The sequence below is a fragment of the Embiotoca jacksoni genome, unplaced genomic scaffold (assembly GCF_022577435.1).
Source record: "Embiotoca jacksoni isolate LCO1_2020_lvr unplaced genomic scaffold, fEmbJac1.0.p SCAF_18, whole genome shotgun sequence".
NCBI classification, from domain to species: Eukaryota; Metazoa; Chordata; class Actinopteri; family Embiotocidae; genus Embiotoca; species Embiotoca jacksoni.
The window spans coordinates 3,652,819-3,723,217 of NW_027185318.1; the positions used below are offsets into that span (position 1 = coordinate 3,652,819).

Below are 70,399 nucleotides of genomic sequence, written 5' to 3' on the forward strand. Positions count from 1 at the left end.
ATGCAGAACTGAAGCCGGTTGGTTGAAAGGAGACGAATGAATTACCCCTCTTCCTCCCCAGGCCTTCCATTCAGACACAGAGTGAGAGAGAGAGAGGCAGGAGAGAGAGAAAAAAAAAGGCACCCCGAGCTAGTGGAGACCCGGCAAATTATGAAAATGCCTCTCTGTGTCCTAAATGGAGGCCGAGCTCTTTAATGTGGCACAAAATTAGAACCTGGGGGAGGAAGTGTGGCCCGCTTGATTGGCGAAACCCCTCCTGGCCCACTACCACCCCTCCCTCTCAAAGCACACACAGATATTATCCTGTGCCCAGTGGCGCTCTCTTGTATTTGGGAAAGTGAAGGACCCCAGAGAGAGCCCAGAGGCGTCCATAAAGGTGCCTAATTTGTTAGTTTACTCCTCAATTATTTAAATAGATCTAAGAAGGGAGCGGAGAATGGGGCTTTTTCTGCCTCTTCTCAGTCAAAGCAGAGAGAGACCTTTCTCCACGGTAGCCATTTTCAATTACGCTCTGCACTGCTGTCTTTGATATACAGAAGTGCTGTAGTGGAGAGGGGCTGTATCAAATAAACAAATGTGTGTACACAAGATAACAACGGCAACTTGGGGATAATATTCAGTTTGCTGTGAAGAACTCAAAGTTATTTCACATTTACAGATCAAAACAAACTTTATGGACATGTGCGCACACACAGTACACAGACGCATGCGGGAGAATTTTCCCGTAAAATATGTCACACATGTGCGATCACCTACACACACATTTGCACATCTATCAGTGAGGATTAAGGTGAGGCTTGGATACGGAGCGAGGACCTATTGTTACTCATCCCTCTGCTCTTCCATCCAGCCACATCATCAGGTTGCAACCCCACCGCTCACTATCCTATCAGCACCTCACACCCAGCAGCAGCACCAGCTCACGCAGCCTGGCAGTGCCATCTCGCAGCCAGAGAGACCACTGGAGGTATGTGGGGCCCGGGGCCAGAGATTACCAAGCGGTTGGAAGATTGATCCTGGAAATAGAGATGTCGCAACCCCCAACCCTCTGACCTCTAATCCCGCCGATATCTGCCTCTATTGTTTGGTTTGATTTCCTACAGGGGAGCGGGTGTGTGGGCTGTGGAGGGTGAGGATGCTGTGCAGGTGGAGGGTGTCCACACAGGGTCCTAAGGTGACCTTATCGCTCACAGGCGTCTGGCGCAGGAAGGAAAAGGACCCTCTCTGTGTCTGAAAGCTTTGCCACAGACCCGAACTGAGACGAACTCTCAATCTCTACAACAACAGACACTTTCAATAAGCACTGTATCAGCAGCGATGGCAGTGCTGTGTACAATAGGTGCACCTACACAAAGGCGAAAGCACCAAGCCAACGGCATAGTCCTTCGAAACCAGGAGAGACACTTGCAAACAGCCATTTTCACGCAAAGAAACACAAACACTAACACAATGGAGAGTGCTACAAGCACCTGTCCAAATAAACTTGGTAAACCCGCAAACAGACTGTACCTGACACACAAACTGTGGCTACCACACACTGGGAAACACACAAATCAAGAGCGACAGCAAACAAAAACCTGAGGCAAGTCAATCACGACGTCATGTCAACACAGACTGGCGTTAATGGGCCTAATTCCACCCAATACACATCAATGAGTTTAGGAAAACACTTAATTTACCCAAAATACATCAAGCTTCTAATGTGTTGAATATCTGTTGTTGCCGAAGTAGCGACAGACAACCAGCTGAAAAGAACGCTATTTCAGACAAACCTTTCAGTTTTACTATACAGTAGGAGAATAACAGCAATCCCAAGCTAAAAATGTGTGGAATTTGGTACAAGGCATTGGCAACCATCATAAAGATGGGTGGCACCTGGTAAACATCCTTGAAACAGGTTTCTCATGCTTAGGAAAGGAATCTGCAAAGCAAAGTTTTTCAGAGTGTAAGATTCTGCAAAATCTGTGGCCAGCTCAGTATATCATGCCTCTCACACCCTCTATTCTCTTCCCAAACACTAACCAACACACCCCGGCCCTCCGCCTCCCTCCACTCCAAGCCTCCATCCAGCCAGAGAGAGGAGTGGAGATAGGCCCAGTTGCTAAAGCTGTCTTTTCAGCCCCTGCTCCCGCTCAGTCTATCTGAGATACACAGCAAGCGGAGGTGTCGCTTTTCCGCTGGCATTTCGGACAGTATCTACTTATAGACGAGAGAAAAGGAGAAAAGAAAAACAGAAGGGGTATTATCAGGGAGGGATGAGAGCAGCAAAGGCATTTTGTCTTTTTATTCCCCTCCTAAGCCCTGGGCTTTGCTCCCAATCCGATTGGTCGATACGGCCAGGGATGTAAATGAAATGCAAAGAGGAATAAGGCTGGCTTCCCATCTCCAGTGTGTGCCCCCCTAAATCCCCCGCCCCTCTCTCTCTGTCTCACTCTGTCTTGCTCTCTGGCTGTTTGTGGTGTTGTGTTTCTGTCGCTCCCATTCACAGACTTGCTGCTCTCCCTGTTTCCGTCTCACCCTCCTCACTCTGCCTCGTCCTCCTCCTCCTCCCCCCTCGTTCCTCTCTCGCTGCATCCCTCCCCTCTCGCTGGCTGGGCTCACAGCTCTTATCTCCTCAGACGCCCCACATTCCAGCGTTGCCGTGGCTCCCTGCCTGCATCCCTGGTCACGGCGATTCCATGGGTTCCCACAATCCTCGGCAGCTTGCTGATTTAGGGTGGGCAACTGACTCTCAGAAACAGGGGAGAGAGGAGGAACAGAGGGGTTATGGAAAGACAGGGTGAGAGGGGATGGAAGGGTGGGAGACAAGAAAGGGATGACAAAAGAGAGAACAGGAGGAAAGTAAAGTCAAAAATAAGAAGGAGAGAGGGGGAGGGAGGGACAAGAGGCGGCAGATAACTGTGATGTGACACATGAACATACACAGTAATATGTAACGTGATTCAACCCCATACAACAATGTACTTGAAGTGTCAAAACCACAAATATGGCAACATTTCTGACCAAAAATGCCACGTCTGAGAAAGGGGCACAAAATGTATTAAAATCTTTATTGAAATATTTTAATCTGTAAAAAGCAGAGTGACAGTTTTCCTTTTTTTTTTTTTTATGAGAAACCAAACCATCTGTGCTACAGCAGGTCGAACTTCATCATCCAGCCAGCTGACAGCCGCTAACCAAGCCTGCGAACACAGAGGGCAGATTACATTCGGAGAAAACTACACATGCACTGACTGTCCTTCGCTTTCGAGTGGTATCTCAAACAGCAGGCTCCTTCAGCAGTGTTTTAGAAAGCTTATGGCAATATGCTGGTCTGACCTCTGCATAACAAACTTCACGGCACGAAGCTCATTAACATCAACACTAACATTTACAAAAACAGTGTGTAACCGAGGTGTCAGATCGTGAGAACGCGTCAAAGACGTACAAAGACGAAGGGTGTTGTTTCCAGACATCCTGGTCCACTCTGATTTGTTTGCCGCTCTTTCTCTCCAACGCTGCCAGGACAGTACGTCTATTTTCCGGGAGTAGAGAGCGGACGGTCTTATGTGACTAAGTGTGTCCCTGGAGTTTCAATGACTTCGTGCTTCTCTAGTGATCAAAGCCTTTTTGCTTTTCAGTGTCACGATCTGTTTATCGAATATGTTTATGTGCAGCTCTGGCAGGAAAAGGGCTTGAGTGGAGATTTAGGCATGTTCACACACAAACACACACACAAATCAACACGCATGCACACACAAACACACCTCTAAAAGGGTCCCTGGCATTGTGACATTTCATTTAAATCCATGAGGGATTACGGCCTCCTGTTAGGAAGGAAGAGATGGAAAAAAAAAAAAAAAAAAAAATTACACTCATCGAATCCATTAGTTTTAAACATTTAAAGGACCATCTAAGATGGACTGATGGAAGGATGGAGGGGAGGGTGGGTGGGTGTGTAGTGCTGGTGGTGTGGAGTGAGGACGCCGTGGCACAGTGCAAGTCTGTCCTAGATTAAACAGACGCTCTAATCCCCCATTTCTGCCCCCAAATTGGGTTTCCCTCAATCCCGGCCTTGCCATCCCGATGTGAGAAAAAGAGAACTGGAGCAGAGGCTGAGGCAAAATAATCAGCACGTTAAAAGCTCTGAGAGCAGAATAGAGGAGAAAAAAATAAATAAATGGATGTAACGATAAAGCAATCGAATGGGTGAGTTTAAGGGGCGCACGCAGAGCTTGATTGAGGTCAGTCAAAGCTTCCTGAAGTCAAGCCGTCCCTGGTCAACTGTAAACATTCATCAAATGAAGCATGGCTGAGTGGTCGAGTTCTGTTTCATAACTGGACACCAGCACTTATGCCTCAGCATTCCCCTTAATACCAATGTCTGACTCATCAGTCTATTTAGGCCAAAGTAAACACCAGTGCATGAGTCTGAATCCTTCTGGAGCAACAACTCCAAACCACGGCTCAAGACTTCGTTCCTTGTACTTCGGCCGGGCTTGCGACACACTCTCGGTGTGCCAGATCCACGTTGGCCTCTCTGGATCTTATCAGGGCGTGTGCTTCCGGCTCTGGCGGAGCTGCTCTCTCTCTTTGAGCAGGTGAGAAACGGCCGAGCGTATGGCGGCTGCCTGGGGATCGGCGGGTTCCTTCTCTAAGTAGAGACTAAAGTGCTGGGTGCTGCAGGTCAGCAGGCTGTCTGGACTGTAGCCCCGGTGACCCGAGCGGAGCAGCCTCTCGCATGCCAGCGCCAGGTTCTTGTCCCAGTTTGGAGGGTAGTCCGAGTGTGCCCCCACAATCTCCTTATACAGCTGCACACACACACACACATACAGTCACAAAAAAAAACACGCGTCACGTAAAAGCCTCTACATGTGTCATACTTTGTCTGTGGCACTATGCTACTGCTGCATGTTTGCTGAGGTCAGACTCACAGTGTAAGACAGCTCAAAGAGGCGAGCTGTGCCCTCTCCCTGCAGCCTTTCTGCCAGGTCAAACAGAAAGAAAGCCGTCTTCATCCTGAAACAAAGCACGCAGGCTCAGGGCTAAGTGCTGGATGGATGAGCCATGCAGATCCACACTCTCAGACGCACCACTCCAATGGAGTGATTTATGTAGATGCCGCCACCCAATAGAATGTACATGTAGATGCTCTACCACACAAGACTGGTTTATGGAGATGTTCTAGGCGGGCCAGTATGCATCGTGACGCAGCTTTTTATTTGCACGCTAACTATACAAGCACTCCACAGAGGAAACCAGTGTTTCCGTTTCACATACCTGGCTTGCCACATCTCCTCATTAGCGACACGCTCCCAGGATGCAGGATGAAAACTGTTCATACATGGGAAAAAAAACCACATTTCTTTATCTAAAGCACTTCAGGCATACGCACAGTTATGCACAGTTCCACTAACTATAAATGATTATTTATGTGAATATATTGTTCCACTCAGCTGTGCAGGTTTTGATACACTAAAATTCAATGTTTGCTGCATAAACATTAAATGGCTGAGCAACAATACCAGCTAGCACATTAGACATGGAGTAAAACCACATCTGCCTTTTTTTCACTTTGTTGACTGCAAACACTTGACCTCTTCTTCAAAAGAATATTTTAGCAGGGTTTCCGAGCTAATATTTGGCTTGTGGGCATCGACGGACACGCTTGTCGTGAGGTTGCGGGAAATAATGTCACAGTATTCAGCCGTGGATATCTGAGTGAATGAGGGGCTGCTGGCAACGGCAACAGAATATGGAGCTTTGACTAATTCCACTTTTGACACAGTTATTGACAAAACGCAATAAGAAACTCATTATTTTTCATCTTCAGTCTCATTTCAAATGGCTGAGGGCCTAATGTCTTGCTCTGGTTGAATTCGCAAAAAGCTGGATCACAGCATGGAGAACAGAGGACAACCTCACTGAGGGAAGCTCTGTGGAGTCTGTGGAAGGATGACTGAGGACCACAGAGAGAAAAGGCAGCAAAGGGATTTTTTTTTTTTTTTTTTTAAAGGATTTAACTGTTTTCTTGGCCAACAGCAGCCTTGCAAAAATTACACTTTGCTAATTTTAATCCATTAAACTTCACTGTCTCTTGAGTGAACCGGTCATTACCAGTGATCAAACCCACAGATTTGTTTTACATTCAAATAAAGATGATGTGTTTCGACTGTGGTTTTGCGTGCACCTGTTGTGTGGCTCGCTCCAGTTGTAGATGTTGCGAGTGCGGTGAGCCCACTCCTCGGGGTGAAACCGCCTCTGGAGCGGCACTAGGTAGTCACACACACCCAGGGGCCAGGGAGAGAAACTCCGCTCCCAGCTTCGGTCTCCATCAGACAGCCCGATGCAGGTGAACACATCCCTCCTGCAGAAAAACAGACAAACAATCAGACAGAGACGTGCTCACATTCGCGGTTTTTATCTCCAGGTGACTGTTGATGATGAGACACACAGGTAAAGCAACATTTCCTCACATCCCAACACCTTCTCGCTTCCCTTCAGCCCCCCGTGTCGCTCACAGACCCCGAGGGTTAATCCCACAGGTCAGTGTTGCCCCACTGAGACGACGACATGTTGGCCTGGCAAACACTGCCCCCTGGTGGGCTTGGTATTAACAAGGCACCATCCATTTTTCTGGGTCTCGGTTCCTCCTAGAGGAGTGAATCGTGAGAGCAGGGAGCAGCAGTGAGTCTGCCAGAGACTGTTTAACCAAATCAAGTAGATTAGTCGACTTCTGTAGTTCATCAAACTCCTTTTATGGCCTCAACAGTTCTGTGGGCTTATCTTCTCCGTGCACTCACCGCTGTGTCGACCATCCCACTGATCTCTGCCTCATTAGATCACCCACTTGTCCATTTGGACCATTGTTGCCCTCCCAGTTCACTCTTTCTCCATTTAACATCCTTCTATTTAGCTGCTCAGACCATCCCTCTTTATTCCCGCTCGGCTCTCTCCATGCGTCTCGCAGACTCACTGTGTGTTGTGGGACAGAAACTGCTCCAGACTGAACGTGTCTTTCTCCTCAGTGTGGACCGGGTCCCACCAGCGGCCAGGAAAGTGGACCCCAGGGTTGTGCTGTGCCAGCTTGGCCACATACCAAGTGTATGTCATCATCTAGTGAGAGGAAAGAGTACCACCAATTCTGCTCAAATCTTTGCGGATTAGCAGTTAAAGAATTACCAGTACAATTGACTTAAAAGTAAAGGATTTACTGACTATTTAAGTGGCATTTAGTCCATATGTGAGATTATAAGAGGGGTTTTCTTAGTCTGACGTCGGAGGCTTCTTTTCTTTATGTTACTGTCTAAAAAATCCTTTCTGCTTGTGATTAATGAAGAGATATAAAAAGTTATGATTTACAGTGCAATGCATAATGACTACATATGCAGCTCAGAGAGCGGATACATGTGGACTTCAGGCTGAAAGCGTTTCTGCCAGTTATCGCAAAGTTAAGGTACCGTTAGCCTAAAAATATAATTTGCCTGACAAATCATCCTTTTATTTGCCAAGTCTTTCTTTTTTTTGTATTTAAAAAAAAAAAAAAAAGCCTCAAAAATTCACTAAAGCAGATCTGTAAGAAATAAAAGGTCATAGCTTGCAATATGAAGGACACAGATCAAAACATTTCAAAAGTTAACATAATTTGATAATGTCAGGTTAAATCTGAATGCCCTTTGCTGCCAAGTATTTGTATTTTATACCCAAGTTCAGAAAAAACTTGGGCTGCTGTTTTTTTGTTTTTGAAATATTATTGTACTTAAAATGTGACTATTATGTGATTCTTTGGTCAAAACTTCAGAGAGAACAGATGCAGACATAGACAACAGAGTGGAAATGAAGGCTCTGACCTCCTGGTCAACCAGGCGAACGTCCGGCCGTACGTCCTGGCAGTAGTATAAGTAACGCAGAGAGTTTCCAGGCAGGTCTCCTCTGGTCAGGATGATGGAGTCTCTTGGGACGGAGGCCAGCAGCTCCCTGCCGAACCTCTCCACCACACTGTTACTGCTCTGATCACACTCCCTAGGATCATCAGCACAAACGCAAGCATATAATATCATTAAAACACAAGTTGTGTTTACTTGCATTTAAAACAGGTTGAGCGCGTCCTCACCCCTGCTCAGAAGTGTGTGTGTGTGTGTGTGTGATGTGTACAGCTGTGTGAGTGTTTGCAGGTATGCTTTCAAGGTGCTCGGAGGGTAAGTTGTCAGAGCCCCCGCCCCTTCCCCTCTGCAGAGCGCTCTGGCTGCCTATCTAATCGTGGGGAGACAGGTGTGATGGCTCTGACAGCACAGGCCATGCTCTCCCCTTGATCAAAGCCGCTCAGTGATGGCTGTCTGGCACTCCCCGGCGCTACGCTGGTGTAATCTGCCTTCTCGGACAGCTAACATCTCAGACTGAGCTCTGTGAGTGGAATCTATGTGCTAACCGTGCCTCTCTTTAGCCCCTACCATGGGGTGAGCAGAGAAAAACCTGACATGTGGAGTTCAGACCTGCAGTATGAAGCGCAGAGGAGAAACAAATCGGGTTGACTCAGGAAAAAAAACGTACGCAATGGGGATTTTAGAAGGAACTAGAAGAGAGGAGTTTTATTTCACTTCAACTTTACGAAGCAGAAGTATTTAAACTTCATCCACATTTGGGTCCAGTGTCGTTACTGCAACGGCAACTAAGAAACTGTAAAGCAAGAGCCGCCTGACACAAAAACACTATTAGAGCCTGGAATCACTAATAGCCTGTAGAAGTGCAACACAATGCAGCGACAATAATTATGTCTACTGTGATCAAAATCTTTGCTCTCGTATTATTAGTTTTATAATTGTCTGCAAATTTGGATGTTACAAAACTGAATTTATGTCTCAGCCAAAACGAAATAGGGGCATTTAACTAGAAATCTACAACAGTGGAAATGGAACTGTGAGGATTTCTAGCACTGGATTTGAAATGAAACAATGAGAATAAGTTTAAACTGCTGACTTAGCTTCACTTTGACGGTGTCCCCATTCACATGCAGTGAAATTCTAAGCCAAGGGCAAAAAGGACAACGAGTCCTACAACAACACAACAAATCGTAAAGACTTAAAGTCAGCATTTTATTCTCATAGTCACAGGTTCATCTGAAACCCAATGTGCTCTTTTACACTCAAAACATTTTAATATATAAACTATATAACAATATTCCTCTTCTATTTATAGTGTGTTTTCATCACATCGAAACCACAGCACCTTTGTTATTGTAACAGCGTGTAACGGTGAGTGCAGCGCTCACCTGTGATTGGTGTGCACCATATGTGCCAGCAGAGCTACAGTGAGGACCCAGCCTGTGGTCTTCCACAGCCCCCCGCGGCCCAGCCTCCTCTCCAGCTCAGCGTGAGTGCGGCTCAAGCCGAGGCCTGCCAGCACACACACTGCAGCGTCGCTCTGCAGCCAGAAACGCTCGACCTGCAGGAAGCGAGCGGACGGACACGTGTGCACACGGCGGCGTTTGCTGTAGTTTTCTTGTTTGGATCAGCGTCGACATACACTGCTGTTTTATTTCTGGATGTATTTATTGCCTATATATATAGTACATTTCTCATAAATTGAAAATATCGCAATGTCTAAGCAATGCACACACTTTGGCTGCGTTCCCGATGACGTACTTCCCTTCGTAGGCTCACATACAGCGTTCTTACATGTACACTGTGACTTGCACTACTGTGCAGTGCTTGAATTTGGTCACGGTATTTGTTGTCTCAAATCGCACGCGGACGTTTTCTGCACTGACTGTAGCAAATAACCGTAACATTTGAATGCATCACCTGCCAACTTATCTGCCGGCTTTGATTATTTTACCCAGAATTCATCGTGTTTTCGTGCCCTCTGTTCAACGCACACAATAATCATGCTGATGGCTTCTATCCAACAGCAGCATAGTGGGCCTAAAAATATAAACACTTTTGTGCAGTGTTCAACTGCAGCTTTCGGAGACGCCGCAATTTGAAAATATTTTGCATTGGTGGTTCCTCCTTTTCTGCTACGTAGCCAAGATGGCGACTGTTGAGGGTGGAAAGTGTCCCGCCGTTTCACACCATTTTGAGTACACCATCCGTGCATACAGTGCGCTGCATGTTTTCCATAGTTGACAGTGTTTGAACGCACTCAAAATAGTGAGTGTTAACGCTTAAGTACGACATTTGGAAGACAGCATTAGGCTTTAAGACAAGATGTCAAAAGACATAAATGTGTTGTAGCTCACCACTCCGAGCAGTAAAGGTCTGCTGATGTCCAGGTTGGCTCTCCAAGCAAAGAACAGCGAGTAGACCACCAGCATGGCAGTCAACAGCCAGGACACGGAGCGGCACGTCCTGGGAGAGAAGAGCAGTAATTACTCGGCGTACAAACACGGCGCTCACATTCACTTCATGAATATTTTGCCGTCTGCTCCTGCCAGCCATTTCTATATATTTATTCTAAGGCATTACTTTGTCTGTTTACTCTGTAAAAATATACTTGTCTTAAATAAGTCTGTAAAAATATTAATGCAGGGATGGAGATCACAAGCCTGAGAGGAAATGTATGTGCCAGCCAGCTAAGAGGTGCATGATTGATTTTCTAATGCAGACTGAGTCATAATGAGCTGGTGCCAAGCGCTGAATCACAAACTCATTACAGTACAGCTGTAAAATGTACTTATACACTAAAAAGAAAACACGTTAACCTCATGGCAATAACAAACCATCATCTGAACCTGAAGAGACACTAACAAGCCAGAATACATTCTGCTGCCATCAGCTTGATTTGATGATTTCCATCAACTGGCCACTAATACTCAGCCAAGCTTCCCTTCATTTATGTTAAATAAATCAGTAAACGCAGATGTTTTTTTGAGGAACAAAACGTTCAGATATGTTTTCGTTAAAAACAATTACACATTTAACGTTCGGTAAATTAGCATTTGCATGGCTTCCTTTTGGCATTCGATGACCTTTTTCATCCTTGTTTGTGTGTAGCCAAGTTTATAACAGGGCACCTCAGGAGAGGGGGAAGCAGGGCTCCAGGGCAGCACTGGGCTTTATCAGCTCCACCCCACAGACCCCAGCAAAGGCACTACTCTAATAAATGACTGGATCACACTGCCAAATACAGATACATACAAGCAGTGATTTTTACTCACACACACAAACATGTTTTTGAAAATCCAAAATACACATCGACTTCCTCTTGATCTGAATGCGGAGCGTCGTGACAGCTTGACAGTTAGGTGCCTCGGTGTTGTTTTGTATTCTTTTTCTCTAAGATCAGCATTTTGTCAGTGGTTTTGTTCCCCGTCTTTTACTCCGGGGGGGATTAGATTTTTGGTTGAAGTGGCTGCTGAGATGCGCGTGACAGAGTTTGGTGTTTGGAGCGCTGGCGTCTCGCTCATCCTACCTGTCCAAGGAGGAGAGGAGAACGCCGATTCCTGCCAGCACCAAAACAGGAGGCGAAAGTTCTGCCAGGCAGTGGTCCAACTGGGCCCTGCACACACAGACACACAGACATGTGACGGACACCAGAGACAAGCTCAATTACCCTTCCTGCTACTGAACTCAAGGACACCAATTATTAAATGCCCTCCATCCCCTATCAAAACAAACTTCTTGGACTATGCGCTCCTCCTTTCAATAGGATTGACAGATACGAATGACTGTGTCATCCACCCCCCGCAGCCCCGTCCCCTCCTCACAGCGCCTGTCAGTCACAGCGCGCTTGCTCAGAGCAGAGAGATAGTTTCCTGCCTCTTCCTTAATACCCATCTCTATTTGACAGCTTATTGAGTCTCTATATCTCCCAATGTACACTATGTGTGAATGAGCGCGTGTTTGTGAGTGTGTGTGTCAGCTTCTCCGGCGGGTTTACGTCTCCAGTGCGACATGCCTGTCATGTTCGCCTCTCTTCCCCATCTTGAAGGTGTGCTTGTCCATCAAGCAGCAGGGGTGATGGGAAGTGGGTGGGTGCCTGGCAGAGGGGGGCCTGGTGGCGGGGGGCCTTAAGACGCACAGGCACCCCCATCCCGTCAGCTGGAGAAAGATACCAGGAGTGGGATGACTGCGGTGGCGGTGATGGTGGCGGTAGCGGGGGAGCGAGGGAGGGAATTGGGCGGAGGGGGCGGGGGTGGTGGTGATGATGATGGGGGGTTGGGGGGGGGATGAGGTGGGGGGAAGGAGGGGGGGCTAGAGTGGAAAAATACAATTTCTCTATTGCAGTGTCTGTCATCACAGCTTGTCACGCTTAAACACCAGAGCTGAGTGATCATTTCAAACTGCTGGAGAAACAGAACACAGCGATTTGGCCCTCTAAGCAGGTTCAGTTCTGCTTTGATGGGAGAGAGTGGAATGGGAAGAACAAAAGCTGCCGGGGAGAGAGGAGGAACGAGATGGGCTGCAGCAAGCACTCTCATGGCGGATTGGTGTGTCTGTGGTTAAACCTGTGTAAACAACCAGAACCATCGCAATGAAGGGTTGGGTCCTCCATCTCTGGACCCATAAGTGCCCTCACTGTGCCTCAGCTCAAATAGCCCCCCACACCCACCCCACACCCCCCTACCCACCAGCTCACAGCTCCACTGTTTCTTCCCTCCTCCATCTTACATCCTGCTGTCTCAATAGAAATAAAATACCTCTGTGAAATATGCTGCACACTTTCATCTGTGGATGAAAAGATCAGTGATGCTAGCGTAGAAAATGTTTATTAATCAATTAGCCAGACAGAAAATCTTTAAAGTAATTTGAATAATCGCACCTTAGTTTCAGTTGAATATCAAGAAAAGATGCCAAATGTGACATTTCACTGTTTTTTCTTTGTTTCTTATATTTGTTATATATTTGGGTTAAAACTGTTGTTTGGACAAAACAAGCAAATTAAAATTTCATTTGGACTCTAATTGGACTCAATTATAAAATTACTTGAATAAACAGTCAAAAGATTAATTGATAATAAAAGTAATATTAATTCAAGTCCTTGATGACGATCTTACTTCAAAATTCCATGAGACCTTCCTGGTCTAGATGTGCTACATTGCAATTAAAGAAGCTGTGATTAATAAATATTGAAGCGAACAGACCGACTCTGACAGCAGTTGTGTTTTGTACCTCAAATGTGAACAAAAGTAAGACTTACTGCAGCATCGTGGTCAGGTTCATGGAGCTCTCTGTCTTTGCCTGCAAAACAAAAACAAGAACAACTAAAAACATGAGTATGCAAACTAAGAAAAGCCAGCACAGTCCGTATGGTATGAAACGTGATGATAAATTGTGTTTACATACGAAGTGTCAGTTTAAATACAGAGCACGTACGAGATTGAACGTGCCATATTCGGCCCTCAGCAGGTGGGTCAGCAGACCCGAGAGGGTCGTCTGGTCCCCCCAGCTCCAACGGGCCGTGTTTAGGTAGGAGGAGACCGGCAGGTAGATGTACGGCAGAAAGCCGGCGAGGAAACACAACCCCAGAGATGCAAAGCTGTGCAAAGACAGCTCCTGTATAAATCGCATGGGAGAGATTTGTTATCTGCGTTACCATGTTAACCAAAAAGGATATAAAACTGACCCGGGTTGAAAGTGTGGGGAGAAAAGAATCCTTCTGTATGCTCATTCTTATGAGCATACTTGACAAACTAACTACTCCCTCTTTTGTTAGTAGCTGCTTCCTGTTTACGTAAACCATTTTCCAATTTTAGGAGTATTCGGACACATTTCTACTTTTACTGTATGTCCTGTGTGACGTACCTTTTGACAGTAGAGTCGGTAAAGGACCCAGGGAATGATAACCACCACATAAAGCACCAGAGTGTGCTGGTTACAGAGCCCCAATCCACAACATAACGCCCCCCAGTGTGCAATCTGATGGGGACAATCAAAAGAGGGCACTGCGATGAGTCCCAGGTGTTGTTGTTGTTTTTAAACATCTGAGGAACAGTGAGAGGAAAGGATGTGTTGGATTGAGTTACCTTCCTCCTCTGCGTGGTGTCTTCAGCAAAGTGGAAGCTGGCAGTCAAGAAGAAGAGAAGGCCAACGAAAAGGTTGTTGAGCGTGAAAACCTCTGCCACCATGGACCACTGCCAGCTGAGCCTGGACACAGCAAATAGCCCTGCGGCCAGGACGGCACCCGGTCCCGGACCTGCCAACCTGACAGCAAAGGAAAAGAGGGTTTCGTTATTATAAAGAAAGATCAGTGAGGATTCACAAGCGCTCTTTTATAATGTAATAATTTCACTGGTTGGTCATTTTTCAAGGCTACAGAACCAATTTTTTTCATATTCATAACTTATTTGATCTAAATTACACTGCAAAAATCAACAAAGTCAGCAACTTCACATAACCTGAACATTTTACAGTTAAAAAAAGCCACCACTTCCCTCAGACTAATTTGGGGACCCATTATAATCCTCCCTCTACCCAAGTTTGCTTCCTCGGACAAGACCTTGAAAAACACTCCCAGTGATTTGGGGTAATTCACATATCATGAGAACTCCCTCTCCAGCGGCCGGTTGATCTCGAGCAGACTGGCACAGAAACCACCGTGGTGGAGATAGCACTTTATCCTCAGCTTCTTAAATATAATGTGTGCACAAAAGTTTTCCCCTTCCTCCTCTCCTGTACTGTCTCCATCTCCTTTGCAGTAATTGAAGCAAACTTGGGATAATCTGTCATACGCTAAGACCCACCACTTACTAAAATGAGAGACAGAGGAGGAGAGAGCGAGGCGACAAATGATGGGGAGAAGGGAAAGACAAGAGAAATAGTGCAGAGAAGTGCGTGTTAAGGGGGTGAGACAGTGTGCGGGATGTAGGATGAAATATAGAAAAAGGAAGAAAAAAAGTTCAAGAAGAGAGAGGGGAAAGAAGAGAAAAGAAGAAAAAAAAAAAGCAGCCCAGTCCCCAGCATGCTGGCTCTGAAATATGAGCAGGCTCGACAATTAGGGAAGTCAGGCAGTATGGCCCTTTCCGCCATTGTGTGGAGTGGCTTAGAGTCCTCATCAGCCTATCAGCTAACTGACAGGCAGAGAGCTGCTCTATTCAGCACCGCAGATACAAGCTGCAGGCCAAACGGCTGCCAGGTCCCTTATGACCCCACAATCCCTTGCCGGTGACAGCTTCAAGCTCCATAGCAAATTAGGCGCTCTCACATTACAATCGCAGAAGACAGATTCCATTAACGGTATCTGAAATTGAGTAGAGAGCAGGCCCGTTATCAGACCTGACTCATAAGCACCGCCATTAATCACAAGGCATGATACCATTTATACATTTCCAGCTCTCTGCCTGCCGCTGTGATAGTCAGCCACAAAAGGCCTGATGAGACTTAGGCTAGGGGAACAATGGAGCTTTCTGAGGAAAGCGCGGTAAATCAGGAAAAAAAAGGAGAGGGAGAGCGAGAGAAGGGTAAGAAGAAAAAAAAAAAACTCTTGCTTGCTGACTACTTCCCCTTTTTTCTTGGGTTTTCTCTCTCCTACTCTCCACTATTTTTCCTCTGTGTTCAGTGTAAGGCAAGCTTGGTGAATGAGTATGTATACTGTATGTGTGTGTGTGTGTGTGTGTGTGTGTGTGTGCGTGTGTGTGTGTGTGCGTGCACTTAACGGAGGGGGGGAGGGGGGGGGGCGTCTAGGAGTGGGTCTTAATAAGAGATAGCAGCGTCTTTCTCACTGCACCGCTCCAGGAATTAGTTGTAACTTGAAGGAAGGATGAAGGGTGGTGGCGGTGGTGATGGTGGTGGTGGTGGTGGGAGAAAGGAAGGGAGGGAGTGAGGGAGGGAGGGAGGGATGGAGGGGGGCAGATGGGGACTTTTGTTGAGGTGCAGAGACCTCCCGCACCCATAATTTTACCTCCCTGCATGACAATTAACCCACAGCTCATGCACTTAGCAGGGGGGCTGGTTTTGGGGGGGGGGGGGGGGGGCACAGGGGGCAGAACGGTCCAGGGGGGGTCCACGGAGGGGGTTATTACACCGAGTCTGTTCCTGCTTCAGAAGCTCGTCTGATAGCCAGCACTCCTCACATATTCAAAGACACACACACACACACACACACACACACACACACACACACACACACACACACACACACACACACACACACACACACACACACACACACACACACAACACACACTCCTGTTCTTTAACTTCTTTATTCTCCCTGAGTGCCTGACAAATCTCTCTGTTACAGCTTGTCAGTCCGTAAGAAGCCAGTGATGTGTGTACAGTGCGGGCTGTAAATGACCTGTCTGTCTGCGCGGGACCACCTGGGACCCAGTCAGCCTCTCAGCCTCTCCACAAGCTCATTCTCCAGGCTGCCTGCTCCCAGGGCGCCAGGATAAAGCAGGACACATTCTGACACCAGAGTGGCCGTGTTCCCTGTTATCACAACTCAATGCTGTGCAGGATGCTGCTGTGCTGAAATGTTGTGGCTCACTGACAATGGCCTGGTTGAGACGTGGCAGGAGAATAACACGGCTGACAACGAGACTATTCTACCCTGAACCCATCCGCCCTGCCAAAAAACGTCTGTGTCATCACTTGGGTAATTAACTGAATGACAAATATTCTGCATGAAGCCTGAAATGAAGCGCAAACTTGGAAATAACTACTAAGATACTAACTAAATAATTCAACTTTTTTTTTTACGAGCTGAAGGAATAACATTGATAAAACAGGGGAAAAAAATGTAACCTAAACAATTAAAACAGGTTCAAAAGGAAAGATGAAAGGTATATAAAAAAAAATGACAATAATACAATAGACTCTGGTAAGCAATGTCCCCTTCAAGGACACAACAAAAGCTCAGTATAATCACTTTGAAGTGTCAAAATGAGACCTGCCTTGTTTACCCCCTCAGTTCTACAGTAGGAGCCGGAGACATGCCATGTGCTAAATAACAGCACACAAAAAGCTTACACCAGCACTCCACACTGAATGAGGCTTCACAATGGAGCTGGCCAAGGGAGCCACCGTCACACACCACCCCGGGGGAACGGACAATACCGCAGCCGTGCCATCGCGGATCAGCGCCGCACTGTTCTCTAACCATGTGGTGGTTTGGGGGAAGCAGCGCTGGAAAAGAATCACACATTCCTGAAGAGGGTAAAAAAGCCCGAGAGAGGAGGTGGTCTGCTCGGGCCGAGGCTGAGGTTTCCAGCTGGCCCTCGCTCATACCCCGTGGGCTGCCCACTGGCCGGGACACCAGGCAGGGTACTTAGCAGTTATCATATGACAGCGGTACGTGTCTGATGCTTTGAAGTTTAAAAGCCAGGCAGCAATTGACACACAAATGTTTAAACTAAAGGGCCTGTCAGGAAATCAAACACTCCATTAGATAGCCCATTTATACTTTAGAGCTGAGCGACACTACTAAATGATTGGTCATATTGTTCTGATACAATTCTGCCGAAGAAGAATTAACATAGTTTCATTATTGCAGAAAATTGTGTTGTTTTGAACTCAACCAAGTTCAGTTTTCTCATCACAAAGGCGTAAAAACAGCTGCATAAAGTCTCCGGAAAAGTTTCCTAGTGTTCAGAATATATAAATGAGATTATTATTATTTTGGTTGAGGTTCTGACAATCGAGATTTCAATAAAAAGTGAACTTTACAAAACTTGGGAGCAGAATTTTTAAATATGTTAAATACACAGAGTAGGCTTAAAGAAAGATGTCCTGAGTTGCATTACGGGAAATGTAGAATCCAGGGTTTTAGGGGCTTGGCTTAAATTTGAGAATAAAAATCTGGATATGTCGGACTCTCTGACATATCCAGATTTTTATTCTCAAATTAAAAAAAGCAGAGTGCTCCTTTGATTTTGATGATTAATTTTAAATCAATCTTTTATAAGTTCTCCAACTTTATGGAAGTGAAAAGTTAATTCACCGGAGACACCTGTAAAATTCATGATTTCAAGCCAATAGAAACAAAATAATGTTATATCATGATTTTTATTGTGTTTAATATTTTATGTGTAACTGAAGATAAAGTAACCATTGTGATACATGCTCATATGAGGAAAATATACTTACTAATATCATAGAATTGATTTCTCCCATAAAGGACGTATTATTGAGTTACGACATTCTGAAATTTTTAGCTTCTTCTATTCGAGAGAAATACTCAATTATTTTGTGTGAAATTTTCTGAAAGAACCAACAGCCATCAGCAAAATATCATCACACGCAGGATAGAAAAATCTGAAATAGATTGAAATAGAAGTGTTACCCAAACCGTTTATTTTCTAAATTGACTTTCAAAACTGTATATTTGAATATTATATATGGGAAGCCACAAACACATTTTCAGCCAATCACAAAACCAGGCACCTCCCTCTCTTTCCTGCCTCATCCGGTGTGCGAAGATGATGCTGTTGGTTTCCACAGAGAGGAGGGTGTAAAAAAAAAAGAAGCATTAAAATAAAATAAATAAATTTAAAAAAAAGGGTCCCGGCTCTGTCGCTCAGACACCCCGCCTCCAGGAGAGAGCTCCAGTGCTACAAGTGCGTGTAAAATTAATCACCACAATTCTGCTCAAACAATGCAGCACTGACATGACAATTTCTTCCAGAATGCCATCTTAATCTCCACCCAACACACAAAAATTACAGGAAGAGGGGAGAGGAAAAAAAAAAACAATTTAGAAAAATCCCGTGTTTATGCAATTCACTGAATGCCATTTTTATTGCTGCTTTTTCCAACAAAGTCATTAGGCACACACCAGTGATACATAAATGTTGCTGTATAGATTCCATTAACTAATTCTGGGTGAATTGTAATTGCCGAGTCTGATCCGTCTCTGTGCCTGGTGCCTTATTAAGACTGCCTGTGGTGGGTGAGGAATGTAATATTGACGTCCGAGGCAGACACAATCTCAGGCCCACGGGCGAAAGGAATATTAAACCGCTACTGTATTCTGCTGTCTATCTAGCCCTCCTCCCTCCTCCTCGCTATCCCCATCCCGTAGCCAGTAATGAGGAAATAACATCTTCATTAGACATCTGTTTAACTGTATTAGAAGATGAGTCCTGGGGGAACCATTGGTCATGCTGTGGATGGGGGGGAGTAAAGGAGGTCTGTTGGACTACAATATGACGGATGAGATACTGCAGAATAGGAACAAAAGGTCCACAGATTGGAGCCTTTTAAAACAGACAAACTTAAAATTGTCTTCTGTGTTTTCAGAGGAAAACAGTAATGGGTGTATCCTCTGTTGCCACTTGGGATGAAGATTTTATCCCACCGTAGCAGATGTGAGAGGGAGGGGCAGCCTTGCCACCTGCAGGGAGAGGTGAGAACATTATCCAACAAAACAACTCTATTCAGCTGTTTTCCACAAACTATGGTTGCAATAAAAAAAATAAAAAAAATCCGCATAGACACTGCTTCTAATATGATTTCATCAAGACGCACACAACCCCACCCCTGTGGAAAAACAACCCACCTGAGCAAGGAGAGAAAGCACCATCAGGACCATATGGTGGAGGTCCTTATAAGGAGCTGGGGATGGCACCACGCCCAACCTCCCGTCCACTGAGGTATCAGCTGTGCCACATGGGCCAGCTCCTGGCGGGGGAGCCTCTCGCAGGTGTGCGTTTTCTTTTGAGGGCCGCCAGGGAGAAGGGGAGGCCAGACACGTTTGGTGGGCTTCGACGGGCCTGGTTATGTAATCATGTGATCAAACCAAAAGTGCTGATGACTGAGTGCTGCGAGGTTGTTTTTCTGCCGTGATGGCTGTCAGCGCACTAACGTGTCTGCTCCTGGTTTCTCAGGATAAGCTTGGGAATGGAGAGAGATTCCTCTCAGGTAGCAGAGATTCAGAGCAGCTTTAGCAGATAAACTGTGAGACGAGAGAGCACAGAATACCGAGCTGTCTGGATTATCCTGCTACGAAGGGTGCATTCCTCCAGAGACTCACGGCTGAGGCCTTTAGCATTCCACGAGTCAGATGTTTTCTTTCTGTGAACCTCCGAGTGCAATCGATAGTAATTATCCTTACGTCCTCCATCCTCAAAGGCTTGTCAGGCCATGGTGTGAAAACATAACAAGACATGCAATTTGGCCATCAAACCATATGATCAAGCCAAGAGAACTGTAATTGACAAATCAAAGGGAGGCTAAAGTGCTACATTTAAACTTATGCAAGAGAGAGAAGTGGCTTCCAAGCCTATCAACTTACATTCCCCCACATTAAACACGGCAATCTGGCCGACTAATTTAAATTGATACATCAAAGGCTTGCCATGTTGGGTATATTCCAGATGAATTTCAAGGTCTTACAATTTATTATTTGAGAGAAACTGTCTTCAACTACCCGTATTAACTTCAGTATATTTTGCCATCTGAACATAATCACACAAAGCAATGATTTGTTTGGGGGAAGGAGGAGGGGTCGGGGGGGTCGACTTCTGAGCTAAAAAATAAGAAGCAGTGAAAAAGTTTAGGAGGGCCACAAAGGGACAAAAACAACAAAAGACATTTCAGAACTTCATCATGTCTGGAAAAGACACAGCAAACTAGTGTCACTGCAAGGGCAGGGCAGGTACGAACGGGTATCGACTGGTCAGTTTTGGCATTTCATCTGAGGGAAAGACCCGGCCAGAGTGTCCCTGCAGGGCTGTGGCACCACATCTATGCCAATATTCTTCATATGGTCAAAGCACCCAATGCCCTCCGTGCCAGAAGCACGAGGGAGGTCTGGACCAGCCAGAAACCCTCTCCCAGTCCTCATCTTTTGCCCTCTCCAGTAACCCCTCACTAGGCCGTGTGTGCCAGCTGATCCACAACCTCACAGCTCATCCCAAACTAGGCCCTGAACAGATAATGACTAAAACCTTTTATGCTTATTTTTCCCAATTGAAAGCATAGATTATACATTTACACTTAAGAGCTTATATGGTGTGACTGTGTGTTCTGGCTGAAGTCCTCACTACCCATCAACCCGAGTTGGTGGGGGCTGTGTGGGGAAGGGAGGGGGGTTGCAGCTCTTCATAATGACTTTTTACTTGACCATAATCCACAACTGGATCTAAATCCCCAGAGATTACCGACAGGGCTACAGTTAACATGCACACTAGGAGCCAAATATTGCCCAGAGTGCGTGGATATTTTCTGGCCTCAAAATAACTGTAAATGTCTGGCCAAGGGCTGAGTCCAATCCTCCAATTGACTAGTAGCTCATCAAATGCATTAAGACTTGGGGTGTCAGTAGGGATACACAGTCAAAACATCCCGTGGAAGTGTGGCGCTTCTTCCCTTTTTGACCCTCACGTTATTCTTTCCTCTCTCTGGTCCTGTCCTGAGAAGGCAGGTGGAAGCTGGCAGGTTTTGATTCACCTCTGAGGGAACAGTGAGGCAGGGAAGCATCTGAGGCTGATGCAGCCTGGGCTTAGGGCCAGTCCCCTGGCGAGCTCTCCCTCCCCGGCCCCTGCCCTACTCCAGCAGGGCTGACCCTGTACCCTGACCTTCTCCGGACCACCTGCCACCGAGCACACACACACGTGCACACACACACACACACACACACACACACACACACACACACACACACACACACACACACACACACACACACACACACACACACACTTGGGAACGCACACATTTCCATTTTAACCTACTTTCCTCCCACTATCACCGGGTCCTCACAGCCTGCCAAAGGTGTACAGCAGGAAGACATTACATCATATTCAACAATTACTATTCTGGAAGGAGTACGTTAGAAGTATACGACATGTTTGGAAATGAACCCAGTATGCATAAACTGTGACAAAAAGGTAAAATGTTGACACTAAGCTGCCACCAACAAAGCAATGTGGAAAATTACTACGATCAGCAAAAGGGTGATGTAAGGTAGTCCGGCCAACCATGCGAGATAAACACACAGACAAAGCAGGAAGGGGTGAAATACTCCTTACATGATGGGGTCAGCAGCAGGCAAAACTGCAGGGTGGTAGATGGCAATGCAGAGATGTCAACTGTGTTCATGACTGAGCGAAGGGAAGAGGTGGTTGAAGAGAGAGAGGGGGGGGGGGGGGGGGGGCGGGGAGGAGGAGCAGAGTTAGTGATCCTGTTCCTCAGACCCAGGAGGCAAGAAGGGGGAGATTAGAAATCGTGCCATGTCAGGATTGGGAGCATGCTGGGCAGTGGGGGGGGAGCAGGAGAACAGGGACGTCAGGGTGAGGGTTGGAGGGCACGATAATTGTGATATACATACACATACACGCACGGTCACAACGGGTGGCTGATGGGTAAACAGGCAGGGTAGGGTGGTGGGAGGGGGGGAGGCGGCCGGGGCTCTGCTCCTGAATACTGAACAGAGGATCAGGGAGACCAACGCCTGTCAGTCAGGACCCAAAAATACAGCTCTCCGTTCCAGACAGCATCAAGATGCAAAAAGTCAGTGGGGGAATGTTTAAAGACCTCGTCCACTCAAAAACGTCTTCTTCTCCTCGTTGTTACTTCCCTTGATGTGTGCTAGTCACCAGAGGGCTCATCTCTACTTCCCTGAGATCTCAGTTTGAGACTGATAGATGTGACTTACATCACATCTTTTGACGGAGCCAAAATGATGCACAAAAATGCTCAGATTGAAGATGGAAAAAAAGCCGAGTTACGGTGAAAGATAATGGCACAAATACATCGAGAGATTGTGGAAGAATAGTGTATATTTTTATACGCCTACCTGCAGACAGTAATGCAGAGGCCACCACAAGCTGCCGCCCCCAGCAGGCTACTCATCAGATTGACACTGTGGGCAGGAGAGACAGAGGGCAGTAGACACATAGCGAGGCGAGCTAGTAGGGTGAAGAGCGGGTATCCTGGAGGATGGGCCACCTGGTTAGAAGACAAAGACAGAAACCCAAACCCAGAGACGCAATGAAAGATAAACTCACAGCTTCAAGAGAACAGCACATAAAACAGGTAACGCTTTACTGAAGATGTGCTTGAGGGGAAACCAGGTTGAGATGGTGAAAGTGCACATTATACATCTTATATTCTCTTCTAGGCAGCCCGAGGGTGATGCAGATGTTGTAAACTGTAAACCTTCAGAACTGGGTGACAAGTTTGCCTTTCTGCCCTCAGTAAATGCCAGCAGTGTCGTAGCTGCAGAGGAGAGAGGAGTCAGACACATCCCTCCTGGCCTGACCGCAAGCTGACTCTGCAATGATACCACAGCCCTCCTCTCCCTCTCCTCACTTCTTCTCCACTGGCCTCTTCCCAAGGACAGCGAGGCTCCCCGGAGCCCCCGGTGAAGCACGTGGTGCTCGCCAGCCTTCAGCCCACAAACCACCTCAGAGCCGGAGTCATTCTCGCCTGGGGGATCTCAGCAATCACAGCAATTAGCCGCTAAGTCTCCTCCACCCAGATAAGGGCTCAGTCATTAAACACAGACTCATTCCCTGGCACTGATAGCACGAGCCATGCAGGCGGGGAGAAGGGGCAGCTCTTCAAATGAACACAGAGCTGAAAGGTGAGAGTGCGACGGCCATAACAGTCACCTCAAACAACAGTCACGGCGAAGGCTCTGTACGCTCGGGCAGGTAAACAACAAGGGGGTGGAAAAGAAGCCAACTACTGAGCAAACTACGAGCAGTGAATAAGAGAAGAAAAGAAAAGAAACTCCAGCACAGATTGATAGTAGGGCGTTCGGTGAAGTAAATGTTCGCACGAGACAGGTAGGTAACTCCACCACAATGAGCTGAAGGGTTGCGTGGCCATATATGCAGCCAGAGGACAGTCGAGGGATAACGGCCGCAGGGAGCCGAAAGGGAAGCAGCACCGTGGAACTCTGGGGATCACAAGATGGGGGGGGTGGCAGTAGCCCGGGGCCCGGGGATGGCCTGCGAGGCCCTGGGGAGGCCTGAAAGGCAGACAGGCAGGCCACACGGACTGCAGCACTAACGGCAGGATTACTGGCATAGTGACACCGACACAGCCTCCCTAAAAGGATCACAGCGGCGTAATAAACTTTATTAAATAATAAAACTTATTATAACTGTTAACCCGATTTAGTTCATTCTTCGCGGCTTACACACACACACAAAAAAGAGGGGTGGATATAATAAGCCTTATACCGTACATAAGGCAAAGCCTACAAAAGCCATCGCCTTACCATTGACTTTAATTGGATTTGAAAAACGGGTTGCAAATTATAGCATTCTCTACTTGCAACTTAGTAAAATAAGTGTATAGAAAAGAAGGGGAAAAAACCTGTGGACTGAAAGTAAATTAATCTGCTTTCTGCCCATGCTTAATTAAACTTCCTTAATGCGTATAAGAGTTAATGAGTGAATTGATTAAACAATACAGCTAATACTTACCCCCAGCTCACAAGCAGTGGTGATCAGCTCTCCTGTGGAAGAGAATAGGGGAGGAAATTAATGTAAACCCAATAATTATTATTAAGAGACAAGTCTGCTCCCAAAGTTTTCCCAAATCAAATACTTGCACTGGGGTTTTGCATTAATTTGCCAGGATCAAAACCTGCAAATCTTCCCAGTGTGACATTTCCTAAGCGGCACGCTCATTCTCTTCATCTTTCGCTTCTCCCCTGATCCCTCCCTCCCTCCCTCCTCCAGCACATACACACAGATACAAACACACACAAACCATTAGACTCCCTCTCCGATGCTCTGTCACACAAAGACACACATATGCTGATCTGAGAATAATGCTTCCAGTCCCATCCTCCCTGTGCATCAGGGTCCTTTCCCCTCCCCTGTTTCTTGCGCTCCTCTACGTGCCTCTCGCCTGCTCCCACACTCCCAGTGTCTCAGTGTCTCCTTTAGTCCGTTGGGCACAAACAGAAAGGCTACGTTGGTGACAGTCACAGAATGAGGTAAGCTGGAAAAATAAGAGCCGGCTGCACAATTTTTTGACAAGCTCTGTGTGAGGCGCAGCACAAAGTGAAAAGAAAACCCCTAAAAGCTATTTGAGGAAGCTTTAATGTATCTGGGCACAAACCCATTTGTGCCAGAATACACCCAGAGCGTTTCAAATTAGACTGATTTCTCACCCAATGTTTGCATCTCCCACTCATGAAAATTGAAATTTGGTTCAGATTAAATGACATTGATAAATGTTTGGGTTCAGGACAGCTCCCTCTACTGGCACCAGGTGGGTAGTCGTTTCTCAATCAAATGCATCCCGTGAAACAGGGGCCTTGTTTCTTCCACCAGCGCTGACAGGAAAACGAGTCGATTAAATAAATGAACACACGCTACACGTAATGAGAGAATAAATGTAAATTTTTTTTTTTTTTTGCTCAAAAACATACAGGTTAAAATAAAGTCCTCCCTAGTGTTCATCATAATGGTACCCAACATACTAAACATGAAAAACAACAACAGCTCGGTGTTTTAATTCCAATTCCAATTCCAAGCGACTGTAAAGTGTTTTTAAATATCAAAAATAAACGTTTGAAGAGCAATAACATGGGCTGCGACACAGTACCAACCATTATGGAACAGAACGGCTGAATTTCAGATGGCACTGGCTGCCTCACATATTTTGCAACCTTGCCGATACAGTGAATTATGATGCCTAAATTTCTGCCACACGAGGAGCCCTAACTCTTATCAGTCTAATGGACCATGAAGTCAGAACTCCTCCACCTGCACAGCTTAAATGTTTTCACAGCTCCATTTCACCTGGCAAGAGCCGGCAGCTACCCGCCATCATTTTTACATCACACTTTCTCATCCTTCATCGGTTTCTCAATTTCACTCATTTCCCCTCACTAGTGGCACACTTTTACACCATTCAACTCGGAAAACTCCAGCTAATACTGAGCCAAAACATCCATCTCGGCGCCACAGAGATGCAGTTTTGCAGCGCCGATACTAAAAAAAGGGAAAAATATTGACTCAACGGGGGTAGCAGCACGGGTGCCAAGAGTCTTTGTGATTGTGGAGCATGGGCACCCACACCAGTCTTCCCATAATCCCCGTCATTTCCACACTCCACATTCCTAGACAACAGCGTACCCGCGGGGCTGCGCTCAAGCCTCTCCAGGGCACATCACACCTAAAGAGATTAGGACACAGAGACGGAGACCTGGAGAATTCGGAAGGGTGTTCAGCTGGCACTATCAGAGCGGGCATCCTGCACCGTCCCTAAACACTGTGGAGAAGGGGCTGGCCATTTTTTTTCAAAGGCCCTGTTCGCTAGACAGCAGCACAAGCAGCAGGGCCACTCAGCGCTCCTCATCTCGGCTCTCTCCTCATCTCGGCTCTCTCCTCATCTCGGCTCGCTCGTATCTGGCCGAGCTTTTCGTCCGCTTCCACTCCGCTGAATGCATTCATTCCCTTCTGCAGCTCGTATGCCAGAGCGCAGCAAACCTAACACGCGGAGCCTTCATGCCCTCAAGTCCCACATTTACAAGTTTGTAACCTTGCTATCACTTCGAAACACTGTTTGTAATTGTGCAGGGCATTCCTTCATAAACTGCATTACAAGAATGTTGGGAAACACACCGGGAAGGTGCTGAGTGAAACACATTCAGGCCTGCTGTTAAGCCTCGATACGGAAGAGTGCAAATTTAATTTATGCAAACACACGTAATATTGAATTAAAACAAACAAGCCAAATTATCTAGTGAGTCAATGTCAGGCCAGATTGCTTCGTCATTACAATAATATCAATGAGCTATATTTGGATCGCACTTTTCTAAATTCGAGTTACAAAGTGCTTCACATAAAATAAGCCATTAAAAAAACAAAGCAACACAACACCCAACAACACAATGAGTGTATAAAACAACCATAAAACAAATTAAAACAGGGTGTAAAATAAATAGGGGAGGATCACTAAAATCAACTAAAAGCAGCAAAGGTTCCCCGATAAAAGCATGTTTTCAGAAGAGATTTAAAAGACGTCATCGACTCTGCCGACCTTTATTTCCTCAAAAATGCTTTGTCATTAATAAACAAATAAACAAACAAATAAAAGTGTCTTGTCTGAGGATGTCAGACAATCAGGTCAGCTAAACAGGAGGGAGGGAGGCCGCGAAGAGCCTTGAAAAGTCAACAGTAAAATCTTTACTTTTTAGTTAAAAGCCAAGTTCTGCATAGTTTGAAGTCGACTGATGGATTTATGATCGAGGAGGTGAAGAGGCTAAATCGTGTGCAATCAGTCAGACAAATAATGTCGGACAATTTTAGTTTTTGTGGCATCTGTAAAGAAAAAAAAGAAAAAGTTGCATGAAAACCAAAATGTAGAAAAAAAAAAGTTCAAAATGTAACTTAATGAATGACAGATGTTTTGTTTCAGAGAAGGTGATTTAAATGAGGTGCAAGTCAACAGCAAGACGACAGTAGTAATTACCATCATCATATAATATCTTTGCCACAATACTTAACGAAGGATTCAAATTAATGTCGATAAACATTTGAAATAACACTCACTGGTTCTACAGTGATGTTTAAATTCTGAACTGTAAGCAAAGCAGGCAAATAAAACAAACTGCACAGAAGTCAATACAATGTTACATTATAAATAGATAGATAGATAGATAGATAGATTAATAGATAGATAGATAGATAGATAGATAGACAGATAGATAGGTAGATAGATAGACAGACAGACAGACAGACAGATAGATAGATAGATAGATAGATAATAGATAAATAGATAAATAGGTAGATAGATAGATAGATAGATAGATAGATAGATAGATAGACAGACAGACAGATAGATAGATAGATAGATAGATAGATAGATAAATAGATAAATAGGTAGATAGATAGATAGATAGACAGACAGACAGACAGACAGACAGACAGACAGACAGACAGACAGACAGATAGATAGATAGATAGATAATAGATAAATAGATAGATAGATAGATAGATAGATAGATAGATAGATAGACAGACAGACAGACAGACAGACTGGATGCAGCAGCAGCAGCTGAGTTCACAAGACGCCATTTGATTGGTTGAGCCGCAACACAACAAAGCCACGTGACCAAAATGAGCAATAGCCAGCATGCTAGCACCAACCCGAGTCTCCTCCCGGGACGGTCCTCTGCACACATGGCACATACAGAGCCACGACACAAGCCACGGTAGCGCCGGTCAGCATCCAGCTCGTCTTGTGCTCCGCAGACATTTTAATTCTGGAGGGAAAATACTGATAATTTCCACCGGCGTCACTTAACGTAGCGTGATAGCTTTAGCTAGCGTCCGTACAGTTCGGGGAGTTGGGAACCGGAAATAAAGCTGTGAGTTAGCCCGTTATCTGGCCGCCGATGTTCGACTGAGATAAAAAAAAAAAAAAATGACGTTAATATAACATCAAATTAAAAAAACTGCGTTGTTGTTTTGTTTTTTTTTGGCGCACGCGTGAGAGTTCGATGAATTGAGCCGTTTCTGTTCCGGGAAGTAGCAACTCTCGTCCACGCCGACGAGCTAAATCTCGCGATATTACCAGACGCGCTCTTTTCAAAATGTCTAAAACGTTGTGATTTATTTTGCAGCTTTTCCTCGTAAATATTCACTCGCAGTGATTCAGGAATGTAAAGCTGATATTTGCTGGGGAAATAGCACAGAGGGAAATCTTTTAAACTTTTACCGTGTCTGTATGCCTGTTTGTGTTTTTTACAGAATATATTTTGTATAAATTTCAGAACTAATTATTAAAAAAAATTAAAAAAAATAAAAAAATTGTATACCATCATGTCTTTTGTGGCAGTATTTTTCTCACTTGTTATCTTCTATTTCCTGATATGTGAAACCTGTGAGGAAGGAGAATTAATGTGTGAAGGCCCAAAATGGACTTAACCAGTACATAACCAGTAAAACGGGAGAACCTGCTCACTTCATTCACAGTTGCTCGATTGCTCCGATGTTGTTGTTGTTGTGGATGTTTTCTCAGCGGACTGTGTTGTGGAGAAAAAAATAAATAAATAAATAAAAATCAGGTGAGTGATACTCAATGAGCTTCAACGGGGAGGGCCGGCTGAGTGTTGGCATTGGTAAAACCGAAGCCCTAAAAAAAAGCTTCACGTTATATCGTCGCCCTATTAAATCTCCCTCCTGAATAAATGGTAGTATCGCTTCATTTAAACAGGGCGTACCGTCGGAGCTGCTGCTATACCTGCCGCTGATACGCAATTAATTGGGCAGAAAAGCACTGGATTGTACCTGAAACAAGATACATGAACTCATAAATGTCTCACAAGTATCCATATTTCACAGGTCGAGGGGGTGACTGTAATAAAGAAATTGCCCTATTGAACTGATAATAATCCCGGCCCACCATAAATGAGTCTGATCCCTCAGTAAATTGAGCCCTTGGTGAGGTGGAGTGGTGTCAGCACCTAACCAACTCTCAGATGGCTCTCTAATCCTCCCTACCCTCTCACCACCACCCTCGCCGTCTAATCAGTCTTGAACACACACACATAACACTCACACCCATCTGACACACACACACACACACACACACACCAAAGTACTCACCCTTCCTCACACTGGGGCTCAGCCATCTCTTCAGTGTGATGTCACTGCTAATCCAAGCTTGGTTATCCGCTGGGCTGCAGTGCTGGCAGAGGGATGTGGGGAGGGGATGGAGTGAATTTGGGGGGGGGGGGGGGGGGGGGGGGGGGGTGTAATCAGGCACGTCATAAAGTCTTCTCTCTAAATACAACACTGCGCCCGGTCAAACTACAGCATATACACTAATGCTCACTGGAGTCCTAATATGGACACATAGTCCAGCTCTTGATAGGAGAGATAAAACACAGCTGCGAGCGTATTCATAGAGGCCTGCAGCTCCTATTCGAGGCGCACAGGAATCATTAGAGAGTCTGCTGGATTAAGCGCATCCTCCGAGCCCCCCCCCCCCCCCCCCCCCCGCCACCCCCCTTCCATCCCATGCATCCACAAAATGCAAGGCCTTTTTATTGACAGCTTGTCCAAAGAGAGGAATTACCCACATGGCTGAGGCCCTCGTTCCATATGGCACCAGGCTATTAACAAACATTAGTTGACTGTAATAGCAGCGGTATTAAATTCATTATCTTTTCAGATTGTATGTGAGGTGTGTGCATTTGTATGTGTGTGTTTGTGTTTGTGTGTGTGTGTGGAGCGAGTGTGCCCGTACACACACTCAATGCGTGCCAGTGTGTGTGATTAGAGAGTTCTAATGTTCCAGCTCTGGGGATTTGTAGCATAAGATAAGAACGGGCATTAATGGTGAATTGTGACGGTCCAACGGAGCAAAACTGTTGTTTGAAATGTGCGTATGTTTCCTTTTTACACTAACAATCACCACACGTTGGCTCACATTTTTGTTGCTGATTTTTTATTTTTTTTTAACTCGGCACGTTACAAATAAAAACCAGGACAGCCATGCATGAGGACACGGCTTACGAGACCACTGGGTGAAATTCTATCTATTTGATTTTGTATTTTCCTCACTTACCGCATATCTGTTTTAATCTTACCTTAAGCATCCTTGAAATGAGGTGTAATCCAGTTAAGCCCCTTTTGAATCTGCTTCACAGCCATATAACACCCATTCTTCACCCCATAAACATCCTCTCTACCAAACAGTTGCACACTGACAGTGTCCACAAGCCAAAATATACATACTGAGACAGTGAAAGATTAAAACTCTGCAGCGTTTGCTCTCGCATAAGAGCAGCCATGTTTACTTGGCATTTCCTGGGTTATAAACAGTTAAAACATACCACATATTTTAGACACTGCATGGTGCAGCAGATAGAAGAGCTGGACTGATAGTAAACCATATCAGTATCAGTGTATATGTTACTCAAGATTTAATAGGAAATTACTGTACAAAACGTCAGACTGGGTTAAAGGTCATTCAGAAGCGGTGATCCGAAGCCTCTCCTCCGGCTCTCGGTGATCCTCACGGACCCTCCAGGCACAGGTCAGGTCTCTGTGGCCTTCGGTGTACTCTCACATTTTGTCCACCATAGAAAACTGACTTTTCCCTATAAAATCTCTTGCTTTGTTTTGAATTAAAATATTGAATAAACTTTCAAATATCAGCCTTTAAAAAAAAAAAAAAAACAGTTTCAGCCAGGCGGCAATAAACTGTGAAAATATTCATTTGGATTTGCACCGAGGAGGACACTACTAACAAATGCACAGGAAGTCCACCACTTCCTGTCACGCATCTCCGTGACCCTCTTCTTTTACTCAGAAAATCACGGAGCAATATTGTGACTAAAAGTGAAAGCTGCAAGATAACAACAAGTGCTTGTATTAATATTCCAAACCTCAAATGTTAGGCCGATAGAAGGGAACAAAACAAGCCCATTTTCTATAAAATGTACATTTAGTGAGGCCTTGAACCAGAGAGTCTTCAGAGAGATTAATTCTCCTCTGTGATCCTGTTCTCATTACATCAAGCAGGGGACTCAAACACACATAATAACAGGGTGGACTGCTGTTCCTTTGTAACATGTGGCTACCTAAATGATCCTAAATAAGATAGATGACAAGGATAAAGCAAATTATAATCGGCATTCTGCACAATGGAGCATAATAGTCCGTAGAGAACAAGGGGACAACATACAGCGCTCCTGTTTCCATCGCCTGGAGCAGCACACCTAGTCGAGAGCAATTAAAATGAGAGGATTCAATTTTGTCAAACACCAGGAACCTCAGATAAATCTTGTATCTCATTTTCCAGCGGAGGACACTCCCTCACGTCGGCGCTATCGTGTTTGTTATGGTGTTTTTGAGGAACAGCTGGCTACTGACAGACTTGGAGAAACGGCCCCCTTCCCCAAAATCTTCCTAATCCCAATCATTTCAGTGTGAGACCCAGGGGTGAGAGAGACTGAGAGTCGGGTGAAACTGTGAATAAAAGATGGTCTCAGACTGAAAATTTAGACAGAGCAGTGGGGGATGGGGGGCGGGGGGGGGGGGGGGGGGGGGGGGCGAGACAGCACGTCTCTGCATGGTTTCCATGTGGGAGCAATCCACTTACTTGAACTGATAAAGATTTAATTAACACAAGACTCTGCAATTACTCCATAATTAAAGTAATTTTTCCTCTTGTTTGGATGAGTAGGCAAGACGCCACGTGTGCCTCTGTAAGAGCAAACGAGAGAAGAAGGGCACGAGGTGCTCAAAGAGGAAAACTCTGCCCCACTTTCGGAGTTTAATGCTCAATTTTGCCAAACCTATTTTCCCCGCACATGTTCTAATAAAATATTTGTATCAGCTTCTCTTTAGCCTGTGTTTATTTGCCTTTTATTTGACAACTCATTTGTTATTCATTGAGAAAGTAATAAGCTGAGTAGGCTGAGTACAAAGTATCATCAAGAGCCACATGAAATAGTAAATAGGGCCTGATATAATCGTAATCCTCTTCAAACTGCACCGCGTACAGCTTTGAATTGTGTAGTGCTACAGAGCAGGCTGCAAGCTAAGGCACAAACACGCCAAAGAAAAGTGCATTGATTTGGTTCGGCATTTCAAATGGGATGAATGAAGAGTGACTGTCCTGTGTTTGGTGTTTGACCTTGGGCCCGGATGAAGAACGACGCACTCAGCTCACAGCAAAACATTGGTAGGTGACGAAGACAGTCTCCTTAAGAAATAGTGACTAACAACACAGGACAGAAATAGTGAGGAATTAACAGCAGCATCCAACATGTGCCACCGTGCTGTGGCAGCCCAATTTGCTGGGGAGAAAAAAAAAAACAGCTGCCAAGTTTACTATTAAAAACCCAGGGAGACAAATGTGTCCTGCGTTTGCTTCTGAGGGCTGTATGTGCAGTTACTTAATTTACACGAGGGGGAGAGCACTATCGCTTATTTACAGATGATGATCTGCATATAATTTGCCTCAGTTGCATGCCGGGTAATTGAGGTAAATATCACAGCCTTCAACTTGCCAGCGAAGGTGTCCTGCTGATAGCTTGGCGCACAGCCTGCAGCCACCTGTGGCATTTCACATGTTAGGTCTCAGGGCAGACAGGACGCAAAGAAATACATAAAACTGAGGCTGAGCCCTCTGAATACAACCAGATGCTGGTATCTTCTGCTATGTGACAGCTGGGTGACAAACAGCTGTTGCTCCTTATGTTCCAACCTACATATTGCTTGCTGTTGTCAGGTAAGGATAAATAAACTTCAATCTAAAATATTTCATATTTAAATTTTCTGAAGACTGCAGTCGTCCACGAGGAGTTAAAGGAGCAAATGCTACACCGGCAACGTTTTGAAGCCACTGCTCTGCAAACAATTCTTATTTCACTATTATCACTATGCAGGTAACACTTTCCTCTTCTTATGCTGATAATTTTGGAAAAGGCACATTGCATCATGAAGGGGCACTCCGTCATTTTCGTACATGGAGGTCAGATTACTCTTCAAGCGGAGTACAAAGCAGCCTGTCATAAAATGTTTTCTGTTATTCTGCAGTAAACGTTCTGAAGCAAAAAAAAAAAAAAAAAAAATCCCAATGATGTCATCAGAGCTGGCGGGTAGAGGGACTAAAAGTCCGAATATTTCCACATCTATTGAATTGATTTTATTTTTTCTCAGTGTTTATGCAAGTGCAGTGCTAAATTACTGAAGTGCCCCTTTAACAGTTAATATCAACTTCATTTGGTGTATTAACTGACAAACCATACCTCTCAATACATCCCTTTTTTCTACAAGCAAAGTTCCCGTGTGTCTCGTGCACCATTTTCCAGAACGGGCCTTGGGTTGGTCAGCCATAATGTTTGTTATTTAACCAAATAGGAACTTTTTAGTACAGCTGGTACTGCTCAAAATATGACCAATGAAATGAAGTTCTGTGCATGTGAAAACCGACATCTGTTAGAAGCTAAATAGGATCAAAAAGGTGATGATAGCAGAACCGTGGTTTGGGTCAATTTATTATGAAGAGCAGCATCAGTGCTGCACGTGAACCTCACTTTCTTATCCAGGAAAGTGGTTCTAGAAAAAGAAAAAAGTATCCTTCCACTTTATTTGCATAACCCTGCCCTGCTTAAGGCAGGGGAGCCACCAAGTGATCTCAAAATTAGCATGCTGTCACCTTCAGTGTCTCTTCTGTCATTCAGAAAAACAGGCAAGTGTGCAGACATATGAACCCATTTCACATCTACTGCAGAAATGTTAATTAGAAAGCATGGCATCCCACAGCTCCATTCCTCTCCCAATGCCTAACTGACATGTTATGTATTTAAATCCCTTTCATGTGCCCTTATTATAGAAAAGATGAAGTCACATGCGAATGATGGAAAATGTCATCATCATCATCATCATCATCACCATCGTACAAGATTTTTACATGCAAATAAAAATAAAAGCAAAAATAAAGAAATGCACACAACTGTGCACATTTTTCGGGCGATGCGCCATGCCAGGATTTAAATAGGAAATAAAAGAATGTTATAATTAAATTGACTTCATAGGTAAAAGATTAATCAGTAAAAAACTTTAAATATATAGCCTACATGCATCTCTTCTGGTAGCCTAATTGCACATCCAGAGGCTTTTCAGTCATCTAAAGGCATGCCAATTCAATTTGTCTTGTTTCACTTATAGATGTGATGTATGTATACGGAGTCTTGTTCATAATAAACATCAAACTCTCATTTCTTTGCTCTGTGTTTTTAGCTATTGGATGCCGCAGGCTCAGTGGTTTGACGGGCAGAGTGCCAACAGCTCTATTGTTGAGGAAATAGTGCCCTCCGGTGGCTCCACGGGGAAACTACACCCTGAAAATACACAACAAGGCATGTTGTTACTCATGCAGTTCTTCTCTATGGGAAATATTAAGATGAGGCTGATAAGATAGAACATGAAATATGAATAAAACAGACTTCAAGAAAATTCTTTCCCTTATCTAAAAAAAAATAAATAGAAAATACTCTGATAGACTTATCAAAACTCAGCCATTTTAGCAACCAAGATAGCAGGGAAATGCTTATACAGAGGAATGATGATGAAACACATGTGTAACTGTGATTAAACATTACTGCTATGTTGGTTGTGTGCACACAGCTGAGACGTCTGGAGTTCAAAGGCAGGAGCTGAATAGAAACACGGCGCACAAATCAGTGGATCATTTTAAAATGGCCTGGAGTCCCTGAACGTTACTCACAACTATGAAATATAACCTGACTGTCAGTCAGGAAGAGAGAGAGAGAGAGAGAGAGAGAACTCGAACTCAGAGCATTTTTAAAAAATATTTTTATTCTTTGCAAAGGAGGCATTGGGAGCATCAGTGCGTTCTATGGCTTGTGTACAGAGTTCCTGTAGGAGACAAAATCATAGAACAAGCCCTTGGGTGAACTGCGGGCCCCACCCATGTTTACCGAGGAGGAATGTTTGAGGCTACTCTGCAGCTGTTACAGAACACGGTCTGAAAGCAATGGCCACAGTGTTTGAGCTCCAAGTGTTGGGAGGGAATGCTACTCTACAGTATGTGGCTTGGTGCTCCACCTTGCGTGGCAGTCACATAAAATCTGCTAAAGTCAAGCGATTTCAGGGAATTGGGAGAGGAGCGTAATGCAGCTGATATTTTTTTGTTTTGTTTTGTTTTTGAAGAATGCTAAGTGTGTTTTCTCTGAGGAAGGAAGCAGAAAGCAAAAATACTCCAGCAGTCCACCACTTCTGTAGAAGTTCAGTGAAGTCTATAGGAGCCCTTTACTCCGGTAGGAGTTTTGCCCCTCAGCTCTCGTAGGGAGAAAAATGTTGAATGCCGTAACGGGAACGTTTCCCCTCGACGTCTCCGGATTTGAATGCTCACGTTTGTATTTGCTAAGCCAGTGTCAGAACGGATGCCTTTGACTGCACTCTACATATGGGCACAGTCTGGTGAAGCGAACATCGCAGAAGAATGCACAGATTCGTCCCAGATTCTTTAGTCTCAATTCATCTGCTACTTTGTTTTGGACAACTTGACTCATCCGCACACAATGGAACTTAACAAATTTGGCATGGAGAGCGATAATATCATTGTTCCCGTGAACAGCCTTGACTGTAATCCAGAGCTGTCAACATTCCACCACGGCAGCAGCAGTTTGGGTTTAGGATTGTTTACAGAAACACTTTGGATTGGAGAAAGAGTGGCCGCTAACATCTCGCATGTGGAGAGAAAAACAGCTCCTCCTTATATTTGGTATAATCTCTGGATGCTGCTGAGACTGTGCCCAGGTTTGACAGCGTACAAATCATTGGATCAGGCCCAGCGTGGGATAAAGCTAACAACAGTGCAGATTGAATACAGTACGTGTGTGTGTGTGTGTGTGTGTGTGTGTGTGTGTGTGTGTGTGTGTGTGAGGGAGGGAGGGACACAGCCAGCGAGCGAGCAGGTGCGCGGTGGATGCGTACGGTCGTACGGGTCCTCGTACAGGTTTACCTGCCAGCAGACCTTACCTTTACCAGCGCGGCCGCTGAGAAAGCGAGTCGTGCAGCTGCAGCGCCACCGGTGAGGCGAGTCGACGTGTTTCAGTACATTCATTGTCAAACCCTGCGACCTTGTTTTTAATTCCTGTGTTCTCTGTGGTAGCGGGGTTTTTTTTGTTTTTGTTTTTTTTGGGATGGTGGGCGAGATCATAGAAAGGGGATTGTGGAGAGGGGGGGGGGGTAAATGATGCAGGGCCATTCAAACGGCCCAAGGGCACCCACACGGTCCGGCCCACACGCATACACACAAGCACACACACACACACACACTCCAACATTCTCACGCACACATTATATATGCAGGAGAAAAATATATTAACATTTGCATTACAAAACAGTACAAGGGCCTCAGTGTAGTAAAATACCTCTCGTGTCAGAATCCACGTTGGGTTATCGGTTCCTTATGTCCACTGTATGCAAAACTATCTCTCTCTTTACCATCAACAAAATATCTTTTCTCATCTATGAAAAATATCCCCATTGTTTCATGGGATTCGAGGCACTGGATTATATCTCTGTACATACAAAAAGTCTTCTTCACCCCCTCAAAGTTTGTTTTCGGCTACTGCAAGCCACCTCCGGAGAGCTACATGATTTGGATGCCATGAAGGGTGAAGGGCCAAGAGGCCAATGGGAAGCGTTTAACTAGTTAGCCATCAAACCCCACGTTTCTCCTGGCTTTTCTCTCAGCCAACAGTCCAGCTGTCTGGCTCTGTAAAAACTTTGTCTCAGGCCCGCCAGGAACTGAACTATACCCCCCCCCCCATCTTCCTACCCCAACAGACCCAACTACACCTGCTCACTGTTATTTGGTTCAGTCTTGATTCGTGCATAAAAGTCAGTTCATTCCTTCTACGACCTTAACTTTACGGCCCTCCGATGGAAAACCCAGCAGGCGTTGTAGTTTCAACAGCTCGGTGCTGGCGCCTCGTTCAAAGCGGTTAAAATAGTATTTCATTCAGGAGGAGCTGGACTTTTGTGGTCCAGTGTGCTCCGCATGCCTGTCTCCCACAGCGGCCATGCAAACGGCCACAGAGCGCCCCGAACAATCCATAATGGCTCTCTGTTGTGCAGAATCCACAGTATATGAACAGAACTTGAAAAAGACTTACTCCTTTCCACAGCTGGCTTACACGAACAAAAGAAAGCACGAAATAATCGGAACAGTTTCACAGCATGTTGGCATTCCCGTCTAATCTCCGGTGGAGCAGGGCCCTCGGCTCAGTCCACCGGACCCTGGAAGATTAGCTTGGAACAGCCCTGAGTGAGGCTGAGCTGGGTGGCACAGAAGGGGCAGGCGGCGTGGAAGGCGTGGGTGCCGTGAGGCAGCGGGATCTCCGCCCAGTACTTCACGGACTTCTCCGAGCACACGTGTCCACACGGCACGAAGGCGTGCGTGGGTGCACCCGTGTCCACGTAGAAGGCCGGCTCGCAGCCCAGCCACAGAGGAACGTAGGGCCCCACCACCCGGCACATGGGACACTCCCGCTGAGCGCCGTGCTCCTGCTCCGAGCGGTGGCCCCAGTTGTGGTAGCCGTGCACGTGACCGCACGCCAGGTAGACCCAAGGCTGCTTGTCCTCCAGGGAGGAGAGGGCGCGGCTGCGTTGCATGCTGGGGAAGGCGAGCGTGTTGAGACCTACGGGGCACTGGGGCCGCGCCGCATTGATCTCCTGCCGGAGAGCCTCCAGGTGCTTTTGGGTGGGGGTGTGAAAGAGGCCTTCGGCGGTGCGCCACAACAACGTGGCTCCACAGAGATCCACCAGGGAGCCGTCCTGCAGTATGTTGCTCTCATTCTCCACCTGGGGAGGGCGACGTAGCAGACACACCTTCAGTTTTGCTTACGATCATAACAACGCCATTTTCATTCGTGACTGAAACATCTGCTGTACGCGCTGCAATCGTGTCACAGTCACACCGCATGCTGTGTAGAGACAGTACATGTGCAGCTACTGACCAGTTTGCCCGGGGTCTGTGCTGAGCGCGTCTCCCTCAGCGTGTAAACATCCCCACAAACAGAGATCTCTCTCCACACGCCGGGCTTGGACTCTTCCGTGAAGCCGCCCCTCGGGTGCATCACCAGCACGCCATTGGTCGTGAGGCCGTCCATGTGACCGTCGGGGTTTTTCCATTTCGCAGCTTTCTCCTGTAGGCGACGGAGAGCAGAGACGATGACGCAAACCGACGTGTTACGTGGCATTCCACGCTTTACATAACGCTTCATAATACAAAAATAATTCCTTATCTGGTTTCAGTTTATGGCTCCGAGAACACTTAAAACTACACACACACACACACACACACACACACACACACACACACACACACACACACACACACACACACACAAATCCTAGATGTCACAAAGCAGCATAAGTGGAGATACTGTATGACCACCACCGCGCAGTAACCAGTAATTACCCCGAGGAAGATGTTTTTGGAAGAGTCAAACCCGGCTGCGTAGATGCGAGCGGTGAAGGGCGGGTTGCGCTCGCAGACGACGCGGCAGGCGAAGCGGGAGATGGTGCTCTGTGTGATCGGAGTCTCCTCGCCCTCCTGGCCTCCCGCTACTGTGTCGGTGACCACGAAGTCTATGGGACTCTCAGTGGAACGCCCGATCTACAAAAACAACACAGCCATTAATCGTTACGATGCTGCGTCGTTACGCAGGGTCTCGTGATCTCTGGTCGGCGTGTTGGGCCGGATGAAGAGAGCTTCTTCTCAGCTCCCTGCAGACTTCTGAAATCCGAGCTCTTCTGCATCCTGCTTGTTGAGCCTGTTGCCAGTTTGGTGCAATTTGACGTTCGGATGACGGCGCACAAAATCAAAATCATGTTGCTTTGTGTGTATGTGTGGCAATAAATGCTGAGACATTATACATTTTACTATGTTTCTTTGCAGCGGTTTGTGCAGCTTTAATATATAGAAATGTTGACGCCCTGTTTTAAGTAGACCATAGACACTGAAAACACCCCTCAAGCTGAACAAACAGGGGCAAAAAAAAAAAAAGCATTTCCCCTTTCATTTCCTCATTTTCTTCTCATCTCAAATCCCCCCCCCTCCCCCCCCCTGTTCTACTTTTGGGATGATTTTCCCTTCTCTGCTGCATCTGTGTTTCCAGCGTTGGTCAAAGACAAACGGACAGCACAGTACAGGACTGATTGTGAAGCACGTGCCTGCTTTGCTAACTTCCCTCTGGTCATCATCTCCTTGCTGTACATTCAGATTAATGCTACAGACGGAGCAGCTGACAGGGCACATGCCCGCCCTGGCAGAGTGCAGGGAAGACAGAGCTGCCAGTATCCTCATTAACTATAGAGCCAATTAGTCCAGTTGGTTAAACCATTCGTGAATCAACGGAGAATAAAATATTGCAAATATTTTGATGATCCCCTCATTATCCAGGCATTTTTCAAGCAAAAATTCTAAATATTCACTGGTTACGGCTTCTCAAGGCAGAGGTTGTGATAATTATCTTGATTATGTACCGTATCAAACTACATATCTTTGGGTTCACTCTACTTAGTAATACAGTAATCAAATGGTAAAGGACTCGACGGGTCAATCAAACGCCTTCGATGTATCGTAATGACGGCGTACAACCGTGTAGGTGAACTGGTGTTTACCTGAAACATGTCCGTGTCTTTATCATGGCAGTACTCCACCACCACCGTCTGGTTCCTGGAGAGTGTGTAGGAGATGCTGTGTTGACCTTTACAGTTCACAGCCTGAAATATGACAAACAACAAAATTCAGATATTTAGTTGGAAGTTGAAGTGTGAGCACATAACAACAGAGCAGTGTTTTTATCGCCTTGGTAACGTCAGGAGGCAACCTTTCATGTCTCGGTTGACATCTTTAACACCGGATCTGAAAGTGAAAGAAGGTTCACAAACAGGAACTGCACTCAGAGATACTTTGCGCAATCATAGCATCGTTGGTGAGGTTAAATTAAAGACCAGGGCCAAAGCAAACCCACTATTAACAACACAGCACTCAGTTGACGAGTAATATCCTAAAGGTTCAACAACAACTACAGTGCTCGTTGGAAGGAAACATGTATTTGTCCTTATTTTTGCCCTGTTATTTACAATGAAAACATTTAACAGGCTTTTTAGTACACATTATTAGTGTCACATGAAAACCACAACTCGTGGCATAATAACTTCATTATGTTTCTTAAAACTGAAGATCTGAGGCAGGAATTTTTGGAGGAGGAACAGAGACGAGTGTGGAAAGTCACACTCCCATGACAGTGACCATAAAGTGCCCGCTGGCCTCAGTTAACACAAGCTCGCCTACCAGCTGAACTGCCTCAATCAGTGGAGGAGAGGAAGGGTGGGTTACAGCCCGGGCCCAGCCATCAACACTTCACCACATGCCACTATCATCCTGCTCTAATCTGCAAATTCCATTTCCCAAAACATCCCCCCCTCCTCCCCCTTCCCTGCACACTCTTTGTCACGTGCGAGAGGGAAACAGGGAGACAGAAAGTGGGTCATCAGAGCTGCCACGCTCTGCTGTAACACCCGAGACAGACGGGGACAAATGTCATCATCGCATGTCGTCTTGTCTCGACTGTGCTGCTACATACAAATGCTGCTCCACCTGTTCAAACAGCCAAAGGAAGTTCACTCCAAACGGAAAGATAAGATTTTTAAAAGCACCACACACACACACACACACACACACACACACACACACACACACACACACACACACACACACACCCCTCCACCTCCTGAAGTTGAAGGAGTCAGAATGAAAATGCTCTGAATAGGAGGTTGGCGGTGGCATCATGGGAGTTCCACATTATCCGTCATGAACGCCAGAGTGTGCTCAGACACGTGAGCGCTCCCTCGCAGCCGCGGAGCATTCTCAGTTCATCCGTATGCTGCACTGTGAGGGAGCAAGAGTGGGTTGGAGGGGAAAGAGGGGGGGCTGCCAGAGAAAAGAGGGAGATGGCTTGTTTTATTTTTTTTACTCCTTCTCACCGCCCTGTCTGTCTCCTAAGGAATGGCTATTTCTGACTGTGTGTACAGCTGGGAATAGAGGGTCAGCCTTAGCAACAACTTCCTCCCGAGTGCACCCTCCTGCTCCCAGGCCTGGTAACAGGGTGGCAGATAGGAACAGCGTTAAAGAAGGGGGAAGAGGTCACATTAGTTCCCATCACTGAAACAGCCTGCGACTAATTGTCTAAATTGCTGTGTTGTGCAAACAGCCACTTCAAATGCGACTTGATTTTTCAGTGCAAACTGTCTGAGAAAGTATTTGCAGTATGGAGCAGCCCAGCAGGCAGCTGAGACTTACATGGAATAATGCACACTCTTTGCCATGAAAAGACTTCTGTCACGGGGGAAAAAAAAAAAAAAAAAAAAAAAAAAAAAAAAAAAACTTTGAGCAGATAGCAGGAGTCAAGTTCCACAAGGTGACAGTAACCTGAACCAGAGGGCCTTCGGTCAGGGAGCTAAACGCCCCACAAATGTCAGAAATATCCGCCTCCAAGAGGTGCAGAGGTAAGCAGGTCTTCTTTTTGTTTGGCAGTCTTGCCTGGGAACCGAAAGGCAGGAATGCAAGAAGGCAAACGTGTTATACTGGAAGTAGCATTTTCCAGCAGACACTCCTGTGCAAAGAGACTCTTTGAGGCCCTGCTAGGAATCACAGAGATTGTACTGGAAATGTCAACATTAAAGTCTGCCAACAATAATGTAAAGTTTTTACGACACCTTCCACAAGCCACTGAAAAGCCAGAGTTTTGTTTTTCAAGATTTTTCCTCCCACTCCTTAGTTCAACAATATGAATGGAATTCAAATCAACTACACAAAAAAAATACAAAATCTAATCTACTCATTTATATTGAAATGAAACACTCGTCTGCTGCTGCCTCAGTAATATATTTACATACTTTCATATTGTTTATTCCTAAAATACACATCACAAGACAAGCAGGCCGTTGTTCATTGCCACTGAAAGAGCGTCTGTTTATTAGATCGATAATTCCGCCTTTGTTGTGTACCTTGCTGGCCTGGGGTGTGTTGAGGATGTGCACAGTGCTTGGCTTAACACCGTTGGCTTTGGTCCTCCTGTATAGCGCAAATCTGCTTTTCCGTCTCCCCCGATCTCCATTGGGCAAAGAGCCATTGTACCTGTCGCAGAGGGGGGGGTGGGGTGGAGAGAAAGGACAGCAGACACACAGTTAATTCTGTCTGTAGGAAAATGCAAACAGTTTTTTGTCGTGCGCAAAAAGATGTGTCTAATGAGATTTACCGGCAAAATTCTTGTAATCATATAACAAGTAAACGGGGAGAATTAGAAACATTCATGTGTTTTGAAAAGGAGCTTTGCCACGCATTACATCACTGGCAATCTAATGCACCCTATTAGTAAACTAAGCGTTACCTTGGATAATGTCTCTTATTGCATAATGCGCTGTGGTGCTGGTGATTTGGGAGAGCGTGCTCTGTGTAAACTGCAGCTGTTCTTTTTGCTCGGTGTCCCGGGCAGGAGCAGATTTTAAGATGCACGTCAGGTTTGCGAACACTTTGGAAGCGCACAGACGGGGCGGAGAACTCACTCCCAAGACCAAAACACTCCCTCTCGCAGCAGAATTGTATACACGGATACAGAAGGCTGTACAGTTTCACTTTCTAAGCCACAGCACGATCAGAAAAGCCTCCGAGAAGGTTTCTATTCTCCGTTTCCGAAATCACTTTCTTCCAGTCTGCTGGGAGGCACCTCGCCTGGTGAATGAAGAAGCCCCTTCCGGTAGGACTGGTCTTCTCTCCATCCACCAGCTGGTTCCTACAGCTGGGACACCCCATGCTCTCCTCCTATCCAACACACAGACCTTCTGTCACACACTCGCATGCAACCGCCGTGCGCTGAACGGGCACTTTGGCAAAACGGAACTATTTACATGAACAGCCACAAGTTTGCATGCCGATGCATTTGGGGGAAATGATTCTACCAACCTCTGCATACAAATCGGACATTTCTCCTCTTTGTTGCAACACAAAAGCCACGGAGTCTCCTTCTGCTGCTCCCTACCTCCCTCCCAAGCTAGTCCACCTGTCCCATGTCTCCACACGGCTGGTCAGGCATGGAAACACATGGTCCCAGTCAGCACAGTGCACAAAGCTGGCCTGTAGGACAAGCCACCCACAGAGAGCTCGAGAGGCCCTGGATTATTCTGTGGACAAACTAATACACACTAACAGAGAAGAGGAGGAAAATCATAAAATCATAGCTGAAACAAGTGTTTTAAAATGTTGAAATGAACCCCTAAAGCCTTTCGATTTTACTTTTAATGCTGATAATTGTCTAATAGTAGTTTTCTTTTACCTATTGCTTTAAAAATACATTCAGGAGAGAAAAAAAATGTGCTTCTATGGTGTGTCTATTAATCAGACATAATAAACAGATTCATCTTGCATGTTATTTTAATTCAAAAAGAAATCCATACGGGAGAGAAATAATGACGATCTCTCATTAATAAACATACTTCTGAAGCGAATTCAACAGTGAGCTTACTCCAGTTTCATCAGGCCTGTCCTAGAAACTCCCTCCACCTAAATAAAGACCGGTCGGGCCGACATATCGCTCCGATGCCAAATCAGGTGACGGAGCCGACTACCTGCGCCTGAATGTCTCACATAAAGCGCACAATCAGATGATATGGAGCTTAGCATCTTCACCATGATGAATCCTGACTGCGGAATATAACCCCAGCTCAGTAAGAAAGGCCACACATGCTTTCAATTATTCATCATTACATTGGAGGAACAATATTCTGTCATCCAGGAACTGCCACCGTCACATTTGCTAGGACAGGCTCTTTAAAGCTGCGCTCCAACTAATTGTGATCGCGTTCCCTTTTGACCTGTGCCAGACAGACAGCGGCTTTACCTTCCAATACTTAGAAGCAGGGATTAGAAGACTCTGGCGTATCACCTATCCTGCAGGGTTGCGGTAAAGAGCCAAGAGTGCCTCCTACCTCTTATGCAGGAAAAAAAAAAAAAAAAGCTACTGTTCCCAGAATGAGGAGGGGATATGCTGAAGAGCTGTGACACTCGTTAGGATGACAGGGAGGCGAAGGGTGGACTTTAAGGGTCACAGAAGACGGCACGGAGGTCAGCTGACCCTTCAAAGTAAGACTACAGCCTACTAGTGCTTCTATCTAAACTGTACAAAAACATCAGTAGCACATCATAACAACGGGAACATGGTGAATTAAAAAGAGATTCAGGCAGCGACACCAAAAGGATGGCTGTTCTTCTTAAATGAATGGGATGTCTTAAAAAAAAAAAAAGAAAGGGCCTTACATTTCAACAAGCTGTGACAGTCCGTACCAAAGATGTCCCTAAGTTGATTTGTGCGCTTCCTTTACCAAGATTTTCTTTAGGGTGAAATGTAGAGAGTTGGATCAATAGGCCTAGTCTCCCAGCCACAATGGACAGAGGAAGCAGAGGAGAGGCAAAGGCAGTCCTGATCAATCCATCCTTTCATTTCCAGGATACCCACGCAACCCTCCCTCCTTTCACTGACCAGCACCGAGCCAATCAGCCCCAGCAGAGATGGAGGTGGCGGGTGGGGGGGCGAGGGGAGTGGGGGGGGGGCAGCCATGCAAGTAATAAGAGCCACCACGGTCATGGCAACAAACCACTGAGGGAACTGCTGCTCAAACAAGCTTTGTTCCATGCTGTCAGCTATCTTGTCTACCATCGGTTTTATCAATGGGATGTGATGTCATGGCAGTGATTATACACCCGTCACATCTGATTTACGTATGTGTCTTCACGTCAGGAGAGAGAACAAAAGCATCAAACGTGCCACATGCTCAGCCTCGGGGTAATAAAGCAGTCAGCACTTTTCGTCCCTTACAATAAGCAGTATGACTGCGAGTGTACGGGTGGAGGGTGGAGGGTGGAGGTGCAAAACCACTCTGCTCTGTGTGTAACCTTCATAACCAGCTCATTTCAACGGATGCTGTATAAACTACATCCACACAGCACCCATAAATATTAACTACGAGTTTTAATAGCCGGCCAAAGTCTGTCACTGACGACACGGCAGGTGTTTTCCATCATCTGTAGCAGCTGTTGTCGACGACACTTCAATATGAACATGATTGTTTCGACGGATAATCGTTTCTCTTGAACAAATCCTGACAGCAAAACGCAGCAGTGGTTTTGAAATAGTTTGGATATAAACAATGGAAAAAGTCACACCAGTTTTAGTCCATAACCAGATGAGACATGAATACTGATGCCACAATATTTGCTTGGTATTTTTTCACTGTTTAAAATTATGAAAAACAATTGGCAATTTGAAAGTTAAAAGTATCATTGGCAGAACAATAGAATCTATATTAAGAAGAATAAGTGTTGTTTTTCCAAGCAAAGCTTTTCTTAATTAAAAACAATAGCTTGAAATTAAATAGTCATGTGGTAAGAACTGTGAAAACACAAGAGAAGAAGATTGCCTTCATAAAGTCATCTAAAACCTGAAAAGTTTTGATCAGGAACTATCAGATAGTTTAACAAGATATAATTACTCACTTGATCACAACTCTCAACTCTTGACAGTATACCAGAAACAAAAAAAACAATGGGGAACTATTTTGATAATTAATATGAGCAATGATTTAAGTTATAAAACAGTCATTGAGCTTCTCAGTTGTGAGGATTTTCTTCTTCTTTTGTATATTGTATTAAAATGGGTGAATTTTTGTTTGGAAAGATTTAGAAAATTGTAATGGGAATGTTTTAACCAATATGATTAATCAATAAAGAATAATTTGATACCTATCAGTGCCGTGGACATATTTTGTTTGTTTTACCAATAAGTATGACAGTTCTACACCAGCTCGACAAAATAATTACCGGCAAACGTTTATGCATCAATATTGTAACAATATTTCAACAAGTTTACTGATATATTTATTTTATTTTATTTTTTTTATTTTATGCACTTTATTAATCCCCGAGGGGAAATTTCTTCAACAAAGACGTACCGAGACACAAACAACAAAGATATTTCAAAGTGCTATTTACAGAAAAAGTATCTTAACTAAACAACCTATGAAAGAAAACTGCAGCCACATTAGAGCTGCAACAATTAGTTGAGTAATTGATTAGCTGACAGAAAATTAATCTCAGACCATTTTGATTATTGATGTACTGTTTGGCATAATGTTTAATAATAAAAAAAAAGTAAAAAAAAAAAGTAAATAAATCTCCTTTTCCAGCTTCTTAAAGATGAATATCTTCTGGTTCCTTAAGTCACCATGATAATAAACTGAATATCTTTTTGTTGAGGACTGTTAGGCCCCACCTGGGGGCTTTTCTCCATTTTCTTTCAATTTAAAGATTGAAGATTAAGATTGATTGAAGTGATCCATTCATCAAGAAAATAACTGACAAGATTAGTAAATCTAAATAAATACTTATTAATGGCAGCCCTAATCCACAGAGAGTTTGGACCTGGCAGCTATAGGGCAACACAACAATATACAGTGTACCATGAGATAACAGTGTCTTTAATCCCAGAGAATGTGTTATATAACATGATGTGAATAATGATGCATCATTACGGAGGACTTGACCCACATCCCCCACTGCTAAGCTGAGTGTCTTACCTGGTCATGAGTGAAGCTCCAGACGTCAACATTTGGAGTCGGAGCGAGAAAGTTGTGCGGATTTTAAACCACTCCGTGCAAACAATAGTCTGCAGGCCATGTTTTTGCTGCTTGCATTGCGCAGGACTACAAAAGTCTGACGTGTACCGATAGCGCTGAGAAAACAAAAAAAAAAGAAAAAGGAAGCAGTCTCCTGGGAGCTGGGGGGGGGGGAGGAAGGAAGGGGACCATCCCCACTTCCGAATTCCTGAAACCCCGTGAATCCAACTTTAAGGTGGGAAGGAGCTCCTCTCGGTCATCGAGCTGCTGAGCACGAGATTCATTTCACAGCGTTTCCTAAAGTTGTCCTGCACGGAGCTGTTTGGTGGTCACCGGGGGGGACACATCGCCATCAACTTCAAAACCTACACATTTCTGACTGCGCACGTGTCTATATTTGTGGAGTAACGTGAGCTCCCGAGTTTGTCAACTAGGCGCTTTCCCTGAATATATTTATATATTAACACGTCACCTGTGTAAAAGTGGATTTTTTTTTTCTTTTACCTTACATGAAAATAAAAGTTATTTCACCTCTTATTTTTATTTGTTTTTACTTGCAGTCCCGTTGGTAAGTTACCAAACTTAAAAGATGAACACTCGCTCTCCTGTTCACTTGAAAAAAAAAAGATATTCAAAGATAAAATTAAAAAAAAAACATAACAGCTGCTCAACTTACCCCAGGACCACCAGCTCCCCGTACTTCACCGGGTCTTTGGACGGGGCGCAGTGCTCCTCTTGGCTCGACGAAAACATGAGGCTTCCCTGGCTTCACTGAGGGGAAACGCTGGCTCTACAGTAATAACAACGGCTGGCGGATCACCCCCCCTCCCTCCTCCCAGAACTCCCTTCAAATACCGCGACGCGCTCTCATTTCAGGTACGTATACACCCAGCAGCCGTGCGCCCACCCGAAACCACTTTCCTATAAATAAACTGGTCTCTAACTTCCTCGGCGTGACATCGCAAAAAAACGTGAACTTACTTGGCGGTTGAATCCGCTCTAACGCGCACACAAAAAACAGCGAGGAGCAGGGCCGGAGCGTACCATTCGCTTGTTCTTTACTTTTGTGTAGGGGTGGTCCGCTTACCTTCTCTGAACTTAATCCGGGATTTCTGGCAAAACTTTTTGTCGTGAATAGTTATTTCAATGCATTTGGATAATCGCTTTAAAAATATTTTGCGTTTAATTTATCTCTGGAGAAATTGTGTCATGGAAGCGAGAGTGCAACAGTCCTTTTAGGACCCCACCCCCCCCTCGGAAGATCCATGGATCGCACCTTCTGTTATGTAAACAAAGAGTACAATCTGGGAATTCTTAAAGGGATCATACTTTTTCTGATATGTTAGCAAAGTTTCCAGTTTAATACATCTTAACGAAAATAAGGGTTTGCTCATTTTTATTTTATTTTTTTGGATGTGCGAGCCTCCTCGCATGCACCTCCCAGGGCTCACTGCTGTTTCAGAGAAATGTCTCATTTTATAAATCTGAAAATGCATGAAGTTAAACAGGCCCAATGGATCGTGCTGAATATTGGGCAACACATGGTGAAAATAATCCTTCTGGTACATTTCCTGACTGAGATAACACGCAGAGAGTGAAAAGATGGTGAAATCAGATTTGCTTATTTTGCTGGTGACCCCCTGGGCTCTTTAAAGGGCTTTATTTGATTATGACTTTATTGCAGCTGGCTAATACATGTGATTGATTATACAACCTAATGACATCACTATTTATCTGCATGCCTGGAAGTTTTATTTTCACAATACTACGGCCCATTTTCATCATTTCATATTGTTGGCCAGCTGCCTATTTTCATCTTTCCTTCTGCTGGTTTCAGGCCCACGGGTATGTTTATTTCATTCTTTCGTATTTTATCAGTCACCTGGCTGTATGGCCATGTGAGAAGATGCAAATCAGTCTAATAATAACACCAAAGCCTGCTAATTTGCTTAAGTGCTTCTTCGGATACTGACTCACAGACACTAATAATGTAACCAAATGTCCACGTCTCATTTGAGGATATCAAGAACCTCTCGGCTCCCAGTATGCCAATTTCCAATGTCCCACGTCCAGTTGTTCTCACGCCTTTCCGATGAATGTGCCACTTCTCCACTTTTGTCTGGAAGTCTCATCAACACTTTACTGCCTTCGTCTTGTTTTCACAAGAACCTGCATTGCTGGAGGTGCTCCCACTGCTTCAGGCCCCTTCGGCGGCGGCAGTGCGGCCTCTTCAATTACGGCCTTCTGTTTGAACCGGTGTTCAGTTTCAAGGTGCAATAACACTTGACACAAAAACAAAAGGTAGTAGGGGGGGGTCACTGGGGTCCATGAAGATATTTGCCTCCCCACCCATATGTACTACAACTTACAACTACTACAGTACAATAAGATACAACATTGATGGATTTTCCACTTGTAAGCAATACATCTCAAATAGTTGCCATTTGTTGGTTCTGTTCATAGCTACGTATGCTTGTCCATTAATAGCACAGATGAGTGTACTTCAGCTTCTTCAGCAGTTGTGCCCAAGGATCAAGCTGCATTAGGCCCATAACTACAGGGCTCGGGGCTGGCCTCGGCCGGCGCTGTGGGTATAATGAATGTTTACTGCTCTTTTGTGCCACTGTCTCTTTCCGCTTTGCTTTCATCCACTGGGCATTGTCTGTGTAAAAGAGCACCACAGTCTTTTCTACATCTGTCTGACTCACCCACCCGCACACAAACTCGCACACAAACACACACACACACAAGAGAGTTTAGGGGGGTGGGGATCAAAGGCTCTCTAGCACATACCACACTGATGGAGAGCAGATGCAGGGAGTGGGCTGCTCTGCTGAAGTTTTGCTGGCGTAGTGTGAGTGCAAGTCTATGTTTAGGAGGAGGAGTCAAATGTTGCCAGGCAAGAAGCGTTGCATAGCAGAGGCCGACTGCAGCAAGCCAGATTGCATAATTTAAGAATACAGAGTGTGAGCAATGATGACAAAGAAAACAAAATAAAGCCCCTATTAAGTTCCCCACTGCTCTTTGGCTTCACTCCTTAGACTCTCTGTCCAAGTGACGAGAGGATGTGTCAACGTCTGACACGGTGTAACCTCACGCTGATTCATCACTGGGTTCTTCCACTTTAAAGTCTTTGCCATTTCCCAACAGAGGATGACTTGTCAAGCTTTCCCAAGAACTGTCAGCCACATCCGGTTGGATACCGTGGCAGAACTGTAGGAAAGTTCCCTCCTTTCTTAAATTTACTGTGTAGAAATCTACATACAATGAAATGTATTGGAAACAACTTGTGTATTTTACAGAGAAGAAACCAGGCCAGGCAACACAAGACTGTATATTAGCTACTTAGAAATGGATTCTGTACATATGGTGTAGTAGCCCGTGCGATTCACTTAACAAGCACATTGAAGATGTTGTGGCGCATGTTTCGTCGCGAGGTTTCCATGTAGGTAAAAGCCAGATCTCCAATCAGCTGACTGCAGCATGACAGTGTGGGAGAATGTGAGGAATGTGCTGATCCCATGTTGCTGGTGTTCCTGACCTGACCCCACAGCCAGCACAACAGTCCTGTTGTTTTTAAAAAGCCTTTTAACATGCAAAAGGTGAAAGTAAGAGCTTTTGTGCAGTTGAAGTCAAATGTAAGTTAGACCCAGTTACTCAGAACCTGGACGCATCCTTTCAATGGAAAAGATCATTGAAAATATTACAAATAAAAGTCACACCCGTAGCATCTCTGCATGTTTTAGTGTACATGTAGGTTGAGGGTTTACTTTCATGATTTCACTTTTAGTGTCAAGTGATTGACAACAGACTGATGTTTTTCCAACATGACAACCAGCGCAGGAGTCGTCCTTTGGAAACTTTGGATTATTTTCGCTACCAGTTGCCTTCTCACTTCCTGATGGGAAATATTTTGCAAGACCTCGTGCAGGTGTCCCGTTATGAGGGATTATACAGCATGTTACCATCACAGGAAACTGGTCACACCCCAAATGTTCCAGAATTGAGGCTGCAGAGTGTCTGAGCTTCCTTACTGTCATACAAAACATTTACCTAAAATAACACCGCTGCATGACAAACATGTTTATTGTGTACTGCCAAGCTGAATTTACCTGCCAGCAAAAGCTACATGAACAGAGGCTTTGTAGTTTCCCTCTCCACATTCGGGTTTTTCAAGGCTATGAATCAATTTGAGATTTCAACTAAGGTTGTGTGCTGCCCCACAGTGGTAAGGAGAAAGAAGTGCAGTGGAGGAGGAAGAAGAAGAAGAAGAAGAAGAAGAAGAAGAAGAAGAAGAAGAAGAAGAAGAAGAAGAAGAAGAAGAAGAAGAAGAAGAAGAAGAAGAAGAAGAAGAAGAAGAAGAAGAAGAAGAAGAAGAAGAAGAAGAAGAGGAAAAAGAAGAAGAAGAAAAAGAAGAAGAAGAAAAAGAAGAAGAAGAAGAAGAAACGCAGGACAGACGCCGGACAGATTTATCAAGCATCCCTTTTATTAACATCACCCGTTACAAAAAGAACAAAATCTTCAGTGTTAATGAATTTAGCAACAATATAGCGAGTGCTGATTACAGATGATATGGGACGCTTATTCCTAGAGTAGTTGCAGTAGGATTAAAAACCTCTACACTGTTGACCTGGCCTTCTCCTTGCACAGCCAGGGTCACAGACTCCATATTCTCTTTGGAGCTGCAGTACAAACTTGACCACAATGTGTCCATGCATCTCCACAGTGACGGTCACGTAGTGACCCTTCTGATATGCTCTTCCGATCTCCCTTCTCCAACCTAGTACTGAGCCACGGTATGCATGGAGCTATGAATTCATGAATGCACGCTGATGCGCAGTGTTGTGATTTTTTTTTTTTTTTTCTCTTTCTGGTCAGGCGGCAAACAGATCAACAACATGGTGTCTCAGCAGGACCTAACTGGTACATTTAACGATACATATCTTTTAAGTTAAGAAGAAAAGGACTGAAAACCCAAAGTTTGTTTAGTCAAGTTGGAAATTTGTATCACTGCCCTCGAGACAAATAACAACAAAAACTATTCGAAAAGATTTCATTGAAAAATACAGGCGATTTAAAACAGGAATGGTTGCCACATAGTTTAAATTATGCTGGATGTCATTTTTTAAGTTTAGAATAAAAATTAACTGGCGATGCTTCTAACGACAAAGAGGAATGTGCTGGGAGGGGAGTAGTGTGTGATTTGGTACAGTGCCTGGAGTGTCTGGACTTAACAGTAACCTCTCCCTGCTCCCTTGTGGCCAACAGTGACTCGGAGTTGTTTGCCAGTTCCTCAGCCAGAGTCAGTTGGAGGCTGCTTACAGTACAGGTGAGGTGATGGAAGTTTGAGTGAGGGGGAGGGGGGCGGTGGCGTATGGTGTGATGTGGTAGTGATGACACCGAAGGTCAAAGGTGGTCTTTGTAGTGCAGTCAGGGAAGCTGCGCAGGGGTCGATCCTCCTCTCACTATACCTTGGGCAGATGTTTGTCAGCCTCCTGGAGGGAAAAACACGTGTTCAAACTCCACATTCAAATACACTGCTGAGAGGAAAGAAAAGACGAAGATACTGCAGTGTCATGGTATTGTGAGGAACAGGAACACAGTTACAGGCCTTACCCCTTCCTGTCCCTTCGTGAGTTGCCGGCTGACGGCTTGTAGCAGCTGCTGCAGCTCTCTGACCGTCTGATTCAGTCCTGCAGTCATTTTCTCCTTTCTGTCGATCTCCTCCTGACACAGACACAAAGATTGGTTTAAACATGATATTAAAGCACCAAAATGTAAAAGCTTTCTCCCATCCACAGAAAGAAATCCCGTTCGGACACCCAAACGGACTCTTACCCTCTGTGACGACATGCTGTTCTCAATCAGTTCTTCGCTGTTGTCTGCCACTTCAGAGAGCTCCCCCTGGATCAGATCAAGAGACTGCTGGGCCTGTGTGAAGGAACAAAATTTTCCTCCTGTTAGCAACGTGGCCTGAAGCTCAGGCTTCATCAGTAGTGTGATGAGGAACAAACTATCCCTCTTACCTTGTACAGGTCACCAGCCACCGTTTGCCTCCCGTTCTCTTCCGCCTCCAGCTTGGACAGCGTCTCAGTGAGTTGGGTTTTCAGCTGCAATCAAAAACACACCCATCATCATGTTCTTTATCGTGTAATAGCTTCACAATGACAGTTCCTGTTCATAGTTTATTCATGCATAAAGAGCACAAAGAGTATTTATTCGAATCCTCCTACCAACACTGCCTACAAAGTAAAAGAGTCGTAACATTTGCAGAGTTTCCGTTTGTCCTCCTTAAAAAATGTTCAAACAAAAATAGCACCGTGCCGGTGTGGGCATGTTGTTACAGGTGCAGGATGACAGGATGAGTCACGATCCAGGAAGTCTAGTTTGAGTAATACATTCATTTTTTTATGACTTGTCATAAAGCAGCACGGTGTACTTTGAAACAGGATTTCACAAGACTGGAAAGTTACACTGCAGCAGCCATTTCTTTTCATGTCTCCAGGGCTGCCAGATAAACTCACTGATGGTTTTATTCACCTGACGAAGTAACAGAGGGAACATCCACTCGTTCGCCAGTACACTGTCACTGGACACCGTAGGGAAGTGTTGACTACAAACACTTAATCATGTGTGGGTTTTTTTTGGTGACATCCTCCTTTATATTATTAGAAGCCTTCATTTGTGATAGCGCTGCTGTGTAAATCTACTGAAATCTGATTCAAATCTCAAACGCCATGAATGCAAGACAAAGACTGAGACAAAAACAGACTGATGAAGCTCATTTGGAGGCTGAAGAGTGAATCACAGTTAAAGAATTAGAGCAGCGATGGACAACATTGGCGTTTTTCTGGCCTTTTGCGGAGAGAGCAGAAGCCGAATAATAAGCCATTTGTTAGATGTGAAAATGGTGATGGAAGTGAAAATGTAGAAGAGGAAGCATTAGTCTTGTCAGTATTACAGTGTGTGAAGGTGAGTCACCATTCACAATCTGTGATGTTTGCTGGTCACATGCAGGTGACTCCGAGTTCCCAGAGGTTATGAATGACGACCTGCAGTTTTGCAGCAGATGGAGAGTCGCGTCCAGTGGAAGTCAGTGTGGAGCCACCGCTCAGTGCGACAAGGGATAGACTTTAAACAAAAACAAGCAGCTCTAGCTAGAGGGTGAGCCACACTTACCAAAGTCAGCTCCATATTCTGTCTGATAGCCTCTACATATGAGCCATCAAGCCTGGTCTGCAATTCAGTCAACAGATCTTTGAGCTGAAATTAAGTTTGAGATGATCTGTTTAATGGGCGTCTGTGGGAGGTGATCCAGGACAGCACTACCAGCACACAGTCTACGTGATCAGGCCCACGAAGCAGCGACAAAAAAAAACTGAAGGCTTCTCAGGTTCATCTGAGCCGTGCGGTGGTAAATGAAGGATTCCTGTTGCGCATGATGGAGAGTGGTGTCGCTGCGTTGTTGCGGGAGGTGCTTATGTGAAAGATGTGTGCTATTTAATGTGTGTGTTGTGAATATCGTATGAAGGATGTTTAAAAAAAAAAAAAAAAAAAACAGAAAAAAAACATATGAACACAAAACAGAGAGGAGTTTGAGCACTACGACACGGCTGAGGATGGAGGAGAAGATGTCCAGTCTGGGCTCACCTCTCGGACTTCTGTCACGTAGGTTGCACTCTCGCGCTCCGCTTTCTCCAACTCGGACTCCAAGTGCTGCTTTTCTCGTCTCAGCTGCAGAACACAACAGAAGCGCAGACACACAAAATGACAACAGGTCTGACAAGGATTTAACAGCGAGCGTACATTTGATAAGTGTCTTTGAAAAGCAGACTGACGTTGTCCAACTCGGCTCCGTCACTTAGTCTCTCGACCTCTTGCTCCAGAGCTGTGACTTTCTGGTTCATCTGAAGTGAAACGAAAACGAAGATTGACGTCACGATAGTGAGCACACGGCGTGATCATCTATCACCGCCCTGCTTTGGTATTCAGTAGTTTCCTGCTGAACCTGAATACCCACCTCTTTGAGCTCCCCTTGCGATTGCTCCAGCTTCACCCTCCAGCGAGATTCCTCCTGCTCCACGCTGTTCTGGAGGCGCTGCAGGATGCCCTCCTGTGAATACAGCAAGCGGGACGGCTCAGTTCAGAAGCGAGACCAGCGAGCAGCCGCCACCGAAACTCAAAAAAACCTTCTCTCACCGTCTCTGCCAAAACCTTCTTGTACGTCTCACAGTCTTTCTGTAGAATCCTCTGGGTTTCCTCGGCTTCTTTCAACTTCGCAGCCAGCCCCTACCGTGAGGATACTATTTATTGATGCTCTCACTTAAAAAAAAAAAAGGAGCGATGTTCAACTTCACATGTCTACTATTCTATTTACCTCAGAGTCCACGGATGCTGTGCTGGATTGTGCAGCTGAGCTCTGCGCTGCTGCACTCTCAAATCTGTGTAGCCACTCCTGCTGGTTCTAAGTGGACAGTTACGGTGAAAAGTGAAGTCACACATCACAATGGGAAGATGTTTCAAAAACAATTAACATGGAGGTAAAAAAAAAAAAAAAATACAAAAAACCCAGTGTGACCCATACCTGCTCAGAGGGCAGAGGCACGTGGGGCAGAAGTCTGTGCAGGACATCTCGGCACTCAGCCTGAGACATTGCCAGCGCCGTCTGGTTCTCCTGCGAGGTGATGGGAGGGGGGCAACGTGTAAAAGGAACAAAAGGAAAGAGAAAATTGAGACCTGACTGTTCACATAGTTCAGACACTTCGATGAAAAGGTCCAGTGGTCATCTAGACAGATACGACCACAACCTTTCTCTTATTCGCCTCCTGTTTTACACCAGTCAGCAGTTCATTCATCAGGCTGCTCCAATCAAAAGGCGCAGGAATCATTCATTTAGCATCTTGTATTATCACTTCAGGGCATTAGGATAAATGCTGCCTCACTCCCACTTCCATTTACTCTGAGAAAACATCAGCAGCTTTCAACAGACCACACCTACACCAAGTGTCAGCAATCTCAGATTCAGAGCATCTCACGTACTTCAGTCTTCCTGCAACCACAAATACATCAATCTGCTTTCAGGAAATTATAAGTACCTTGAAACTCTTCAATAAATTAAATAAAAAGGTAGCTATCAGTCCTCTAACAATAATCCAGCATCATGCACTGTCACTCCGAGGCCTGAAGGGAGAATGTATGCCAAACACTAGCCAGCTGGCACTCTAACCACTGTTCACATTAACACACTGTCACATGGGAGCTTTGAGACAAGTGTGCAGATGAATAGAAGAGACCAGCATGCACTGACAGTACACAACAGCTGCCAACGAACTCCCTGGATCAGCTCTGAGAAGGTGCTTTCTACTGTACTCAAATGGCAGAGGAGCAGCTGCTGCCAGACGGTTCAGCATGTACCATTACCTTATGTGAGGGGGTGGGCAAAAATATACACACAAACACACACACGTTGCTGTAACTTAATAGAGCAGCTATCTGATAACCAGCTCCATGTCTACGCAACTGCAACAGACCTGCAACTGCATGAACTGCACACAAGATTTTGCTTTACATTTGGTTGCATTTGTTTGTTCCTGATGGAGAACAAACATGTTTCCATTGTGAGTACAGAGCATTGAGAAACATGACAGCACTGTTGCATCATCACAACCTTTAAATGAGCACACTTCATTAAAATGAAAAAGAAAGAATACAATTTTAATAAATTAAACAGATTCTCTTTGATTAACGGGTGATATTGACGGTATGATGTCACAAAGCAGAATGGAGAGGGAGAAAAAAAAACAAAAAAACAAAAACATGCCATGCCACATGACAAAGACAGGAAGCTGCAAAAATGATTACCATGAATCTCCATCTAATGATATCTAGTGAATTTCTATGTCACTGCACACTCATTTCCAAGCACCAGCCCGAGCTGTGGGCGAGAAGAGATCTTTTATAGTTCAGAACTTATAGAAAAAAACAAGTACACATTTACACTAAATAAACCGATATTTGTTTAAATAATAAAGTCTGAGATGCCCCATGGGGGGGGGGGGGGGGGGGGTAGCATAGTTCAACAAGCTCAGCACACAGCCAATTCAAATCTTCAGGCCAAACAATATAAGGGAGGAGTGGAAGTAAGGTAAATGAGTATGCAGCGCTGTTATGGTTGATGGTGGAAAATAAATCTCATTGAAACAATTATGGCAAGACAGCATTTTGAGGTGGGGGAATGCATCAGATTGGAACTAGAGTGAAGCAGATTGAGGTGAGGGGGGGGGGTCGAACCTTGACAGCTTTGCTGAGTTTCCCTTGAAGCATGGACTCGGTGGCTGACAGAGCTTCCATTGCACTCCAGTTTTTCTCCCGAAGCTCCTGTTTTGGTCAGTTCCAGAGAAGATACTACGTTCAGTTCAGCCTCACGGAAAATGCATTCAGTGGCCCTCAAATACACACTGGTAGAGTCACAGAGCAAACCGAACGCATTTCTCAGTTTAAAAATGACTACACTCTGCTTTTCACCCATGCTCCATCTGCTAAAAATAAGTAGGAGAGAAATAGTCTCAAGAGCCCCGGGCTCACACCACATGTGGGTAAAAGCAACATGCACAGTATGCAAGATATGTATAGCAACAATATTCTGAGAACAAATGTAATTTATAAAGTCTAAAAATAGAGAGTAGATAGTTATAAAAACACAAATGCGCTTATATGATTCTCAAAACAAATATACCTTCCTCAAAAATAAAAGATAGGCAAGTTTCTAATGCTCTGAATCACCCACAAGCACAAACAAGCTTGCTGTAACAGTCATGGCCAACGGCGAGCACCACAAGAGTAGGCTGGGAGGCCTCTTATGCAATACTCAGCTTAGGCAATCCAAATCAAAACAGACATTGGTACTGCGATATAATCATGCCACAATACACAATCTTAGCTTAAGAAAGCTTTCTATTCGGTTTCCAATGATTCAGTTTAAAAAAAGAACAAAAAGCGAGACAAAGTGGCAGTGGATAACGGGGAGTATGGATACATGCAGTGTGCAACTCTTCGCGGGGGAGGGGGTAGGGGTGTTTTGCGGTAGCACACAACGGGCCTCGACTCAAAAGGACTCGACTAGAGCTGCCAGTGGTGTTATTAGTTCAGGTCATCGCTGTGGGAAACCTACGTTGTTTTTCTTCCTGTGAAGCTCCAGGGAGTCCCTCAGCTCATCCAGCTCACCCTGCAGACTGGAGACCAGGCTCTCCTTCGCCGACATCCTGTCGCGACAGCAGCATAACCATCTCATTATGAACAGCATCAGACGTCACGTACAGAAAATGAAAACATGCGCTGGAAGAACGCTATATGTTATAGCATGGGACGTTACTCACGCTGTAAGAAACTCTGGGCTTGGCACTGCTGTGTGGGACTGCTGTATGAGCAGGAGAGAAGCAGTTAAAACTTGGCCTGAATGTCTTATATGACACTCAAAAGACAAATAAAATAACTAGAACATAAACTCCAATTGTCGAAAAGCTTCACAAATCTCTGGTCAAAATATCTGCTGGAAAAAAAGGGTTTGTCTCTTCCTCTTGTTTGCATTGTGGCTCTGGAAGTCTCTTGTCAAGCAGGCTCACCTGTTGATGTACCTGCTCTATCTTCTCCATCAGCTCCTTTGTCCGTGCCTCCAGCTCAGCCTGCAGCGTCTGGATCTCCTGCTCCTTTGCCGCCAGCCTGTGGGTCACGTGCGCTGCTCAATAGTCTGATCTTAAATCAGAGTGCTAGAGAGCTACGTGGTGAAGTGTTGTGTTAACTCACTGAGCCTGCACTTCTTGGAGCTGGCTAGCAGAACTGGTCAGCTCCTCTGATGTCTCCTTCTGTCTCAGCTGCTCTGTCTCTGCCTGCAGGGCAGCCAACTGCTGCTCCAAAGCCTGGGAGACAAAAAAAACCTGCTTCAAAACAAAGCTGGAAGAAGGAAAACACCATGCACATGATCTGAGGAACAACATTTGTGGTCCCTTTCTTTGATACAGAAAAGTCCACACCTCAACTGTCTTCTCTCTGGCAGAGCAGCTGTCTTGTGCTGCCTGGAGACTCTCCTCCATTGATTTCAGCTTCACATCCTTCTCTTGGATCCTGTAAAGCACAGTGAAACAGGTTTTTGTTTTGTTTTTCTACACAGGACGTCTTGGAGCTGCACAAAATGTGCTGATATTTACACCGACAGGAAAACAATATCCACAACAAGAGGACATTTAACAATAGAAAGCCTCTCATGCCAGTGGAAACCAGATGTTGTAAAAATTACTACCAGGGGTGCGTCTCGGGAATGTCAGGAGGAATTAGCTTTGATGTCTGTAGTAGCCTTTCGTTTCATGTTTTATAATTATGACGTCTTCATATCTTCATCTAGGCTTTTGTGCTTCTGCATTATTACAATTCATAAAATCTAATTTGATTGATCTTACTTGCTCTGGAGCTCTTCCACGATCAACTCTGATGTTGCCTTTGATCAGGAGAAAAATAAAAATAAAAATGTAAACAAACCTATACAGAAGAGAAATCATAAAACCTCTAGAAATCATTTTTAAATGGTGATTTTAGACCTCACCTGTTCTGCTGTCTTTCTCTTAAAACATTCGATTTCTTGTTTTAGTGCATCATTCTCTTCTCTTTCAGCCTGCAAAGTGGAAAAACAATTACTTAAAAAGTTTTTGCCAACTACAGATTGTGATTACAAAGCAGGCAGTGAAATGTAGAGTCAATTAAAGGCTGCTGATGTCAGTCACAGTTAGGAATGTGTGTGAGGCAGTTTGAGGATTTGCTACGCTTAGTTGTCTCTTTCTAAACGAGAGAAAACAAGACACCTTGAGCTCTTCCTCCTTGTTGGCCACCTGGATCAGCCCCTTCTCCAACAGGCCCTCCACAGTTTTCATGTTCTCCTCCTTCTCCCGGACACTGTGGAGAGGAAGCAGAGTTACACTTAGGTGTTAACTATGGATTATTATTTTTTACCAGAATAACAAGTCCAACCAGCTGATGTATTTATTACATGTTCTCGTTTTTATACACTTACCTCTTCTGGAACTGGTCCAGAGCCAGCTGGGATGCAGTCTGCATGGGGAGAGTCACAGGCAGGTAGAGGGTGTGTCAAGCAGAAACATTTTTAAAAACGTTTTACTTGTAAAAAATAGTCACAGTACAAAGCTGACCTGATCAGAAATCTGTGCCTGCAGATTCTGAATCTCTGTCTTCAGTGACATGTTGTCATTGTGCAAGGCCTGCAGAGGAAAACACAAGAGGAGACACTTTCAGGATCTGACCGTCTGTGCCAGCATTTTAAAAAAACAAACACACAGCACTTTCATTTCTGTCTCAGGTTTATAAAGCTATGCAGAATCTGAAGCCCCAATCTCTGCAAATGCGAACATGCCTTCTTTTTGATGTACATAGTCTTCATTCCACACTCCCCTCTCAACACAACAACAAATTCCTGCCGACTAATGAACCGATGCAATGTTAGTATAAGAAGCTGGAGATGGAGCGCTCCCCTCTGACTGTACCTGCATGTTAGTTTCTCGACTGGCCCCACTGCTCCGCTCTGCATTTAGAGAATCCTCGAGACTCTTCCGCTGCAACTCTTTTTCAGACAGACTGAGAAGAACAGCGGGAAGATATAAGAGAACATGAATAAAAAGAGCTCTATGGCATCACTTCATGCAATCACGATGTCTGTAAAAGTCTTACTTACAGCTTTTGTAGCTCCTCAATGTGGGAGACGCGCGTGGCCTAAATGGGAAATTGAGAAATCTCATTAGCCTACATACACACACGCACACACGCACACACGCACACACACACACACACACACACACACACACACACACACACACACACACACACACACACACACACACACACACACACAGAGAGCTATGTAGGTATGCATCTTATAATCAAGCCAAGTTGACCCATTTACCTGTGTAGAGATCTGAGCCTGCAGGTTCTCATTCTGGACTTGCAACGTCTCTCCCTGGACCTGAAGACCTTTGTTTTCATTCAGAAGCTCCTGTTACAAGAGATTGCATTCGTGAGCATTAAGAATGTGTTGTTGCTTTTATTTTTTAGAAAGAAAGTCACTCTGATTCAGCACAGAGGGAGGCATTTTAAAAAGCAATCAATACTACAATGTGATTCATTTTTATCTCTCAATTCAGTCCACATCAATTCTGGTGCCGTGCCATATAATTACAGCCAGCAGCTCCATTTCTATTCCTATAGGTTTGCCTCTGCTTGAAAGATCTACAACAAAATACTTATATTGTGTGTGTGTGTGTGTGTGTGTGTGTGTGTTGCTGCAGTGCATCACCTGAACCCGGACTTGCAGTGAGTCATCCGGCATGCTGTGCTGGGACATCTCCAAGAGCTCCATCACTTTCTGCTCCAGCCGCTCCTTGGAGACCATGGCTTCATTCAGGCTGCCGTGTAGAGTCTGGATCTCCTTGTTCTTGTTGTTCATCTCCGTCTCCACCGTCAGCAGCTGGCTGTGGAGCTCTGCAACCACACACGCACACATTCACCTGCTAAATGTAGCCTGATGAGTCACTTTAATTTGGTAGGATTTAACGTATTTTTTTGGGGGGGTGATGTAATGTTTTATCACCTTGCTTAGAGGTCTGAAGTTTCTCTCTTTCAGCGTTGACATTGTGGAGGAATTTTTGCAGTTCTTCCCAGCTTCGTTTGGCATCCTGCAGTTGGGCCTGAGGGGGTGGGGGGGCGACATGTAACTCTGTGAGCACCTTTCTCCCACACGAGTAACCAAGTGTGTATAAAATATGAGCAATGGTGTTTTGAACAAGAATTAAAACCTTCAATTTGGAGAAAAAAGATTTCTATTAAGTCCAAGAAAATTTCTACAAGCTCATGATGTCGCTTTTCTAAAGAAAAAAAAAATAAAGCACAGCTCTGGGTCTGTTTTACTAAATTAATAAAAAAAAGCTTAAATTACAAACCATGGTGTGGACTTTTTTTTTTTTTTTTTATTAGATTTTTCTAGACTTTTAAAACTCGAAATTGCTCTGAAGTTCTGGCCAAGACTTGTCTCTGTCAAGCAACTTAAATTTCCATCATATGATTGTGGTCCATGAAAAGACAGGAAAGGCTGATCTGAGTGTATAGCAGGAAAAGTGTTGTTTATACACATCACAAAGCCTCAAACATTCCAGCTCACAAAGCCAACAAAACCTTCCCAGCTCAGGTTCTGTTTCCCACAACCCTCCCCAGGACTTCCACTACAACCTCCTCCCATTTCCCTGCTAATGCTGCCACACCCACTAACCATATTTGAAGCTGTGCGGCATGCTCAGGTTTTGTACGACTCAGTTCATTTTGTTTTGGCTCTGCTGGGGAAACTGAAACAAAAGTAAAAAATAAACCCCACAATGTGCATCTGGATTAGCGTACCTCCAGCTGGGACACGTTCTGCTTGTAGCTGACCTCCAGCGACTTCCTCTGGTGCTCCTCCTGCTGCAGCTTGCTGTTGTTGTCTGCCAACTCTTTCATCAGGCCGGCATACTCAGAGCGCAGCTTGTTCAGCTCTGCTGAATTCCTATTGAGCACACGCATATTATATGAAAATGGTTAGTGGGGTGTTACTGTGAAGAAACAAACTACAAATAGCCTGCACAAGGCATTTCACACGGTGTAAAGGAGGACAAATTCAAGCTACACAGGCAAAGAGCTGAAATTCTGAAACGAATTGGATCACTATGAATGTTTCATAAGGAGCATGAGACACGTATGGAGCTCTAGAGAGCATGACCGACAGTGTAACACTGACTTGTTCTCCATCTGGTTGGTGGCGGAGCTGACTGCGTCCCTTAGGATCCCGTTCTCCTGCTGCAGGCGAGTGATCTGGCTTTCCAGCTGCTCCCTCACCTGCTGAAACTGCACACAAACAATGGGATTCAGTCTTCGTCATCTCTGCATGGAGCCTTGAGAACAACGGCAGGTTTGGTTTCTTTCCCACAGTATTGACTGAAATTAGTGACATTGTGTTATCCAATATAACGGAACTAGTACTAACTGTACTGGATAATAAGTCAAATCCAAGCCTTCACCTTTATCTGCATGGTCTGGAGGTCCTGATAGCTGCCCTGTGCTTTGGCCTGCATGCCCCCCAGTTCTTTCTCCATGGCTGTGCGCTGCTCTCTCAACACAGACTCCACCCGGCCTGTCTTTTGCTTCTCAACCTGAAGCTCCTAAAGCGCAGAAGTAAAAGGGAGTATGAAGCTCTTCACTGAAACCAACAGAATTATTCCAGCAGTGCAACAATTAAATCGTGAATAAATACAAATGTTTGTGTTTCATTATACAGAATAATGGATTCTCGACCTGACTGAGCTGTTTCACTTTGTCTTTGGCGATGGATGCCTCCTCCTGCAGCGTGGTAAGAAGCTTCTCTCGTTCCTGAGCAGCTGGGTCGGGCCGAGCCACAGACTGCAGGTGAGAGACAAGACATTTCAAAAAGCAGGCACTGGAAGTTCAACAACAAACATTATATCCCTTGCCAAATGCAAACAGTGTGAAATGCCATTAGTCACAACACATAATGCATCACTTATTCATCTCTCACTTTGTGCCAGGCATCCAAGGCGTTCGGGCTCTTCTCTCGGAGGAGAGCGATCACGCTGACAGCCTCTGCCTCGGACAGAGCCAGGCTGGACAGACCAGAGAGCAGCTCCTTCAGCTTCACCTCGGTGTTCTCTGTCAAATCACACAAGGGAGGAGATACAGTTTAGCAGGGTGTTACATGGCTGGACAAGAAGAAAAACCAGATTCTAACCCTTGCTTTTACCGCTTACCTTTATCGGTCTCATTCTTCTGTTTCTTGCCAGACCCTTTGGTTTGTACATCATCGTTATGTGCAGACTGGTGGTTGGCAGAAGCTGCTGAATCTGCCAAAATGTGGGTTTCATCAACTGGATTTGAGAAAGAAAAAAAAAAAAGGTTTCGTAGAGATGAAGTTCAAACGTTTACCTGGAGAGTTTCAAGATTGTGAGATCACTTCATTATGATTACCATGCTCGGTCTTCTGCTTCTTGGCAGAGTTCTTCTTTTTGCCTCCGGTGGCACTCGGAGTTGCACCATCCAGAACTTTGGTTTCAGCCATAATGGGAGCTTCCTTCTTGACTGGTGCTGGGGCCTGCTCTGCTTTCACCTCGGCCTGCTGATCATCCACTAGAAAAAGGACGAGTGAGGGGAGAATTCTGTCAGTCTCAGCCAGTCTCCCTTAAGACTGATAAAAAGAGAAAATTCACTTATCATTAAAAGGTACAGGGATAAGTCTCTAAACCCGAGAAAACAGCTAGTGCAGCTCATTTTTACTTTCCCATCTTTCAGTAATTCTTACTGTCATTTGCTCTCTCCAAAAGATACACAGCAACACACCCACTTTAAACTTTACTATCGATTACTGACCGGGCTCCACTTTTTGTTTCTTCTTCTCCTTCTTCTTCCCAGAGGCTTGGGGAGGTGTCTGAGCCTGAACAGGAGCTTGAGCAACTTGGACCTGAACCTCGAGTCGTGGAGAGGGTGGGCTGGACTGTTTGCTCGCAGCCAGAGGTGCATCTGTCTTGCGGCTGACAGGTTTGGAGCCGTTAACTTCTGGCTCCCCAGAAGGAGCAGCAGCAGCAGCGGCAGCGGCGGCAGCAGCCTTGGCAGCTTTTTTCTCCTTCTTCTTTCTCTCCCTCAGACCAGCAGGAGCCTCTGGTGACACCGAAGCAGGCACATAGGGAGTCGGTGTTGGTGGAGCAGGGTCTGGAGTAGCCACCGGAGCAGGTTCCTCCTCTGCCTCCGGGGTGGAGCTGTTGGCGCCGTTGGCCACATCGAAATCCCGCAGATCCTCTTCCGACTCTCCTCCTCCGCCACCTCCGCTGCTTCCTCCACCGGCGCTCTCTTTCTTCTTGCCCTTCTTCTTTTCGTTCTTCTTACGGGGGTCTGGCTTGCTGGGCGGCAGCTTGAGGTCGCGCTTCTGCCTGGCCAGCACCTCATCGTAGGAGGTTTCCTTCATGAAGAGCCAGAAGAAGAGGAACATGAGGGCGATGACCAGGGAAGGGGCCAGGATGAGCAGGTACTGAGAGTCGTAGATATCCACCGCCATTCTGATGGAGAAAAACACAAGAGTAGTTTAGGCTACTTAGCCTCTCCAATTCACATTATGGTATGTATCTGACAATATTTTACATTTCCTGCATGATTGGCATTATAACACATTTCTACCCAAACAGGCAACAGGCCAAGGCTGCTAAATTCCAGAGATCTGAAGGTCCTAACAAGCCCAAATATAACATGAATTTATTCCTGTGCATTCAGTTGCTGCCCGTTTCCATCCAATAGCCGTGTCGCTGCACTCGCCTGAGCCCATCAGAGAGAACATTCACTTACAGGTCAACCGCTGCTACCAACCAGCAGCGGCAGTCTGCGATGTGTGAACTGGTACAAGTATGAGATGTGTGTGCGTGAGGCGTGAAGATGTGTTAGTACATCAATAGTGCTGAGAGGGTGCGAATGACGACTCTCTCTCGCACCCTGGCCTCTCTCAGTGAAATGATCCAATTAGACAACGCAACCCTGGGCGGCTACAAAGCTTGACATCCACTCTATGTTTTTATAGCTTTCACAGGGAGAGCGTCACCTCTTCCCGAAACATGGGCAGCAAGAGCCAGATAGAGAGAGAGAGAGAGAGAGAAAAAAAAAAGTTATTAGACGAGAATCAACTTTACTCACATTGACTTAAAAAGAAGGGGACAAAATAGGTCAAGAACATCAGGAAGGCAACTAGGCTAAAAAAGAAGAGAGCTCACCGTCTCATTTAGTCATTTCCCTCCTTCAGCCCCCACAAGGGCGTCCTGGTGGTATTCTAAACTCATATCAGGATGGATTTGCAAGAGGCAAAAATACACCCACATGTGAATGTCACAGGCTGAGGCCTGCTGCAGCTGCAGTCTGACTGCTGCCTGCCAAAAGCCGAGAGAGAAGTTCTTCTTCTGTCAGCAGACAAAAGTTTACAGAGTCAAGAGGTCCTGAGACTTCATCAGTTTACCATCTGCCAAACATATTTGTTAACAACTACGCGTTGTGACTCACCAAGGCTACGCAGCAGGAATGAACCGGGGTAGAATCTGTGCTGATTTTCTCCCCCCGTTATGCTCTTTTTATTATAAGTTCTTTTTTTTTGATTTGCAGCACATATATTTTTTCTGTGAAGTCAACCAGATGATGCGTTTGATGTGACAATCTTGGAAAAAAGGCACTCTTGAGCGCTGCCATTTTGTGTCTTGAGAGTACGTCTCCCAAACTAACGCAACAACAACACCTTGTGCAAAAGACGTACGTGTTTCTTTCAAAAATAAAACCCGCAGTGTTTTTGAAAACGAGGACAAGCGGAGCCCTGGGTGACGATGGCAGTGCCGCGGTGTCAACAGTACAGAGTGGCGCCAACAGCCAGTGACCTGACGTGCTGCACAATCCTGTCTTATACCCAAGATCTGTGGCAGCGACACAGCGAAGGAGTCAGTGTCGTAGAGCAGACCTCTTTAGTAATTTGGATTAAGCAGATTACCCATGATAATACATTTAAGAATAACTCTCCACTGCAGTGCTTCCTGAGGACTGATAGGCTTAGTCCTATAGTTATAATGCTGATTCCTCTCACTAACATCTCTAACAACACACAAAAAACATACCCGGCCTCTTGTAATGTTTAATATTTGACATATCTAACTCTGTCTTTTAAGCACTAACCTTTTCCTCTGAGCATGAACTGAAAGCTCCTTATTATGTAACATTACTGAATTTTTAAATGTATTTCTACTTTTCATGACATAACAAGAGCTGTTTTGAAGAGCTTCGACTCAAATAAATATACCTAAATGTCTGATCTTAATGGCTGACTGACCGTGTTTGCCTGATATGTTCCACCTATCCACTTGCATTCCTCTCGAGAGGTTTGTGTGCCATCTGTGTCAGAGTATGAATTCCTCCACTCTCAGTACGTTACAGCTCAGGGAAAACTCTTAGAAATATGTAAATCATGAACAGAGAAAAAGCTGTTGGTTTCGAGCGCTGTGCAAACTTGTACACCGTGATATGCAAACATTCGTCCTTACTTGAGTTCTTTTTTTTAATTTTTTTTTTATGTCTGATAGTTTTCTTACTTGTAGCCTCGTGAGAAGTGTCATTTATAATGGGCTGCCGTATTTTAGTCCAAAAACTTTACATTAAAAAGGTAGTAATCAGGCTCGAAAAACCAAAAAGGGAAATGCATTTCAGTATCCTGGATGACGTAACTTTCTAAAGCCTGGCGAGATTATGTTACAAGATTTACAAACGAGGGCCAAAACAAACAGCTGATATAGTACATCATGTACTACATAAGGTTCTGATATCAATACAACTCTCAGTAGGCCACCTAATCAAGAAGTGTGTTAAAGCCAGATCCATTGTATGTTCCAGGAAACTCCCATGTCGGACCTGATAAAGCTGTAAAATAACTCTGAAAGCAGCTACTACTTCCTGGCATGTTAAGTATGGGTGGAGTACGTTGTGTAAAAGTTGTAATGTCACGTAAGGTTTTTTTTTTTTCCTTCCCCGTTTTCTCTCGGAGTGGAAGGTGCATGAGTTTCCTTGTGTAGCCCGAGCCTTGTTCCAGCATCAAAATGAGCCCGCAGGACAAAAGCCCTCTCGGGCGGTTGGCTCCCCGGAATCTACCCACTTGGCTGGCCGGGCCTCCCGATTTGGCAGACCCATGTACGCAGAGGCAACTCCTGCTAACTATCAGGCCCCGAAACGCAGCGCAGACAGCACTTAAAAACCAGGCCGTGCAACACGCTGCGCTGAATATCTTTAAGCTGGCGGCAAGTCACTAAAAGACGCACTAATAGTGCAGGACGGTACAGAAAATTACAGCTACTCTTGCGAAGTACATTATTTATCTAGTATAGTTTATATTTACACGTGACTACAAGTGTAATACGCAGCATTAAAATTGTATGTGACCAGTGTCGCTCAAACCTCCGCTGACAAACTGAAAATATTAGCATTACAAATATATTCAAATGAAATTCCACATAAGAGTGGTTTCCAAATGACTGAATAAGTGGGAGGTTCAGTAAACCTGCGGCAACTAGTTTTTCTTACAGCGAGTCTTAAAATGTAATTTAGGCTCATATCCACACAAAGCTGCACTTTTATCTCAAAGTGTTGATACTTTCAGATGATTAAACAACTCGAGTAAGACTAAAAGTGTTTACTGGTAATTGAAAATAATCTAGTTTAGATTGCCGTCTTCAGTATCTAAACTACTATTGTGTCTGAAATAGTGAAGCTGTAACGATAAGAAACTGATAATTCACCCGCATCAAGTATTGGAGGTAGTAAACGAAACGGAAAGTATTAAAGTACACGGGAACAAACCGGTTAGATATGAGGGCAGCTGACTCAGTTATTACCTTTAAAGAAAGTTCAAAACATATGTCTTTCCATTAACCTTTAACTAACCTGCACTTGAACTACCTTTCCTTTAAAATGCATGTTGCTTATTTGTGTTTAATTTTATCGGTTCTCGTGCATTTTACGTGTTTTTTTAGGCATTCTCATTTCTTTTCTATATTTCTAAATGTTCTTTACACTGCATGTAATGATCTTGCTGTAAAGCACTTGTATGAAAGGTGTTGTATATTATTATCATTATATCTGTTGGGAAACATGAACAAATACGTATTGGTCCTCTAAAATGGTCTGCTCTTACTGTTTAGGCATTCAAAGCACGGTCAATATTGAATAGAGTAAAAAACAATAAGCAAAATCAAGATGAGTTTATCTACCGGTGGAGTTTGGGGATTTATCTTTATAGGGACTTCTATGAAACGGGGCCTTGAATTAACCAAATAAAGGTCTTCATGGGTCTTCAGGAGCCGTGTGACCGCCGTGCTCCAGATGTGGTTGACGGTACCACCACAGGTATCATGAACGAAACCACCTCATCCAGGCCGATCACTGAGTGCCTCTCCAGGCACGCTGGGTCATGATGCCCAACGTGAGTGGTCGGCCTTGTGCAGACTCCTGAACCAAATGGCAGCTGTTGTTAAATCAAGACGAACGCCTGGCTGCGGGTTGCTAAGTTAGCCCGGCTAGGTCATCTTGTCACTCGTTATACCCGAATGATAATGGAAGCGAAAAAGATTACTTCCCCAACGACTAGAAAAAAAAAACCCCAACAACAACCACACAGCGGTGAGCTGGAAATGGCCACGAAGTGAGCTGCTGATTGCAAACAGGAAAAAGGCTCGTCACTACTTGGTAAGTTTGTCCCAGAGAGGCTACAGGTCAGCGCTATGAATGAGGGAGCTAACGTCGTTAGCCGGCCGATCCTCTGAGGACAGAGGAAGTCTCCGGCAGGTTAAAAGTGACCTCTTTTCTTTCCCTTTCGTTTAAACCACGCGGGCCTCGTCTGTAAAGTTAAAGTGTCCCAGCCCGGCCTGTCTCTCTCTCGGGGGGGAGGTGTCTGTTCTCCCGTTACCGTCCTGAGGGCCCGTTCCCTCCCAGGCCTGTTGTGGAGGAGCTAAGCTGCGCTAAAAAAAAAAAAATAATAATAAAATAAAAAAAAAAAATCCGGGATGAGCCGCTTTCTGACGAGACATAATAAAAAAAAAGGAATATCCGATAAAATACCTGTAGCTTCAGTTCGTGGTTCCCTTGTGAAACGGCGTTGCTCTGCGTTGACTCCGGCGGACTCCGGACTTCCCAGAGCAGCTCCAGCCTGGCTTTCTTCTGCGCTGTCCGTCACCGACTACCTCCCGTTCCTGCTTCGCGGGGGCGGGTCGTAGTCTCAGCCTGCTGAGGGAGCGCTCGTTTTGTTTTTTAGCGGCTCGTGCCAGACTGCCGAGCGGAGCGGCGCATCCCCGTTAAACACGACAAGACGAAAAGCCCCCCCGCCTTTCGGACGTGTCCCCGGTAGAGTAAATCGAGCGCCACTCAACGGTAAATGAGGGGCGTGGCCATTGCGCTTCCCCCGAAAGTCCAAAAGACGCGAGTTAAAAAGCGCTTTGATATTTCTATGAGGATGTCAAACCGCAATTTGTATTCATACATTTTAACCATGTAAAATATCAAGACTGTATTTTTTTTTTTTTTTTTTGGGGGGGGGGGGGGGGGGTTGAACGTATATATTTTATTTTACATTACAAAAAAAAAAACACAGAAAACATCAGAGATTTAAGTGTTATTATGTTAACAGCAAAAAAAAAAGTTACCACTGAAATTCCATGAAAATAATTCAATCTATTTAGCAAACTTAGCATG

The 70,399-nt window shown here is 45.0% G+C and overlaps 4 protein-coding genes across 10 annotated transcripts in view; all 4 read right to left on the reverse strand.

Moving 5' to 3' along the window:
- Positions 1–3,048: 3,048 nt before the first annotated feature.
- On the reverse strand, positions 3,049–28,337 carry tmem260 (transmembrane protein 260). Its single transcript, XM_069152169.1, has 16 exons — positions 27,974–28,337; positions 24,293–24,324; positions 22,654–22,805; positions 13,943–14,120; positions 13,722–13,835; positions 13,293–13,472; positions 13,117–13,157; positions 11,389–11,475; positions 10,217–10,325; positions 9,248–9,420; positions 7,830–8,001; positions 6,956–7,095; positions 6,170–6,346; positions 5,260–5,313; positions 4,914–4,998; positions 3,049–4,790 (listed from the first exon to the last, which is right to left on the reverse strand). The coding sequence occupies exons 1-16, from the start codon at positions 28,080–28,082 to the stop codon at positions 4,530–4,532; spliced, it is 2,064 nt and encodes a 687-aa protein (XP_069008270.1). The 5' UTR covers positions 28,083–28,337; the 3' UTR covers positions 3,049–4,529.
- Positions 28,338–35,144: 6,807 nt separating this feature from the next.
- Positions 35,145–48,042, reverse strand: peli2 (pellino E3 ubiquitin protein ligase family member 2). Of its 3 annotated transcripts, XM_069152172.1 has the most exons (7): positions 47,730–47,816; positions 43,350–43,588; positions 42,395–42,524; positions 40,004–40,105; positions 38,799–38,996; positions 38,335–38,523; positions 35,145–38,179 (listed from the first exon to the last, which is right to left on the reverse strand). In XM_069152172.1, the coding sequence occupies exons 2-7, from the start codon at positions 43,355–43,357 to the stop codon at positions 37,601–37,603; spliced, it is 1,206 nt and encodes a 401-aa protein (XP_069008273.1). In that variant the 5' UTR covers positions 43,358–43,588; positions 47,730–47,816; the 3' UTR covers positions 35,145–37,600. The 3 variants fall into 3 exon arrangements, with proteins under 3 accessions (XP_069008273.1, XP_069008271.1, XP_069008272.1); XM_069152170.1 differs by lacking the exon at positions 43,350–43,588 and having other exon boundaries at positions 47,730–48,042; XM_069152171.1 differs by lacking the exons at positions 43,350–43,588; positions 47,730–47,816 and adding an exon at positions 47,015–47,692.
- A 3,475-nt stretch (positions 48,043–51,517) lies between these two features.
- ktn1 (kinectin 1) lies at positions 51,518–69,900 on the reverse strand. Of its 5 annotated transcripts, none has more exons than XM_069152174.1 (36): positions 69,770–69,900; positions 64,517–65,199; positions 64,118–64,276; positions 63,901–64,017; positions 63,672–63,802; positions 63,431–63,535; positions 63,157–63,297; positions 62,877–62,983; positions 62,501–62,645; positions 61,701–61,797; positions 61,407–61,591; positions 61,017–61,106; positions 60,789–60,826; positions 60,601–60,691; positions 60,250–60,318; positions 60,114–60,151; positions 59,905–59,995; positions 59,649–59,717; positions 59,506–59,543; positions 59,083–59,173; positions 58,856–58,968; positions 58,687–58,771; positions 58,429–58,469; positions 58,224–58,314; positions 57,344–57,430; positions 55,638–55,727; positions 55,431–55,517; positions 55,253–55,342; positions 55,074–55,166; positions 54,892–54,960; positions 54,704–54,787; positions 54,233–54,316; positions 53,080–53,163; positions 52,892–52,984; positions 52,670–52,780; positions 51,518–52,548 (listed from the first exon to the last, which is right to left on the reverse strand). In XM_069152174.1, the coding sequence occupies exons 2-36, from the start codon at positions 65,196–65,198 to the stop codon at positions 52,519–52,521; spliced, it is 3,816 nt and encodes a 1,271-aa protein (XP_069008275.1). In that variant the 5' UTR covers position 65,199; positions 69,770–69,900; the 3' UTR covers positions 51,518–52,518. The 5 variants fall into 5 exon arrangements, with proteins under 5 accessions (XP_069008275.1, XP_069008274.1, XP_069008279.1 ...); XM_069152173.1 differs by having other exon boundaries at positions 58,675–58,771; XM_069152178.1 differs by lacking the exon at positions 54,233–54,316 and having other exon boundaries at positions 69,770–69,899.
- A 458-nt stretch (positions 69,901–70,358) lies between these two features.
- The window catches only part of msh4 (mutS homolog 4), a 6,488-nt gene continuing 6,447 nt past the window's right edge, over positions 70,359–70,399 (reverse strand). The window contains exon 20 of the mRNA XM_069152852.1: positions 70,359–70,399. This exon is cut by the window's right edge and continues 246 nt beyond it. The gene's annotated coding sequence lies outside the window, so the exon portion shown is untranslated.

Bases quoted from the DNA above. Each gene is read 5' to 3' on its own strand.
- tmem260 (XM_069152169.1), bottom strand. From the start codon at position 28,082: ATGTCTGCGGAGCACAAGACGAGCTGGATGCTGACCGGCGCTACCGTG. The intron at 14,121-22,653 runs GTAGGCGTATAA...CTTTGCTGTCAG, and splicing joins CTCTGCATTACTGTCTGCAG to GTTGGCAGGTCCGGGACCGG. The intron at 10,326-11,388 runs GTAGGATGAGCG...CTTCTCTCCCAG, and splicing joins CTCCTCTCCTCCTTGGACAG to GACGTGCCGCTCCGTGTCCT.
- peli2 (XM_069152170.1), bottom strand. From the start codon at position 47,806: ATGTTTTCGTCGAGCCAAGAGGAGCACTGCGCCCCGTCCAAAGACCCG. The intron at 40,106-42,394 runs GTACACAACAAA...GTCATATTTCAG, and splicing joins ACACACCCCAGGCCAGCAAG to GCTGTGAACTGTAAAGGTCA. The intron at 38,524-38,798 runs GTAATTACTGGT...CGTCGCCTACAG, and splicing joins CCAAAAACATCTTCCTCGGG to GAGAAAGCTGCGAAATGGAA.
- ktn1 (XM_069152173.1), bottom strand. From the start codon at position 65,198: ATGGCGGTGGATATCTACGACTCTCAGTACCTGCTCATCCTGGCCCCT. The intron at 60,692-60,788 runs GTAAGTAAGACT...TGTTCTTCTCAG, and splicing joins ATTGAGGAGCTACAAAAGCT to TCTGTCTGAAAAAGAGTTGC. The intron at 52,781-52,891 runs GTAAGAGTCCGT...TGTCTGTGTCAG, and splicing joins ACAGCATGTCGTCACAGAGG to GAGGAGATCGACAGAAAGGA.